The following is a 72089-nucleotide window of genomic DNA, read 5'->3' as shown; positions in this document are numbered from 1 at the left end:
GTTTGACTTAGGTACGCCTTAACCTTGTTATTGAGTTAGTTCTCCCCCGATTGGTTATCTCTTCCAATTATATGGAGGGTTCATTCGTGCCTCTTGCATGGCGAACTTATACAGAGTCATCATATGCTGCCACATAGTCACATTGAGTGGTGCTTTTGTTCAAGGGAGGTTAGCCTAAGTTGGCCTCTTTGTGGTGTCTCTTGACTCATTTTTTAGTCGGCCATCCCTGGTTGTCAGTATCATGTCTATCATCAGATCAGCTATATTGGTCCTTTACTCGTGCCAGTTTGAGAAGGTCCCCATTGACTTCTTGCTGGTGGGTCTTGTCCTTATCGACGACGACAACTTGCTTTAATGACAGGCCTAGAGCTGCACCCTGGCCCTAGCTTCATTATTGATAGGTCACCTTGTGCTCAAGATTGATCAGTATCATGGGTCTTTGACTGAGTGGTTTCTCTTGTGTTTGACATCAGCTTACATTATCACACATTGGGATTCATGCAGTACCTTGGTTTCCATTTGACCCTATTGGTGGATACCTCACCTCAGTGTCAGCTTTCATTATTGGTTGGTTCAGAGGGTTTCTATCGTGCGATAGCTACATCTTGTGTACGCTGGAAACGTGCTTCAGTTGGGTTACTACATTTTTTTTTCATCCGACTCCTTCCACATTATTGGCATATGGGTTACACTCTCTCTATATTGATGAAGGATGCCTTAATGCCTTCCTTCTAGCGGATCTTTCCCCATAACCTATGACCCATTGCTCTGGGGCAAAGATCTAGAGTCCATTTGGCAGTACCTTGGGGTTTGCAGTCATTAGGGGCAGATCCTTCGCTATCGACAGTGGGAAACCATCATTGTCTCCTAATTGATAGATTCTTACAAGTATTCGACTCTAGCTCATCCATTCACACTTGTTAGATTGTACTGGGTACCTTGACACTCATTATCATTATCGGTGAGTAGTCTCGTGTTTGTTAACGATATAAATCAATGACCAATAATCAAATGATTTCTCATATGTTCGACTCCAAATCATTTATTCCCATGGTGTAGAAATGTACCACGACGGTTGGTGAAGTCCTCAGGTTGCATTAGCATTCATTGGTCACTTGACAGTTGTTCCTGTTGTTGCTAGTTGATACCACTCTAACTTATATGTTGCAGTCATTCATGGAGACATTCTATATGCTGGCACCTAAGTTTGCAGTGTAGTACCATCCTACTCCATCATGTCCATTTGGTACCTTTTGTGATCAGTCTTTGATATTAGTGATCCAGTTCATTCTTCAGCATCATTGACATTCTTATATGTGATATTCATACATGTAGTTGTTTGATCATGATCAGATGATCCATTATGTATTTTCTAGTTCTTTATACTTGTATACTTAGTGGATCCGCTTGTACTTGATATGTGAACATGCTTTACTTTCTCTGAGCATGGGTATTCCTACCTCAGATAGTGTTTCTTTCTGATCTCCTTTTGTGGCTTGGCAGGCTGAACTCTGGTGAAGCCCTTCTCATTTTTTGGCAGATTTCCCTTCCATGAACTTTCTTAATACATTTCAGCCATCATGTACCCCTTCTGACCTCATATATTAGGGGGCATCTGTTATAGCTCCAAACCTCACTCTTGATGTTTGTGATGCTGCACTCATGGCCTAGGGCAACCCCTCCTTCCAGACCTGGTCCAAATATTCAAAAAACAGTGTTTTACTCCCTATACGCGACATTGCCCTGAGCTAAACACGTGTGTATGCGGGTCTGTGTATACCCAACCCGCGTATATGTCTTAAAACACTTAAAAAAATTAAAACTCCTTAATTTCGGGCGGAGATCGCGGGTTTTACCTGCTGATTACCTATTAGTGCCCGTGGCCCAACTGTTCCCAACAAATTCCCAACTAAAAAACTACTTTGGGAGAAGTATAAAAAGGCTTCAATGGGAAGGCCTAAGGGAGGAGAGAATAGAGAGAGAAAGATCACTCTGTTGAGATTTTCCCTGACCAGGTCTGAAGATCCTTGTGCTTCCAACACTTCCCCCATTTGCAAGAAACCCTTGTTTCCTTGTGTTATGATGTCTTTCTACTACTTGAGATATCTTGGAGTAAGTCATGGAAGGAGTTTGTTGAAGGCTTGAGACTGGATGAATCCAGAGGACGGTTCTGCTTGGAGCCTGTGAAAGGAAGATTCAGGTGAAATTGTTCCTTTCTGTACTTTAGTTATTTATAATAAAAGAAACACTTGTTTTGTTCCTGATATAAATCTTCTTCATGTTTATGATATCAATGTTATGATTCACATATGAATGGTTGTTTTTAATTCTATAATTAACTACCTTTCCTTATGCTATGAAGATGATTTCTTTATGATGCTTGGTCAATATACTGTTGTACTTTCTGGAATTGTTTGTTTTGCAGGTTGAAGGACTAAAAGGAACTCCAAGAGGGTTTGGACCCTAACTGGATCTTCTCAAATGAAGGACCCCCAAGTGCACCCCTCTTCGTGTAACTTGTTTATATTAGCATCATGGTTGTATGGAATGTGTGTTTCTCTTTGTAGATAACCTCTGATCTGCTAGGGTATCAACCCAAGACCCTAGGGGAATTTATCCCTTAACACTTAGACTGTTTATTTTAGATGTTGCACTATTTGCTGAGACTAATGTTTCAAATGCATGGTTTATTAATTATGGAGCCTCCATTCACATCTCTTGTAATAAGCATTGGTTTGAAACTTTCTTGAAACTAGTAATGGTGCAAATATATATCTTAGGGGTGGTCATTCACACCAAATTAAGGGATATGGCAATGTACCTGTAACATTACCAAATGGTAGTGTAAAACAAATTCACAACATGACGTATGTCCCTGAAATTAAGAAAAAACTAATTTTAGTTTCCACTATAATAAATCATAATATAAAGGTAAATATTGTAAATTCACATTATGTGGTGAAAGATATGCAAGATCACATCAAGGTTATTGCAACATGTGCAAGAACTGGATGCTAACAAAAGATTGATGTGACAAGTAAAAGTCATCAAGCATTGGCATCCACGACCATGATGACGAAATCTCTTTGGTATCAAAGGTATGCCCATCTTAATTATCATGATTTTTTTCTACCTCATAAACAAATAATGGTAGAGGGACTTCCATTGCTTAAGAATGCATATTTTGCATGTGAAGGTTGTGCATAAGGGAAGATGCAAAAGGAAGAGTTCCCTACTCATATAAATAGAAGAAAAAGGGGTATTATTGAACTTGTGCATACATATATGTGTGGGCCTATGTAGATAAGATAATTAGGTGGAGCATATTATTTTTTATCTTTATTGATGATTGCAAAACATATACATGGGTTTATTTCATGAGAAATAAAAGTGATGTATTTGAATACTTTAAAGAATTTAAAAACTTAGTTGAGAAGAAAACATGCCAATACATCAAGATTATTTGATAAAATCAAGGGGGAGAATATACACCAGGTGCATTTGTCAAGCATTGCAGAGACCATGGAATTATACAACATTACGTGGTGACACATACTCTACAATAAAATGAGTAGCTGAAAGAAATAATAGAACCTTAGTAGAATGTGCATGAAGCAGGATCAAATGGAAAAAGCTTACTAATGCATTTTGTGTTAAAGTTGTTAGTATTGTTGCTTATTTGAAAAATAGAATCCCCACTAAGATTTTAGACCATAAGAATCCCTTTGAAGCTCATTACAGTTATAAACCAATAGCAAGTCATTTAAGAATATTTGGAAGCAAATCCCTCTCTCATGTTTTGAAAGAAGATAGGAGAAAACTTTATGCAAAATCTATCAAGTGTATTTTTATTTGTCATTGTTCTCATCATAAAGCATATAAGGTGTTTGATCCCTCTACACATAAAGTTCTTGCAAGTAGATATGTCAGGTTTCATGAGCATGTAGATGAAGGCCATAAGGAGGATAGCTATGGCATGGCATATTGCTTAGGATTGTGATGATGTCAAGGAAGAAGAAAATGATAAACATAAACATAAATATGAAGAAGAATCCAATGATATGGACACATAAAGCAAGAGAAGAAATGAAAGAAATGAAGCACCAAGGAGATCATCACACCAAAATCAGTTATCCATAAGGTATAAAGACCATGCCTTAATGACAAAAGTAATGAATGTCATATAACCTTTGAATTTTAAACAGGATAATGAGCATAAAGAATGGAGAAATGCAATGAAGGAAGAGTATGAGCCTATAATGAAAAATGATAATTGAGAATTAATAGATTATCTGAAAATAAAGTACCAATAGGATCCAAATGGTCATTCAAAGCCAAATTCAATGTTTATGGAAGTGTAGATCTATATAAAGCCAGATTGGTTGCTAAAGGTTACTCAAAAAAAGAGGGAATTAATTAAGATGAAACATTTGCACCTGTATCTAACTTAAATACAATTATATTAATTATTGCATTAGCTACAAAATATGGATGTAAACTACATCAGCTAGATGTAAAATATTTGTTTTTGAATAGGGAACTAAAAGAAGAAGCATATCTTGTTCAACCATAAGGATTTGTTAAGAAGGGTTAAAAGCATCTTTTTTGTAAAATAAAGAAAGCATTATACGGGTTGAAACAGTCACCAAGATCATGGTATGTGAAGATAGACTCTTTATTTCTTTAGAAAGTGTTGACGGTACTGGACCCGCCAACATGTCAGGGGATCTCCCTGGTAAGAATTCCCAATTAGACCTCAAACCGTTTGGTGTAGGAGTCTTGGCAGTGGATCGTATGATAATGCCTTGACCGCGGTTTCGCATAGAGGCAAGTAAGATGTCCCTGTTGGTAGCAAGGGTGTGATAGCTACAGTAAGTCAAGGAAGGTGCATGAGAGGTTCTAACACACTGAGGGTGAGGTGAGTGTGCCCCTTGGAAACCTATAATAGTATGTGGCTTGGAAGGGAACACACGAGCGAAGATGCATCACAACATGGAAGGCAAGTTAGCGAGCAATCCAAAGTGATGGTTAAACCAACAACACATTTTAGAAAGATTCATACATACTTATACAGAATAGTCCATACATGCATGTGTAAGAAAACAAATCATATGTCATTTAGAGTAAACAAGATAGCTAGAATACAATAGAAAATATGCATGAAACGTGTTGGCTTGTTATATTAAGAAGTATAAGTTCCAGTCATACAATACATCCATGTCCAACCACTAGTTCCAATAGCGGAACGTTACAGCCACAACTGCTTGCTCCTCAAAGAGATATATTAGCTCTGCGTAGTGGAGAAGCCAAGGCACGTTACAATATTGTCCAAGCTTTCTCTAAGATACTCCTATTAAAGCTTGGCTGACCAAAACAATTAACAATGAGTTATGAGGGACTATTTATAGCAAAGGGTAGGGTGGCCCTTGACATTCCCCTTTGTGACAGTTCATCTACCCTCATGACTCTTCATCTACTCTATGATTGTTACATCCAACTATCGACACTTGAACTTACACTTGACAAGATGTTACATTACAATGCACATGTATCCATGTGAGACAAAATGGCTTCAACAAGCCATGCAAGACATCACTATGACTCAGACAACTGTTGGAAGACAACCTCTTTGACATCCTCATGTGGTCGACAGTAGCGAACTGATGCCAAGATCGGTAGTCCACGATGGTGTTCGTGTACTCTAAGGTGACATCTTTTTGGAACCTGACTCTTGCCTCCATAGCATTTGAGTACACTGCTCGGGATCCTCTGTCCAATTCATCTGATAGCATGCGCATCATTGTCTTCAGCGTGACCAGACTAGCAACATACTTGTGCATGGTGTCTGCATTGATTGACAATTCTATGTTGGTGGCTATCTGCATCAACTCGTCAAAGTATGAGTCAAGCTCTAGTCAGACTTGTGCCTTTGTATTTTATTTTGTGAGAGTCCCAATAGATGGGATTGCATGTGTGCACACAACAACATCCATACTCTTGAATACACGTGCATGGGAAGCTTATAGACTAGTGATGAGCTGCGGGAGCTCTTAATAGTTATGGATCTGACTCCAGATGCGTGCCTTCAGCTCGACTGCTCTGAGCTTCATCATCTTAGGCAAGTGAAGTGAGGCTCCCTTGTATCTCATCATCCATGTTTCCATGTAATCAATAGCAACATGCATGTTCGACAAGATACATGCTCTTCTAGCACATCATTGTTTCCATACTTTGAGATGGACGACTGCCTTATGCACAGTACCAAACTTGGAATACAACACCCACATGACTGTGTCAAGGGACAATACTTCATCCAGTATTTCCTTCTTCAATTTTGCTCGGGCGGATGTTGTAACCAATTCTCCTCCCTACTTCGTTGTCTGTAGCTCCTTCTCCATTCACTTGTTCTCATCTATCAAAAAGCGAAAACTCGAGCTAGTGGCTTCGACATATACTATAGTAGCATCGGCCAATGCTGCTGGATGTTTGCACATGTCAGACACGATCACTCGTTCCTTAAACTACGCAAGGGATGTCTGATCATCTGGAGTTGACACTCTGCGAGATTTCACAACTCTATGTTGAGACTCGTCAAATGAGATGTTGTGCATCTCTCCTTCCCGCTGATCTCCAAGGATCTCATTGTCTCCTTGGTCGCTTGGGACTTTCTCATCTTCTGGATGCAGTGAAGCTAGTGGGTCGACCTCTTGGTGGTGAGGCATGAGGTTGATGTCTTTCTATAACTCATGTTGCTCCATATATGTACCCATATATTCAAGTGCTCACTCTATCTCCTGAGCGAAGTCCTGCTTCTACGATGGTTCACCATGTCTGCTTGATGTCCGCTGTTCTGATGAGTTCACTACATGTACGGGCACTGTTTCATCCGTCTGCACAAGTTGCACCCCCTGCTGTACCTGTTATTGCTGCGCTTCCTTCTCACGTCTGCACAACTCATGTTCCTTCCAGAGTTGCTCCTTCAATTCATGCAACTCCTTCTCTGTTTCCTCCATACTCTGTTTCACTTTCTGCCTTTATGCATTTCGCTTGTCGTGTTGTTGCCTCTTTTCCTCTATAGCAATAGATACTTTATCCACAAGTGGATCTCGTAACTTGCAGCTTTTCTCTTCCTCCATGCGGTCGACAATATTCCTCTTGCCCTTGTTGCGCACTGGTATGTTTACTTCTGTTGCTACTGCTGCTTTTGGTGCTCTCTGGGATGTTGCTTCACATTGCTTTGCTAACCATTCCACAGTGAAGCCGATTGGTTCATTGAGTCTGGAGGAGTTGTAACAATATCTCCATGGGTCCTCCTCCGCCCAATGACATGCCTTGTGGATCCAGTTGAACTGTACTCTCGTGCAATGATCTTTCACAAGACAATGCGGGTCATACAGATTGTAACTTTGGAGGTTGAATGGATACTTCTTCATCTTTTCTCCTTCGACATCTGCATGCTTGAAACTTCAAATATTGTATAACCTGATCTGCAATAGAAGAGCGGGCCAAGGTGCCTTCTTCTTCCAGTGCAGCCTAGTTGTCAATCCTATCGAGATGTGATATGATACTTCCTGCATGACGAGTTTGTCCAAGGCAAACTTCAGTAGAACATGCGGAGGCTTCTCCGTGCTATACATCTGTATGAAGGTGTCGGACAGTGAGGCATACCAATCAGCTATGTCTATGAGTGCCTCCATTGTTTCCTTCGACATGCAGGGTGGATCTTGTTCGAATATCATCTTGTAAACTTGGGGTGACCAAACGATTAGACAATCGTGTGATAAATCCTCTGAAGTTGCATTTGAAAAACATCTTACAATAAGTGTTCACAACAGTCTCCGTTGGTGTCCATGTCCACTTCAAGCTGGGAACTCCTGTTGGGCACAGATTGCATCCAAGATGTAGGCGGACATGTAGATCTCTGCTTGCATACCTTTCGGCGGTTTTCAAGCCCTTGTTACCTGTTCCTTCAGCTGATGAGCCAACATGGCGGACCAGTTGTATGCTTTTCCTTCTCTGGCCAGTTGGTCCAACGCGATCACCCAACTTTGTGGGAAGGTTTCCGTGCTTTCTTGGCCATACAATCGACATGCAAAGATGACCAAGTATTGATACGCCTTTCGTGGTATCTTCGTCTTGTACATCTGGTTGGGTATCATCCTGAATTTAGTTGGCTCCTTTACCTAATTCTTCAAAATGTATCTTGAGTTGGCATTGTTGCTGGGTAAGCTGAAGGGTGTCTCCATGATGATCACGGGATCCGACATCTGATACATCTCATCATAATCACGTGCCCTGAAGGTAGCAATCTTTGTCTTGCTAACACTACTCAATGTCATCGTCTCAAGATTAGTGTGCAAGAAGATCCAATGTATCATGTCCGCGCATGGGAACGTGGGGTATCTGCATGTAATCTGGTACAAGCCGACTTGTGAATGTTCACATATACTTAGCGGTCTTCGAGGTCTACCCCAAATGTGCCTACAAATGCATCATTGACCTCTTGCCATTTCAGCTTGATGTCCTTGTCTACAATCAATTTGGTATCTTCATAGATCGACAAACTTGTAGACACTCACTCAACCACTGCTCTAGTTGCACTTCCGTCAGTGTCCTTTGATCCTGCTCTCTTGGAGGCCATTGATCCTAAACTGCTAAGAGGTGGACGAACACCTGCTAGATCTGGAGACAAAGCGACATGCATGGCAAGAAATCTGTTAGCGAAAACCAAAGAAAACTTGAGGAACGACATGCAACATACTTGGGAATTGACTGGCAAAGATTGCACAACTTCGTCTGGGAGACTGGTTGACTGGTTGTTAGAACTATGCAAAAGGAAGTCTGGGTTGTCCAGGGAGGCTGGCTAGCTATTGGATTTGTGTAATGTGCAATCCAAGCTGGCCTGCTGGCTGTTGGAATTGTGCAATGTGCAATTTCAGCTGGCAATGGATGTAGGCCTAGTGACTGTATTACGCAATTTTCTAGGCCATTAGTCACTGTCCTTCAGAATTGCATAGTGCAAGACTAGAGGACAACTCTTGGGAAGAAATGCACATTTCCTGAGGGGAAGATAGAGCCTTCCCTCTCAGGATTGTGCAATGTTGTCTTGGTGAGGCAGAGTGTGGGCCATGGCTGCCTAGACCCGCCGCCAGACAACTGAAAGAAAATGTGATTGTGAATGCATGACGATACTGAGTTTAAGCAGGAGTGAATGATAGTGCATGCAAACAATGAACGAAATATTCAGAAAGCGGAACAACATGCATGTGGGTGAAGCGAGTTGCTGAATCGGCAACCGTTCGTGCAAAACAATTTCATGCATGCAATAGCAGTGAGATGCTAACGAAAACTGAAACGATGATAGTAAAAGCTAGTATGCATGTAAACAACAACAAGTGTTCATAGAAATCAAACAAACAACATTCACACAAGCAAAAACACAAAAAGTGACAGAAATGCTGCAAAAGACAAGTTAAGACTGCTTACCTGTGAATAGTTGAGCTGGATGTGTCAGAGAGTCTTGGATGTGTTGTGGGATGTCAGAGCTCCAAGATCGATGTGAATAAATGAGCTTTGATGCGTCGAATAAATAAGTTTGAAGCTCATGACACGCATGCCACAAATCTAGGAAAAAGAGACACTTGGAAGAAAGATTCTAAAAAGATCTTTGCACGTAACCTCCAGCTGCGAAAAATATCTCCCTAAAATCTAGGGATGATTTTTGCATGTTTATTTTTCTATTCCGTGAAAAAGCAGCCCATGCATGCAAGTCAAATTTTCTTGGTCCTGGGTGGAACCGGTCAACTCAACTGCACATGCACAGTCTGCTCAGCTGGGAGGAAAAAATAGTGCATTTCTAGGAGGGAGTTGGGCTGGCTGCTCAGGAGATTTGCACAATTTTTGGGCAAAGCAGCTGACTTCTACCTAGGATTGCACAATTCTTGGGCTGAGCAGCCCTACTGGGAGGAATTGTGTAATTTTCTCAGTGAAGCTTGACTGGCAGATTTGCGCAATTTTGGAGCCCAGCAGACTACCGGATAGAATTGCGCAATTTTTGGAGGGAAGGCTGGTTGACCTCTAGAATTGCGAAATTTCTTAAGGGAGGTACTCAACCTGCAGCTGGACCAAGTCTGGAGAAATAACCTGTGAGGGGAATGCAACAAGCTCTCATGGACAAGCTGCCATTTTGCAAGAAAATCACTAAAGCTTGCGTACTTGACGAAGCAAGACATGCTGTTGTGAAAGGTTGGTAGGGAGGCTCCAAAATGAAGCTAAGGAAAAATTTTGGAGGGTGCTTGTAGCCGCTACAACACTTGGTGACACACTGGTAGAAATCCAGCTCTCCGAATGGACCTTGTTTGTGAAAAGCGAGTCTAACACCTCCGGAAGTATTGTTTAGTTCTCAGTTTGTCTTGGTTTCACACTAGCTTGATTGTAAGATGTAGCATCTGCCAAGATCTTGGTTGTTTGACACACATTCCAAGCCAAGGCAACACAATTGTTTCGATTGGGGTTGAGGGGTATATTGGTGCATAAGCAATATAGTCGTCAGAGTCTTAGTTTCATCTCTGGTGTTGCTCCGCTACCAGCAGGCCTGGACACTACCCCAGCGGAGTCACGCAGGAACACAAGCATTGCTCTGCTGCCAACAAGCCTGGTCAGTACCTCAACGAAGTTACTTGTATCACCTCTCTGCACATGAAGCCTTTCTCTTCTTTCACCTTATTCATTTTTCATTTTTTTTAATTTTTTTTAATTTTTCACTTTTCGTAACTGTGCAAAACACTTATTCATTTCAGAGGTGGAAAAGGGATCTCGAATTATTGAGAGTAGAAGAGGTTGTTCCTTTATAGAATTAGTTTATTGTATACCTATGACGTGCCTGTTAAGTTTCCCCCCTCACCTTACTCTACTTTAATGAGATGACAAGGGTTAACCCAAAAATAACTGACTAGAGTAGGTGACACTAGTTAGAGTGTAAGCGTTATGTTTTCACCAAGGTTCACTTTGAACAGTTCATATTTTCCATGGACGTATCATGGACTAAAAGTAACAAGTTCTTCATACAGAGGTAGGATGATAGATAACCAAGTAGTGATAGCTATACAAGGCCTCTTGTACTTTACCAAGCTTGTTTCAAGGGTCATACATGGATTCATGCAAAACTAACCTATGAACAAGACAAGCAAACAAACGACAAATCAAAGTGGGAGCAGAATTAAATGCAAAGCAAGTAAGCAAACAAGAAAGCAAACAAACAAACAAGCAAAGCAAGAAAGTAAACAGGCATGCAAGCAAACAAACTGAAAGCAAATACTACTACTACTCCTAAGCTAATGGTGCATGGGACTGATCACGTGAAGTGATATTTCCAATGCAGCCATTGGTGCATTGGTTGACCCATGTTGGTGAAGGCTTGGTCCATGAGCAACCTAGTTGTGTGAACCAACAGACAAGAAAGATATAACAATGAAGACAAACACACTTCATGTTTCAAAGTGTCCACAGGACATAAGTGAGTGCAAGTGCATGACATGTGGTTTGTGGACTTGTCATGGTGTTGTGCGACACTGCATGCATCTTTGAAGCATACACATACTCTTAACTGTGACATGAAAGCAAACGAAAGAAACAAAGACAACTTGCGTCATGCATGTGTGCTTGCAATGTAAGATTCCTCCAATGCATGAGTGATGGGATCATGTAGTTCGAGCGGAGGAAGCATGATCTATGTGTGAGATTGACCTTCAATGCATACAAATGAGTGATGAGGAGCCTCGGGTGATTGAACAATTTCCTGATTGGAAGTGAAACCTACCTCAGGACAACGAGGGCCTAACATAACCATTAGCTCAGGCTGAAGTGCCTCGACAGTCTGGGGTGTTTCATCTTCGTCATCAGATAGATCATCATAAATAGGTGGCTTTGAAAGATCAACTGTGATAGAATCATGATCGTGATCAAATATGGGAGTAAATAGATCATGACAGACATGATTAGAAAAATCAATGATTTCATCGGCATCCTCATGATCTGATAAATCAAACAGAGGGGTAGATGAGAAGCAGAAAAATTCATCCTCTATGTTTTTAGGAAAAGGCAAATGAAAGGTCAAGTGGATTTTCAATGAATAAATTATCCTCTCCGTTGTTGAATGATGGGTTGACATCTCGTGTGTCCTGCGAGTGATCAACAATGGGTGCATCCGTAGATGAAGATACACATGCAAAATCATGGATAGAAGGTTCACCAAAGATGTTAGGAAAGAACGGAGGAGGCTCAGATGGAAGGGATTCACCCTTTGTTGAGTGTTGATGCTCAAGCTCCCAGTCATACTCTTCATGAATGACAACACATGTTGGTTGTGCAACACCAACTCCGTCGATGGCTTGATCCTCATTCACAAAAAGTGTAGAGTCCATAATGGAATAACACAAGATAGTATCATCGAGAGGATTATCCGAGTACGAAGACGGAGGTTGTGGTACAAAATGCATATGACAACTCAATGGACTAACAACCAAATCTGTGTGAAAATTAAGCAGAGTGAAGTTGGGAGGATGTAATAGCTAAACAGATGTGTGAGGATGATCTCCCGCATCACTTTGCAGTGGTGGAACTATTTGATGGGGGGACGGAGGATAGTCACTTGTGACAGTGACCGTGTCTATCTATGATTGTGCAACTCCATCACTGAAGAATGCTGAGTGAGGCTTGAGTTCAAACTTCTTCTTGGGATGGGTATATTTCTTAAGACAATACTTGAATCTATCCCAATGATAGAAAATTTTCATCTGGCTCTTCGAAGATTGAAACTGCAAATCACAGAAGTGCTGCAAAAAATCCATCAGCGATTCATGCAGAGCCTTCCGTTGTTGTAACAGTTTTTGGTCAATATGTTCTGGATCAAAATGATAGAAAGTGTCTTCAATGAGATCACAGAAGTGCTCAAATGAGTGCACGTTGTCAGCTGGTAGGTTGCACAACTACTGATGTGGAGATTCACGAAGTGTGTATGCAAGCAACAAACATGCATGTTCGTCAGAACATCCATCATCCTCGTGAAGAAAGGCAAGGAAGTCATGTAAGAACTCAAGCCAGGTCACTTCGCCTTCACCATCATACGTGTATGTGGACAAGAGATTGAAAAACTCCCTTGTGATGGTGACAAATTCGGCATGCGAAAAACATTGTGGAGGGAGAAGTGTTATCGGGAAATCTAGTGTCCACTCGGAGTTGCTAGTCCCACTAAGACTGGTAGCTATCTTAGAAACAAACAAACTAAAACTACTTTCGCTTTCCTTTATGAGAAGTAGATAAGAGGGGAATGAAGGACACCAACCTCAGTCTTGCGCTTGGTTCCTTGCTTGGTTCCTCTCCCTTCTGACAGATCCTTGCTGCTTTTCCTTCATCTACCTAGCTTCAAAGAGCACCTGTGGAATCAAAGCAGCATAATACTATCGAAGAACAGAGATCTACAATCATAAACAATATAGGACCAGATATATATTGACCACACAAATGCATCTATCATCAAACATACACGAATGTGGAGGAAAGCTTGAATAGCTTTATTAATATCAAGAATAGCAAAGAGGATTACAACCAATTTTTCTGACCCAACATCATCCTCCTAGCATGAAAGCCCTTCTTCACCTCATGAAAATCTTAGATCACCCAACACTATGATATTCCACCAAGAAACCAACAACACTTCCTTACAAGATACAAAATTCCAGCCTCCAACCTCTGGATCTCTGGGATGAGGGATCCATTTATAGATATTTTCTGAGGTGTGAGTCAGCTCTGGGTTTTTGATTAGTGTCATTCCACTGATAGTTCTTGGTTCCACTTGGAGATCTCATTGATCTCTTACTCATCCTTGGGTGCTTTTGAGAGGCAAGTGTCATATGAGGAGTTTCTATAAGATTCCTTGATCATCCACTTAGCAAACTGTCTCTGCCGCTTGTCTATTCTCGCTCATCGCACCCTATAAAAGGAATTTTTAGTATGCATCGCACCTCCCGTGTGTAGTAGCTGCGATGCATTGCACAGTCAACACTGAGCAATCAGTATGGTCTAGTTTTGACCATTTCTGAGTAGTTTTTCATGGAGAACTTCTGGGAGATGATGTAATCAGCTGACCTTGTTCCTTTAGGGTATGAAACAACACTTTTAGGGACTTAGAAGCCCTTGGTTTATGGACATATGTGATTGGGGTTGCAGTGCCCAAAAATGTCTATAACAGTTGCCCCCTAAAGCATCAGGTCGTTAATCTTTTGATGTCGGGTGAAATGCTTTATCATGAGGATCCGAAGTTTTTTTAAACTGGAAGGTGACCTGTAATAAGATACAATACAATACATTATCTTCATAATATTTTCATGATCTAGCTGAGGCGGGCATTCCCATGCTCAGCTTTATAAATTCATTTTCATGTACATAGGACAGACGACCATCTGTGTGGCACACTGATGATTCTGATAGAGCCATCATCCTTTGATTCGGATGATCATCTATGTAGAAATGATGTACATTTGATGTCTTTATTTTCCTGAATGTATCGCAGCCCGGATGGATGAAACTAGATCCGGGGTCTTCAAACTTGTCCAATCTTCGCCTGAAGTACAAGTTGATCCATGCGAAAAATGTTCTGGAGTTGAACATGGAAAGACATCACCTGATTACCAGCCAATGATGTAAGCTGTTAACAGGCGCGAGAGGAATCACCGATAATGATGATGACCCTCAAGGTACGACAGTACAATTTGTGTGGTGTGAAAATGAGACTTGGCACCGAACACCACGCAAAATCTCTCGGTCAAAGGCCATTGATGTAAACCTGTTGCTGAAAGTGAGAAACTTGCCATTGAGGCATGCAAGCTTCAAAGTACTGAAAGGGCTGTTCCTAGGTCGACTTCTTGGATAATGAGCTGATGTTGAAAAGAAGTGACCCGTCATAAGAGGGCCTTAATGAATCCCACATCTATGACATGGAATGGAGCAAATGACTTTTGGAGGTGAAAACGATCTGATGATACAGGGTTCAGGGTGGCAGTCATGAAAGAATGAAGCGTAAAAGTATTGCAGTGGATGAGACGTAAGATGTGTTGGTGAATTCTCTGATCGACTTATCTTGAACATATCGGCGACACTTGAAATGGTTTGGTAGTGTTAACCCCAAATATGGATGGTACGATGGATCAATGGTAATATGACCGGTGAACGGAATAACCAAACCCGACTCAGACATGGAGTGAAAGTGTCATGTTCAAGAGCGACTTTGCTACCAATAAAGTTTCTTCAAGTTTTCTTCCGAATTTTTCCCTAGTCATTGCTGACCAGTACCTCTTTATTTTTATCAAGCTTGAGGAGGATAACATATGCTTGTTCTATAATTTTCCCTTCGGGCAAACCTGTCGCTATGTTTTAACGAGCCTAGGGACAGTGAAACTCGTTCTTGTCTATATGGACAAGTTTGTCGCTATTGGTTTTAACGAGTTTAACGACAAAGATAACTTGGTCCTTTTCAATTTTAGAGAGTTTTAAAGGGACATAAAGGAAACTCCAATAATCCTTTTTCGTCATATAATCGCTCAAGTCCGAAAAAAGTATAAAATAATACGAAAGGGATGAATTTTCGATAATTTTAACGAGCCGAACAAAAAAAGTGCTCGATCTTTTTGTGTAATAATCCCTCAGGTCCAAAAAGATTAAAATCTAGAGGAGGGATAGCACTCTTGGTAGCTTTAACGAGCTAGAGAGGCCAACTGCTTGGCAATCTTTTCATATTTTATGAGTCAGACGAAAAGAGCTTAAAGGAGACTCTTTTTTTTAGGAATGAGTGATAATTTCGGGTAGCAGCTGATTCCAGGTAAGGTTTAGAATTTCAAATCATGGCAGTGTCACAAGGATGGCTAACAGAATCACTCTTTGTAGCTATTCCTCAAAAGGGTAAACAATCAAATGGAGGCGTATGATCAGCTAAAACAGAGTGGAGGTGATGATGAGAACACAACCAAGGCTCAAAAGCTGATGATAATGCATTCACAATGGTTATTTACCGGAGATTGGTTCATTTTTTAATGAGCTTAAACTCTGGGGAAACATTTGCTCATTGCTTAGCTTTAATTTTTAACGAGCTTGAACTTCACATAAAAACTGCTCGTGGCAGGTTTATTTTTTAACAAGCTTGAACCTTGCGATAACATTGCTCATGCCCTGGTTTATTTTTTAATGAGCTTGAACCATGCGACAACATATGCTCAGATTCAGTTTCATGTTTACACAAGCTTGAAATGAAAAACTATGTTTGTTATAAATTCGCATGCCCCCAACATAATGATGCAAATCGAGGTGCATGCCCCCCAAGCTTCATTGCATTCAACGCAGTGGTTGGAATGAAGGTTTACCTTCGAGATCTTTTAAAGACTCGACTTGGATTTTACGATATCGTAATCAAAGACTTGATTTGGAAAGGGAGTTGTTTTTTTTTTTTAATGAGGTTGACACAGTAAAAGAACTATCCTCATGGCGACCTTTGATCACAACTCATAAGGGGTCATGAAGGAAAGATCTGGTTCCAATGCCCCCAGTACATAATGTACGACATCACTGAATTGATCATCAGACGATGCAGCTATGGTAGGGCTTGGAGGAAATGCTTCACGGTGATACACACTATCAAAATGTTCAGAGTTCTTCTTCATCTTTGTTGATGTAGAAGATATCAAGTGACAGGTTTCCACTGTGGCCACTTCTACCAGATTACTTGGAGGCGGAAGGGAAAAAGTCCCCATTAAGGAATGGTCTTTTAGGAGACCTACTCCGATATTTTGAAGCGATTGAGAGCTTCCATGGATCAATGGAATGCTTCTGGTAACTTGAGAACTGTTGGGGAGGAAGGTTTGTTGATCAATGATTGTAATTCCTCCTTAAAAGAGAAATGCAATCTTTCTAAAGTAAGTTGACACAATAGCAGCCATAGCATAAATCCAGGGCCTTCCTAGTAGGATATTATAATCAAGGTTTCCATCGATAACTTCGATGTCAATTTCTACTGTCTTGCCCCCCAGTTCAACTTTCAAGTTACTTAATATCCCATACGACATGTATGTTCTTCCATCGAACGTTTTTAATTTCGTTGACGATCGCGACAAGGGTGGTGAGCCTAAATTTTTCCAGCAACTCATTGACATAATACATTTAGATGCCCCCTCATCAATAATTGTTCGATGAACAGTTTTGTTGAGGGCTTTCACTTGAATAAGGAAAGCTAGTTGAGCTGGTAACTGAGGGTCATATCCTTTGTGATTAAAGGCCACAATATTGGAATCCGTTGGGTCAATCCCACCTATCGCTGATAATAAAACCTGCTTCTGGGAGGGGCAATTTTGTAGTACCTCAAGTGTCGACATAGCGGACAGTGATTGGCCAAGGTCCTCTACTATATTATAATTGTGTGCTTCTCTGGCACGAGGATTAAATGTCGATTTTTATACTACTCCCTTTGGTAGTTTTATCGTTAGCTCGGGAATCATGGGTGGCACAACTTCGGGCGAAGTTTTTGTCGAACTACTAGGTTGATCATTAGCCTTGTTGTTCGACAACTGTGGATTCCTGTAATCTTTATTCCTTGTCAATATCAAAGCATCATTTTGCTGTTTTGAAATGGACAACATAAGTGCTTGGGATGGGGAAGCACGATCACTAGCAACCAGGTTTATTTCTGGGCTTGGAAACGGATTAGTCAACACCGCTGGGGTATTTGAAGTTTTTAAAAATTTCATAACCTTAGCTTTATGTGGACAATCTTTCGTGAAATGCTCATCGTCGCATATGAAACATGGATAACGAGGTTTCTTTTGCCCAGTAGGGTTTTTAGAAGATTTTTTAGGAGGTGACCCATCCTGCTTCTTCTTTTTCCCTTTCTTTTTCTTCTTGCCTCCTGGTTGCTTCAGTTCTTTGCCTTTGTCAGTCGACATGGCATTCACCTCTGAGGCGAGAAGTTCTTCATTTGAATTTTGACTAGAAACTGTACGAGCTTTCTTAGATGTAGCCTTTGTGGTTTTTGTGCTTGTCGTACCTATCACACCATCGCCAGCATGAGAGTCTTTGTTTGATTTAGGAGGGGGAGGAACAGAGAATTCTGGTCTAGGAGCATTAGGGATTTTATCGTAGAGCATGCCAAATTGAGTATATATCAAGTCTAGATATTGTGCACGAGAAATTACTTGCTCTTCAGTGACGACTCCCCCCTTTTCCACATCTTCCGTAATAGAAGGCAATAATGACTTAATAAACCATTCAGCTAGCAGCTGATTAGGAACATATGTTTCACCATTCTACGATGATGTCGCCACTCAATAATATGATCATATATGTGAGTGGCCATTGTCTGTTTGAAATTGGTAAGAATCTTTGTTCCTGTTTCGTACCTTATGGGTAACTGAAAATGGGTTAAAAGGTTGTGGCTAGGGTGATGAAGTTATCGAATGAAGCTCTAGGCAATTCGATATACCATTTTGCTGCTGGACTAGTTAACGTCCGCTGAAAAAGGGGAAGCCTGATCGAATCATCGTTGAGAGTGTTAGATGAACACCACAGATGAAAGGTCATCACATGATTCGATGGGTCTTCACTCGTATTTCCATTAAATTTAGGAATATCTGACGGAAGTTTATGCAGAATCTACGGCCACCAAGGGGCATGAGCAATTGGATCATTCATCAGCCGGTTTAGATCTGGTAATTCTAGAGTTGCTACAAAGGGCAACTGTTGATTCAGGTCAGGTGAAGCATATCCAGGATAAGATGGAATCACCTGAGCAGTGGGTCTTTGCATACCAGCATAATGTATTTGATGCTGGTAACTTTGATAAGGTTCATGGGCATAACCATTATAGTATGGTTGTTGATAGCCGCTTTGGAAATGCGGTTGCCAATTACTTACAAAGACTTGTTGCTCAGGTCCTTGATATGTTTGCTGAAATTGTGGTTGTTGAGATTGAACTAGCCATAGTTGTTGGACCATTTTCTATTGTCCAATACTGGATGATATAACCAAGATGAGGAGTCATAGTACTTGTTTGAGCCTGAGTCGCTCCAGATAAGGAGGTGTTAACCTGAGGTTGTGATTGAATCGCTGAGACGAGAGGCTGTTGTATTGCAACCTGAGAAATTTGGGTTGACATACAACAGGCAGTGCTTGTACTTGCGATGCAGTCACCGTAGCAGGTATAGTGGGAATATTCGACACAGGATGGACTGGTTGCATTGAATATACAACCCTTGGTTGCTGAGGCAGTATTGGTACCCAACCGCTGGATGTCATTCCAGTTTGACCTAAACTTTGTTGTAAACTTGCATATGGTTGTTCTCTGGGAGGGAACAATGAAAGGGCATACTATCCCCCATATGGTGGCAATCTAGTACTTAAAGGGTAGATTGGCCTTTGAAGACACATTGGATCAATTTGTTGAGTTTCAACATAAGAAATACCAGATGAGAATCCGGATGAAGAAATAGGAACTAACCATGTCATTGAAACAGTCCCTGATTGGACTCCGGCTTGTTGTTGATAACTTGCTGGGACAGATGGTATATCGGCGAACATCGTCAGAGTAGCAGTAGGAGGCTCTGCCGCTGCTACGTCGGATGACACAATCCTAGATGTCGACGGTTGTTTAGACATATCTAGTCTATCCAAAAGATTTCCTAGCGATTCTACAAGAACTTGCAATGAAGGGAGACTAACTTCTAAGACCAACAAGGGAACAATGACGTTATTCTGATTAAAATAAATTTTATGACGCTTTGACACAACTTGCTTTTTCAATTTTTAAGAGTCGAGAAAAAGTTAAAGATGACTCTAGTTGCCTTCAATTTTTAATGAGCCTGAAGTGACAAGTGCTCAGATGGACCTTTTCCTTTAAGAAGTCTGAAAAGGAATGAAAGAGACTACTCTGGAAATCTAGACAGAGGGATTACCAAACCAATCGCAAAACTACAGAATGCTTTTTATGGTACAACAGTCAATCTTCCTGAATGTTTTGTTCAGCGAATTGCGATCGATAGGGCAACATACACGACTTCCTAAGGATAAAGGATATAGCTTATTGTGGTCTCCCAATATATACTCGACGGTACGTGGGAGAACAAGTTTGTACTGGCACTTTTCGTCTCAAAGAGGAGGAATCACCCAACCAACAATGAAAGCGATAGTTACCAGGCTTTACGACGCTGGAATACGTCTCTAGCCTAGACTTCTAGATGTTGTGCATTAGGTTCCAAAGCGTTTTTATGTTCATTAAATTTATTTTATAGTTGATCTTTCTTAAGAAATTTTCCTTTCAGGTTCACCGCGTGATGTAGATATACAATTCCTAAAATGCAATCTAAGATGATAAACAATCGTTTAATCTTCTTTTTGCAGTGAAAATCCTAGCTACTAAAGAAAGAGAGATGATACTCTTTCAACATAGAGCAGAGAGCACACACTAGATGCACTGTCCTAAATCAAACCAACAAGTAGTCTAAATGCAAATGCACATGCATGTATTTGTTTTCAGCTTTCTTAATGTGTGAATGACAAGAAGAATGCTAAGTACAAATCTGAATTATCTTTCAAAGCGACAATACTAACAAATTTCTCTTCAAAAACGAAAGGAAGATAATGACGACACTTTGCTATTTTGAATTGAAAACTGCTTTCGACACTTTAAAAACCACTAATTCAAATCAAATACAAGAGTAACTGTATAATCGACCATCCAGAACAATAGAATTCTTTTCTTTGACTGAAAACGACACTTCCAAATCAAAAGACGACAGTTTGATTATGCTACTTTTTGTAAAAGAGAACTGTAAATGGTGCACAATACATAAAAACATTCACAATTATTTGTAATATGGAGGCAGAATCGTGCAAAGGAAGGGAGTTTCTTTAGTGGTATACTGATCAAATACAGCAAAACTCCTGAATAGAGCTGAAAAGAGTGAAGAAAAACCAAAACCTGGAGGTAAAATTAGCCTTTTTCTGATCATCGCACCTGTAACACAGGGAAACAGGGATGCATCCCACCTACTGCACACGGGAGGTGCGATGCATACTAGTTTCCTTGAAGAGAGGGTGTAATGGTACCAGGACGAGACTTTACTTGGCTCTTGGTCACAGTTTGCAGCTCAGTTCAGGGATTTAGGCCGAGCAAATGATAGTCAGTAAATAGAAATCACAGGGACTGATCTAATGAGGTTACTAGGGCCACCACTAGGGAAATTAGGATGTTTGCAAATCGATTGTTCAGTTTATAAACAAAACCCGGAGATAGACTGAAGCATCATTGATCTACTTTGCACTTGCATAGCAAATGCAGTTCGAAGGTTAGCTGGCTTAACTTCAGGCTCCATCTGTAAGTTTATAAAACAAAGAAATATAGACAAGAAAACAAGCTATTTGCTCCCCAGTGGAGTCGCCATTTTTTTATCAGGAAATCTAATGTCCACTCGGAGCTACTAGTCCCAATAACACCGGTAGCTATCTTAGAAACAAACAAACTAAAACTACTTTCGCTTTCCTTTATGAGAAGTAGATAAGAGGGGAATGAAGGACACCAACCTCAGTCTTGCACTTGGTTCCTTGCTTGGTTCCTCTCCCTTCTGACAGATCCTTGCTGCTTTTCCTTCGTCTACCCAGCTTCAAAGAGCACTTGTGGAATCAAAGCAGCATAATACTATCGAAGAATAGAGATCTACAATCATAAACAATATAGGACCAGATATATATTGACCACACAAATTCATTTATCATCAAACATACAAGAATGTGGAGGAAAACTTGAATAGCTTTATTAATATCAAGAATAGAAAAGAGGATTACAACCAATTGTTCTCACCCAGCGTCATCCTCCCGGCATGAAAGCCCTTCTTCACCTCATGAAAAGCTTAGATCACCCAACACTATGATATTCCACCAAGAAACCAGTAGCACTTCCTTACAAGATACAAAATTCCAGCTTCCAACCTCTGGATCTCTGGGATGGGGGATCCATATATATATATATATATATATATATTTGCTGAGGTGTGAGTCAACTCTGGGTTTTTGATTAGTTTCGTTCCACTGATAGTTCTTGGTTCCACTTGGAGATCTCATTGATCTCTTACACATCCTTGGGCGATTCTGAGAGGCAAGCATCATATGAGGAGTTTCTAGAAGATTCGTTGATCATCCACTTAGCAAACTCTCTCTTCCACTTGTCTATTCTCGCTCATCGCACCCTATAGAAGGAATTTTCAGTATGCATCACACCTTCCATGTGTAGTAGGTGTGATGCATCACACCCTCAGCACTGAGAAATCAGTATGGTCCAGTTTTGACAATTTTTGAGTAGTTTTTCATGGAGAACTTTTGGGAGATGATGTAATCAGCTGATCTTGTTCCTTTAGGGTATGAAACAACACTTTTAGGGACTTAGAAGCCCTTGGTTTAAGGACATTTGTGATTGGGGTTGCAGTGCCCAAAAATATCTATAACAAGGAGAGTGCAAGACTCCTTGATAGATATGAAAAGGTTCAAAACAAGATGAGAGGACACAACTTGTCATCTGGCCCTCATTCTAGTGCCAAAAATGTTGATGGTGCTGGACCCACAAACATGTCAGGGGATATCCTTGGTAAGAAGTCCCAATTAGACCTCAGATCGTTTGGTGTAGGAGTCCCAACAGTGGGTCGTATAATAATGCCTTGACCACGGTTTCACACAGAGGCAAGTAAGATGTCCCTGTTGGTAGAAAGGGTGTGACAGCTGTTGTAAGTCAAGGAAGGTGCATGAGAGGTTCTAACACACTGAGGGTGAGGTGAGTGCGCCCCTTGGAAACCTATAATAGTACGCGTCTTGGAAGGTAACACACGAGCGAAGATGCATCACAACATGGAAGGCAAGTTAGCGAGCAATCCAAAGTGATGGTTAAACCAACAACACATTTAAGAAAGATTCATACATATTTATACAGAATAGTCCATACATGCATGTGTAAGAAAACAAATACATATGTCATTTAGAGTAAACATGATAGCTAGAATACAATACAAAATATGCATGAAACATGTTGGCTTTTTATATTAAGAAGTGTAAGTTCCAGTCATACAATACATCCATGTCCAACCACTAGTTTCGATAGCGGAACATTACAACCACAACTGCCTACTCCTCCAAAGAGATATACTAGCTCTGCATAGTGGAGAAGCCAAGGCGTGTTACAATACTGTCCAAGCTTTCTCTAAGATACTCCTATCAAAGCTTGGATGACCAAAAGCCTTTACAATGAGTTATGAGGGACTATTTATAGCAAAGGGTGGGGTGGCCCTTGACATTCCCCTTTGTGATAGTTCATCTACCCTCATGACTCTTCATCTACTCTATGATTGTTACATCTAACTATCGACACTTGAACTTACACTTGACAAGACGTTACATTACAATGCACATGTATCCATGTGAGACAAAATGGATTGAGCAAGCCATGCAAGACATCACTATGACTTGAACAACTATTGGAAGACCAACTCTTTGACATCCTCATGGTGGTAGATAGTAGCGAACTGATGCCAAGATCAGTAGTTCGTGATGTTTTCTGTATACTCTAAGGTGACATCTTTCTAGAACCTTACTCTTGCCTCCATAGCATCTGGGTACACTGCTCGGGCTCCTCTGTCCAACTCATCTGATAGCATGTGCATCATTTTCTTCAGCGTGGCCAGACCAATAACATACTTGTGCATGGTGTCTGCATTGATCAACAAGTCTGGGCTGGTGGCTATGCGCATCAACTCATCAAAGTATGAGTCAAGCTCTAGTTGGACCTATGCCTTTTTCTTCGCTTGGGTGAGAGTCCCAATAAATGGGATCGCATGTGCATGCACAACAACATCCATACTCTTGAATACATTTGCATGGGAACCCTGTAGACTAGTGATGAGATGCAGGAGCTCTTCATAGTTCTGGACCTGACTCTGGATGCGTGCCTTCAGCTCAAATGCTTTAGGCTTCATCATCTTAGGAAAGTGAAGTTGGGATCCCCTGTATCTCATCGTCCATGTTTGCATGTAATCAACAACACCATTCACACTCGACAAGATATGTGCTCTTCTAGCACATCGTTGCTGCCATCCATTGAGATGGATGACTACTTTATGCATGATACCAAACTTGGAATACAATGCTCGCATGACTGTGTCAAGGGACAATACTTCATCCAGTATTGCCTTCTTCAATTCTGCTCAGGAGGATGCTATAACCAATTCTCTTCCCTTCTTGGCCAGCTGTAGCTCCTTCGCCATTCACTCATTCTCAGCTATCAGAAAGCGAACACTCAAGCTAGTCGCTTCAGCATATGCTCTGGTAGCATCGGCCAATGTTGTTGGATGTTTGGCACGTCAAACACGACCACTCATTCCTAAAATTGCGCAGGGGATGTATGATCATCCAGAGTCGACACTCTGTGATATTGCACAACTATATGTTGAGACTCATTGAATGAGATGTTGTGCATCTCTCCTTCCGGCTGATCTCCAAGGATCTTAGTGTCTCCTTGGTCGCTTGGGACTTACTCTTCTTCTAAATGTAATGACGTTGGTGGGTCGACCTCTTGGTGGTGAGGCATGAGGTCGATGTCTTGCTATAAATCCTAATGCTCCATATTTATACCCATATGTTCAAGTTCTCGCTTTATCTCTTGAGCGAAGTCCTACTCCTACGATGGTTCACCCTGTTTGCCTGATGCCAAATTTTTTGATGAGTCCACTACCTGTATGGGCATTGTTTTATCTGTCTGCACAAGCTGTACCCCCTGTTGTACCTATTCTTGCTGCACTTCCTTCTCATGTTTGTGCAACTCTTGTTCCTTCCGGAGTTTCTCCTTCAACTCATGCAGCTCCTTCTCTGCTTCCTCCATTCTTTGTTTCTCTCTCTACCTTTGCACGTTTTTCTTATCGCATTGTTGCCTCTTTGCCTCTATAGCCATAGATTCTTTCTCCACAAGTGGATATGCTCAGAACTTGCAACTTTTCTCTTCTTCCATGCGGTCGACAATATTCCTCTTGCCCTTGTTGTGCACTGGTATGTTTACTTATGTTGCTGCTGCTGCTTCTGGTGCTCTCCAGGATGCTTCTTCATGTTGCTTCGCTAACCATTCCACAACAAATCTAATTGGTTCATTAAATATGGAGGAGTTGTAACAATATCTCCATGGGTCCTCCTCCTCCCAATGACATGCCCTGTTGATCAAGTTGAACTGTACTCTCACGTAGTGATATTTCACAAGACAATGCAAGTCATATGGATTGTAACCTCGGAGATCGAATGGATACTTCTTCATTTGTTCTTCTTTGACATCCGTATGCTTGAAACTCTGAATCTCATATATCTCGATCCACAATGGAAGAGCGGGCCAAGATGCCTTCTTCTTTCGGTGCAGCCTAACCGCCAATCCTGCTAAGATGTGATATGATACTTCTTGCATGATGAGTTTGTCCAAGGAAAACTTCGGTAGAAAATGCAGAGGCTTCTCTGTGTTGTACATCTATATGAAGGTGCCAGATGGTGAGGCATACTAATCAGCTATGTCTATCAGTGCCTCCATTGCTACCTTCGACATGCAGGGTGGATCATGTTCGAATATCATCTTGTAAACCAGGGTGACAAAATGATCGGACAGTCATGTGATAACTCCTTTGAAGCTGCATTCGGACAACATCTTACAATAAGTGTTCACAATAGTCTCTGCTGGTGTCCATTCCCACTTCAAGCCCAGGAACTCCTATCAGGCACAAATTACATCCAAGATGTAGGCGAACATGTAGATCTCTGCTTGCATACCTTTGGGCAGCTGTCGAGCCCTTGCTACCTATTCCTTCAACTGATGAGACAACATGCCAGACCAGTTGCATGCTTTGCCTTCTCTTTCCAGTTGGTCCAATGCAATAACCGAACTCTGTGGGAAGGTTTCCCTTCTTTCTTGGCCATACAGTTGACATGCAAATATGACTGAGTATTGATATGCCTTCCGCAGTATCTTCGTCTTGTATATCTAGTTGGGTGTCATCCTGAATTTAGCTGGCTCCTTTACCTAGTTCTTCAAAATGTCTCTCGAGTTGGCATTACTGCTGGGTAAGTTGAAGGGTGTCTCCATGATGATCACAAGATTAGACATCTGATACATCTCATCATAATCATGTGCCCTTAAGGTAGCAATCTTAGTCCTGCTGACACTTCTCAATGTCATTGTCTTAGGATCAATGTGTCACACGGAATCAGTCAAGAGTGCGGACACAACCGACCTTCCTAGAAGTCTAAGACATTCTAATGACAAACAAAACAAACTGGAGCTATCCTTCTCTAAACATGCATTATGATATGAGAAATCAAGTGTTTCGTTCTTACCTTTGTCCAAACGCTGTTGTAGAAGTCCAAGCTTTGTTGATCTGGATGAGCTCCTCCTTTTCTCCAAAACCTGCAATCACCAACAGTCAAACAATTAAATAGCACCTGATTATAACATAAAACAAAGCATATTCAACATATAGACCAAGGAGTACATGAAATAACCCATAAACAACAAGTTATTGAGAAGAATTGACCAATTTGCATTAAAGGTAATCAAAAGGAACCATTACAACCTGAGCCTTGGTGTTGTGCAAGCTCCTTCCAGGGTCCACAAGAGTCTTCCTCTACTTTGACAAAGCTCACCCACTTCCAAATAGAACAAGCAAATATGGCAATCTCTCCTTACAAGCTTCTAAATGGGAGTCCTAATTCCTGCAGCATTTACCCTTAGAAATGTATAGCTTTCAACCTCCCTCCTTCTGGCCCAATGCCTGTATTTATAGTGCTCAAGAGGAAGTTAATCAGGTCCACCATCAATGGGATAGTCCCCTCTTTGGATGGGATCACTCCCTTATTGATGGGATAAGTTCCTCTTTGGTAGGGGTGCATGAACCATTTGGAGGCGCTCAATACACGTCAAACATCCTTCTAGAATGCTCTAGAAATGACCACAAGTAAGTTTTTGAAGATAAAACTTGCGCATTTTAACCTTTTGAGAGGGACGCACCTGCCCCTTTAGATACAGAGCGTCCTTGGACGCAGACCTTATGGACAATAGGTGCGTACCCGCAGGCAAGGCTTGAGAGAACCTGCGTACCCAGAGATAAACATATTTATAAAGACTTTCTCTCTTTCTTGGAGTTTGACATGGATAGCAGAGGCATAAGACTTGCTTAAGAGGGTAGTATGACTGTTGATAGAGCCATACCAACTGTAAATAGCCATGGTGACATTTTTTAGTGTAACAGATTGCCCCCTAAAGTGCGAAGCCTGGAATAGATTAGGGTTTTGTATTATCTAGGAAGGGTGAAGCGCTTTATCATTTCGAGGATTATCTCGTGGAGAGCCTGGTCAGAACCTGCAATTTTCAACACAAAATACATGTATAAGATTATATCATCACTGAGGTAGGCATTCCCATACTCAGATTAAAACTTTAACTAACAGACTAACTACTCTGATATAGGAATGATTTTGCAGTACATCATAATCATAGACTTTTGTAGACACAGTATGGGCGCAACCATCTGTTTATGGTTAGTCTACTTAGATAATGAATACAAAACTCCTCGCAGCCTGGATAGTAGAGATTTGATCCAGGGTCTTCATTCCTACTTCTCGAATTGGTACGATTCTAGCCATGCGAATAAATGAGTCGATGTCGAACATGGTAGAAACCACTTGATTACCAGTCGATGATGTAAACTGTTAACAAGCGTGAGAGAGACCACCAGTAATGTCAATGGTTCTCAAAGTACCCAGTACAACCCATGAGATGTGAATGAATGAGTTGATGTCGAACATTTCATGGAATCCTTCGATCGAAAGTCAATGATGTAAACTGACGTCAAAGGCGAGAAACCTGCCATTGATGCATGCAGACTTCAAGGCACTGACGATTTCTAAGTCATCTCTCTAGATAATGTGCTGATGTCGATAGAAAGTGACCCATTGCAGGCAAGCCCACAACACGAAATCATTGTTCAAGTTGAAGAAATGTTGCTGTAAGGACTGACTCAGGGATGGTCAAATGGATGATAAGTATTTTGCAGATGAAAGTTTTGTTTGCAGACCTCTTGAACACATAACGACACGACAGATGGTTTGGTGCTAAATAACTCAAAGTTAATCCCCGGAACCCGGTTGAAGACTTTCAAAAGTGGTTTGATCAACTGTGAGGTAAAAGATTTCCCAACCCAGGTGAATGAAAAGTGTCGTGTCCAAGAGTGGTAATAAAGTTTCTTCTGAGACAAAAGGTAACAAATAGGCTCATTCTTCTCTCTTTTCCCCCACCATTTCTGGCAAGTACCTCTTTATTTTTAACAAGCTTGAGGAGGATAACATATGCTTGATTTTAAGCTCATCCTTCGGATGAGTCCAACCTAGTTTTGATTCGAACCCTAGGAAGGAGTGGTTCGTTCCTGTTTATAATTGAATAGGTCCTTTACTGTGAAATGTTTAACGAACCCAGTATAGGAGAAACTCGGCGTTTTTCAATTTTAGAGAGTCTGAAAAACTTAAGAAGACTCCAAGTTGAACTTTTTTCGTAGATTTGTGTCCCTCAAGCCCGAAAAAGTATAAAATAATACCTGGGGGAACCGCTTGATCTTGCGACCAAGGAGTACTTTCATAATTAGTGCCACTGACCTGAAAAGTAAAAAGCGATCAAGGACACGTCGTTTTATTTTCGTATCGAGTTTGAAACGACAAAAACCCGACAATCTTTTCCTGATTTTACGGTCAGAGAAGAGCTATAAGGGGACCGTCTTTTAATTCCGTTTTAACGAGTGTAAAAGAAACGCTCGGCAATCTTTTCACGTTTTTAGGAGTCAGAAAAGGGCTTAAAAGATGACTCTGATATTTTGTTCGTGAAAAAATGACAATTTTCCCTCTAAGTCCCTTTGTCCTGCACAAAAGCGACACATTACTCATACCTGTTTAAGATAGGCAAAAATACATCGAAAAACATCTTTTCATGGTGAAAAATGAACAAATTCATCCAAAAAACCTATAAAAAGACTTTTTACCATGTCATTTTTACCGTTTGACTGTTGAGGTTGAAAAAGGAGCTTTTGACAAGAAACTTCCCGTGGTCGCTGCGGAAAATTCGACCGTTAGAATCGAACGCCGTCTCTTCCAGGTATTTCACAACATCCTCCTTGTCAATTTCATCCGTTTAGAAATTTATTTTAGGTTTCATTTTTGATTTTTGGGGGGTTTTGGGTTTTGAAAACCGCTCTGCGGGGGACGCAAGTTCCCTAAAGGCTGGCTTGCGTCCCCCGACCTTTTCCCTCCCCAGTGGAGTCGCCAATTTGTCACACGGAATCAGTCAAGAGTGCGGACACAACCGACCTTCCTAGAAGTCTAAGACATTCTAATGACAAACAAAACAAACTGGAGCTATCCTTCTCTAAACATGCATTATGATATGAGAAATCAAGTGTTTCGTTCTTACCTTTGTCCAAACGCTGTTATAGAAGTTCAAGCTTTGTTGATCTGGATGAGCTCCTCCTTTTCTCCAAAACCTGCAATCACTAGCAGTCAAACAATTAAATAGCACCTGATTATAACATAAAACAAAGCATATTCAACATATAGACCAAGGAGTACATGAAATAACCCATAAACAACAAGTTATTGAGAAGAATGGACCAATTTGCATTAAAGGTAATCAAAAGGAACCATTACAACCTGAGCCTTGGTGTTGTGCAAGCTCCTTCCAGGGTCCACAAGAGTCTTCCTCTACTTTGAAAAAGCTCACCCACTTCCAAATAGAACAAGCAAAGATGGCAATCTCTCCTTACAAGCTTCTAAATGGGAGTCCTAATTCTTGCAGCATTTACCCTTAGAAATGTATAACTTTCAACCTCCCTCCTTCTGGCCCAATGCCTGTATTTATAGTGCTCAAGAGGAAGTTAATCAGGTCCACCATCATTGGGATAGTCCCCTCTTTGGATGGGATCACTCCCTTATTGATGGGATAAGTTCCTCTTTGGTAGGGGTGCATGAACCATCTGGAGGCACTCAATACACGTCAAACATCCTTCTAGAATGCTCTAGAAATGACCACAAGTATGTTTTTGAAGATAAAACTTGCGCATTTTAACCTTTTTAGAGGGACGCACCTGCCCCTTTAGATACAGAGCGTCCTTGGACGCAGACCTTATGAACAATAGGTGTGTACCCGCAGGCAAGGCTTGAGAGAACCTGCGTACCCAGAGATAAACATATTTATAAAGACTTTCTCTCTTTCTTGGAGTTTGACATGGATAGCAGAGGCATAAGACTTGCTTAAGAGGGTAGTATGACTGTTGATAGAGCCATACCAACTGTAAATAGCCATGGTGACATTTTTTAGTGTAACACAATGTGCGAGACTATCCAATGTATCATGTACGCACATGGGAATGTGGGGTATCTGCATGCAACCCAATACAAGCCAAACTTGTGAATGTTCACATATACTTGGCAGTCTTCAAGGTCTTACCCAAATGTGCTTGCAAATGCATCATTGACCTCTTTCCATTTCAACTTGATGTCCTTTTCTATAATTAGTTTGGTATCTTCATAGATCGGCAGATTTGTAGACACTCGCTCAATTGCTGCTCCAGTTTCACTTTCGTCAGTGTCCTTTGATCTTGCTCTCTTGGAGGCCATTGATCCTGAACCGCTAAGAGGCGAACGAAGACCTACTATATCTGGAGACAAAGAAACATGCATGGCAAGAAATTTGTCAGCAAAAACCAAAGAAAACTTGAGGAATGCCATGCAACATACCTGGGAATTGACTGGAAAAGATTGCTTAACTTCTTCTGGGAGGCTGGCTGACTGGCTGCCAAAACTACGTAAAAGGTAGTTTGGGCTATCTGAGGAGGCTGGCTGGCTATTGGATTTGCACAATGCGCAATCCAGTCTGGCCTTCTAGCTACTGGAAATGCACAATGCACAATTTCTACTGGCATTGGATGTAGGCCCAGTGACTGTATTGCACAATTTTATGGGCCAACAGTCACTGTCCCTCATAATTTCATAATGCAAGACTAGAGGACAACTCCTAGGTAGAAATGTACATTTACTAAGGGGAATACAGAGCCTTCCCTCTCAGGATTGCGCAATGCTATCTTGGTGAGGCAGAGTGTGGGCCATGGCTACCCAAACCCGCCAATGGACAACTGAAAGCAAATGTGATTGTGAATGCATGGCAATACTAAGTGTAAGCAGGAGTGAATGATCGTGCATGCAAACAATGAATGAAAGATTCAGAAAACATAACAGCATGCATGTGGGTGAAGCGAGTCGCCGAATCGACGACCGTTCGTGCAAAACAGTTTCATGCATGTGACATCAGTGAGATGCTAATGAAAAATGAAATGGTGCTAGTACAAGCTAGTATGCATGTAAATGATAGTGAGCATTCACAGAAATCAAACAAACAACACTCACACAAGTGAAAACACAAAAAGTGATAGAAATGCTGCAAAAGACAAGTTTAGACCGCTTACTTGTGAATAGCTGAGCTGGATGTGTCAGAGAGTCTTGGATGTGCCTGAGAGTCCTGGATGTGCTATGGGATGTCAGAGCTCCAAGATTGATGTGAAGGAATGAGCTCTGATGCATAGAATAAATAAGTTTGAAGCTCATAATGCGCATGCCACAATTCTAGGAAAAAGCGACACTTGGAAGAAAGATTCTAAAAAGATCTTTGCATGTAACCTCTAGCTGCTAAAAATAGCTCCCTAAAATATAGGGATTCTTTTTTCATGTTGCTTTTTCTATTTCGGGTAAAAGCAGCCCATGCATGTAAGTCAAGTTTTCTTGGTCCCAGGTGGAACCGATCAACTCAACTACACATGCACAGTCTTCTCAGTTGGGAGGAAAAAATGCACATTTCTGGGAGGGAGCTGGGTTGGTTGCCCAGGAGATTTGTGCAATTTCTAGGCAGAGCAGCTGACCGCTGCCCAAGATTTCGCAATTCATGGGTTGAGCAGCTCTGCTGGGAGGAATTGCACAATTTTCTCAGTGAAGCATGAGTGGAATATTTGCGCAATTTTGGAGCCCAGTAGGCTGCAAGACAGAATTGCACAATTTCTGGAGGGAAGGTTGGTTGCTCTCTAGAATTGCACAATTTCTTGAGGGAGCTTCTTAGCCTGCAGCTGGACCAAGTTCGGAGAAACAACTTGTGAGATGAATGCAACAAGCTCTCATGGACAAGTTGCCATTTTGCAAGAAAATCACTGAAGCTTGCGTACTTGATGAAGCAAGACATGCTGCTATGAAAGGTTGGTAGGGAGGCTCCAAAACGAAGCTAAGGCAAAATTTTGGAGGGTGGTTGTAGCCATTACAACAGAAATGTTTTATTAAAAGTAAAAGTGACCCTAACATGTATATCAAGGCATACTAGAAGGGGCATGTTCTCTTGATTTCCTTGTATGTTGATGATTTCATTATAACATACAATGCTTCTAAGTGGATTAATAAAGTTAATGGACAACTATCATAGGGGTTTGAAATGAAAGACCTTGGTGAATTTCATTATTGCTTATGTCTTGAGATATGGAGAGAGGGTGGATAGAAAACAATTGTATAGAGCACATATACCAAATGGCTACTCAAAAGGTCCAATATAGATCAATGTAAAATAGTGGAAATACCTTTAGAACATAATTACAAACTCTACAATGATGATGGCACACAATGTCATTAGTTAGTGGGACTTCTAAACTATCTCACTACAACCAGGAAGACATAGCATATTCAATCAACATCCTAAGTCAGTTTATGGCCAAGCCTCTTGAAATTCATTGGGAAGTGGTGAAAAATTCCTTTGATATCTAAAAGAGACTATTAATTTTGGTATTAAATATATTGATGACTTTGATGTTGAATTGTTATGTTATTCTAATTAAAATTGGGTTGGAAATCCTAATCATAGAAGATCAAATTTAGGATATATGCATTCAGACTTAGATCTACGATTGTGGCATGGAGCAACAAGTGTTGATGTAAATTTTAATTATTAGATACCCAGGGTTCAACCTTAGGTTTCCAAAAAAAAGTGTCGTCGTATTTTAGCTTATCACTGACATTTTCTTTCCTATTTGGAGAAAAAAGTGAGTGTCTCACCCGAGGCGTGCTGGAACAACAAGATATGAGGGATCTAGAATAATTGTGAAGAAGTTTTATTCATTAAAGTATACATGCATTTTGAACATTCCATTAATAAGCGCAACAAAGCCGACATGTAATTTAAACATTCATAACTAAGATAGTAAAATAATCATGCAATGAAAATTAAAAATTTTAAAGGGGATGCATAATCATCAACCATCAAGTCACAATTTATTCCCGCAATATTTCCTTTATTCTCTGGGAAAATCATTACACCCCAAGCTCGTGCATATTGCGAGACATTAATACTATGGACTTCATTGCATTACAAAATCTTAACAAAAATTCAGAGAGAGAAAGACTTAGACTCTAACTTGTTGTTACACAATGAAGAACTAACAAAACTTTGGTTATTCCGCTAACTATGACTCAATCTACAATTGAAAAATCTCAACTAATATCTATCAACCAACAACAACCAGATTTGTCCATCTTTGTCCCTTTTATAGATCTCACTCGCTTGATCTGGTCTAACATGTAGCTTCCTTGATCCCAATCTCAATCAGGTACACTTTGACGAGTTCTAGTGCTTTTGTCCTTATCATCTTTGATACTTTCAAAATCTGGCCCGCACTTCCTTCTTTTGTGGCTTCAAATATCCCACCATAATTGATTCTTCACTTCTCGGTCACTTCCCAATTTCCTGTGGTTGCTTCCAGCCAATTTAGCCATTTATTCTCCACAACCACTCTTCAATCATATTCTTCAAAATTCTTCAAAAACGAAGGACCCAACAGGCCTCGACCATAAACTATTGACTCACCCTCAAGTCAGTTTATTGTTGGTGCATAAGGTCCTACCTCTATTTTCATTTCTTCACTTGTGGTTGCATATGTCTACATTATTGACTCTCATTCAAATGAAGGATCCAACTCTAACATGCCACACAACACATTCTACTTGAAACTGGTATATGCATGAACAAAATCCTTCCAACTATCCAAAATAATAGTTACCTTCCTGAAAAAGTAATCAACATCCTCTGCAGTAGGCTCATCGGGTTGGGCCTTGTAGTTGACCATCAACTAGAGCATATAAGGCCCGCAAAGTGATAAAGTGATTCTGGGAGATAGGTCAGAGGTCCCTTGAGACGTGTTTGGTAGCTTGCAAGGCTTACTCTATCTGATGAATTTGGGCATCCAAAGTATCAATTTGCTCGAGGAGACTCTTCTATTGATCCAAGTTAGGAGTCTGCATTGCTTGATCAAATAACTTCTTTACAGTCACATGAAGCCGAAACACCGGTTGATTCTTCTTTGCAAGCACACCACTCCAATTTGAAACTTAACTAAAAATTTCCTAGGAGTCATGCATGACTTGCTTGAGGGAATCTCAGATTGATGATGCTGTGGAAATTTCCTGAGTAATCTATTCACGATACAACAAGGAGGGGTTTGGAATTTCTTTGTGGAGTTTGGAAACAATACCTTGCAAGTCGTGATTCACTGCAACAAGTTTGAGACAGGTATCCTTAACATATTCACAACATTCGATAGGGTAACATACAAAAGGGTCTTAAGGTGGCTCAGGAACAAACTTAGCAATTGTGGGCCACATCTTCTTAAACCTCAAGCTCAAATCTAAAAGTTTCTTCTCCAACCATTTTTTATGCGATGTTGATCTCACTCAATTGTAACCATGTAGGAATTTACAGGGTAAGTTCCTCAGATAGAACACCAAAGGACACCACTCACAAACAGATCACACATCAATACACCAGTATTCTTGATGTGGTTAAAACCATCAAAGAGAGAAACAGTCCATGGCCTAAGCCAATGCGGCCACTTCAGGCAATTTATTAATGTAAAAGAAAGAAAATTTACATAAGCTTCTCTCATGAAAAATCACCTTACAAATGACCCTCCATGCTCTTTAAATAGAGATCATGGACCAATCGGGTGTTAAGCCATGAATCAAGTGTCGGCAATACAGAGGAGAGAATGAACCGTCGAATCACTTCATGTCTAGAACATATTGTGACTGTTGGATTGTAAGTTACAAAAGTACATAGTAAAGAAACACACTTTACCTAACTCTACACTAGACCAAGTTATACTTAACTATTTCCTATGTGTCGGAATATCCTAACATCACCCCTTAAGAACAACTTGGGATGGGATTGAAGGATGTGCAAATATGACACAATAGTATAAGGAAGGAGGCATTAGAGCCTATCCCCCCTCAGTGACAACTTCCTAAACTCCATCCATAAATTGAAGTTTAGTAAACTTTGCCTATGTGAGAGCCTTTGTAAAGATGTATACAATTTGATCATTGATTGAACAATATTGCAGTTCAAGAACATGGTATGAATGAGCTTTCTGATGAAGTGCATGTGTAGTTCAATGTGTTTACTACGTTGATGTTGGACTATATCTTTGCATAGTTGAATGGCACTTTGATTATCACACCAAAGTGTATTTGGATGCTATTGTTGAAAGCCAAACTCTGACAGGATCTGACGAAGCCACAATGCTTCCTTACTAGCTTCTATGGTGCCACGATACTCTGCCTCTGTTGAAGAAAGAGAATGGCACTTTGTTTCTTGCAAGCCCATGTAATAGGTCTAGAACCAAGAGTTAATACATAAACTGCAGTAGACTTTCGATCATCAGGGTCACCAGCCCAATCGGAATCAGTGAAACCAACCAATAGAGGAGATGCTTTTGCACTGTAATGAATCCCAAACTAAATTGTACATCGAACATAACAAATTATTCTTTTAGATGCTTTCTAATGAATTTCATGTGGGCTTTGCATAAACCGAGCAATAAGGCCAACAACAAAGGAAAGGTCAGGATAGGTATGGGTTAGATATGAAAGTTTTCCTACAAGTTGATAGTATAAGGTAGCATCAGCTTCAAGGGAAGTACAAGTGACTGAAAGTTTGACTCCATACTGAAAGGGAGAAGGGGCTGGATTACAGCCTTCCATGTGAAAGTGGCGTAGAAGATCACAAGCATACTTGGAATGGGAAAGGGAAATACCTTCCTTGGATTGCAAGACTTGAAGACCAAAAAAATAATGCAAGTGTCCTAAGTCTGTCATTTCAAACTTCTTTTTAAGGCTGGACTTCACATGGTTTATAAGGTTGGGATCACTACCAGTAAGGATAAGATCATCAACATAAAGGACAATAATGATAAGAGACTTACCCACTTTCTTGGTGTAGACAGTATTGTCAGAATGACACCTAGAAAAGCCAGTATCTAAAAGAAACCTATCCATTTTGGCATACCAAGCTCGAGGGGCTTGCTTGAGACCATAAAGGGATTTCTTAAGTTGACATATAAGGCTACAGTCTATTTGTATAAAGCCAAGCTGTTGTTCCATATAGATTTCTTCATGCAAGTCTCCATGCAAGAAGGCAGATTTAACATCCATCTGATGGACTTCCCATTTGAAAGAGGCAGCAAGGGAAATAACAAGGTGGATAGAGTTCATTTTGGAAACAAGGGATAAGGTTTCCGTATAGTCAATGCCTTCAACTTGTGAAAAACCCTTAGCAACAAGACGAGCTTTATGTTTATCAACTTTTCCATCTGGTCCAAACTTGGTTATGTAAACCCATTTGCATCTAACAAGTTTTTGTCCCTTTAGAAGAGGAACAATATCTCATGTATCATTTGCCAATAATGAACAATATTCTTCATTCATAGTTGCGTCCCAATCTAGATGGCCTAAAGCTTCTCAAAAGGTGTCAAGATCATAATTCGTTGAAGCTTGAGCTAGTGAAGAAGATGCTCTATCGAAATGAGAACGTGTACATCACTGATCTATAGGATCACCTGCAAGAGAACCTACTACATCTCGAGTAGCAAGAACCCATTTTGGAAGCTGAGGAGCTAAAGGAGGATCCTGAGAAGGTGGGGGAGGATTGTCATCCTCGCTGTCATCATCTGAAGAAGAAATATTTTCAGAAGTAGAAGGGAGAGAGAGAGGTGGCACATCTGCTGAACTAGGCTCGTAAGCCAATATATTTTCAGTAAAAATTACATCTCTTCTAATGATAACATTTTTGGATTTAAGTGGAATAAGTATATATCCTTTGACATCTTCAGAATATCCAACAAAAATACATTTTTCACTCTTAGGTTCTAAAGCTTTATGTTTCTCATCTGGAATATGGGCCCATGCTTCACTTCCAAAAACACAAAAGTGACTTACAACTCGTTTAATTGAGCTCTGTGCTTCTTCTGGAGTGATATTCTTTAAAACCTTAGTAGGAGTGCGATTTACTATGTAATTTGCACAGTTAATTTCTACTGCCCAAAAATTAAGACTAAGTCCTTTAGATTGAAGCATACAATTAGCCATTTCCTTTAAGGTGTGATTCTTCCTTTCAGCTACACCATTTTGTTGTGGAGTATATGGAATAGTATGTTGCATTTGAATTCCATGCTCATTGCAAAAGTTGATGAATTTGTTGTTAACATATTTTCCGCCATTATTAGATCTTAGCTTAAGAATTTGATGTCTATATTGTTTCTCAACAAAGGCCTTAAAGGCCAAGAACATGTTAAATACTCCACTCTTGAGTTTTAAGAAGTATACCCAAGTGCATATGGAGAAATCATCAATGAAAGTTGAGAAATACTTGTAGCCAGAGAATGAAACAACTGGAAGTGGACCACATAAATCACTATGCACAAGTTGTAAAGGGACTGAGGCATGCCAAGAGGCACATTTTTCAAAACTATATCGATGATTTTTTTCGAGTACACATCCGGAACAAACACCATCTCTGCAAGATACCATAGGAAGACCTGTTACCATATTTTCTTTACATATATTTTGAAGGGAGTGATAGTTTAATTGACCAAATCGCTCATGCCAAAGTTTTCTCACTTCATCATTATGAGCAACAAATACCGAGGGAAGAGTTGATGACCCAAAGTTGTTAAACTTATACAACCTTGTAGAATCATTAGCAATGCTAGTAGCTAAAATCTATTTAGGATCTCTTAGGTCCTTAATTACAACATCATGAGGTGAAAATTCAACAATTTTATCTTCACTTGAATGAGTTATCTGATACACAGATAGAAGGTTGTAGGATAAGGTTGGAACACATAATACATCTTTAAATTGACCATTGTCTAGATGAATAGTTCCAGTCTCTACAACACTAAGAGATCTATCATCACCAACATATATATTTTTGGTGTTACAATCATTTAAAGAAGAAAACATGGCTTTGTTTTTGGCCATGTGATAAGAATCTCCAGAATCAATGAGCCACTCATGAGAATGAGAAGAATAAGATACATTTAGTGCATAACTAGACCAAGATGCTTGACAACCACATGCAGAAAGTGATATTCCTGAAGATGAAGTTGAAGTTGAAGAGTGATCCAAATGGATGTTATGCTTCTTCATTACTGCTTCCAAGGCTTCCATCTTCTTAAATCATTTGGATTTTAAGTGGCCATCATGATTACAAAAGTTGCAATGTCTATCAGTCTTCTTCCCTTTGTTTTTATTTGCCTTATAATTTTGTTGAATTGATTTTTCATTTCGAGATTGAAATTGCTTAGGACCCTTGTTTGGTTTAGGACCATTATTTTTTGGATATTCCTTCTTAGGATTCTTTGAATTTGGTTGTTGCTGGGTGACTAAGGCTTTCTTAGAAGAGTTTCCAAGATTAAAAAGACCAAAATGTAAGAGTTTTTCTTGTTCCCTTATTAAAGAATCAAAAAAGGCATCAAAAGAGGGGGACTTGTAGTCTTATCCTTGAGAAATGAGGGCTTATCTAGTAGAATGGAAGGTGGAAACAAACACAGAGTAGGTTGGTCCCAACTTAGTAAGAATGGAATACATCAGGCTACCATCTTCTTTCTTAACCTTAACACCTTCCAAGAGAAGTCTAAAGGTCTTGCACTTGGACAAAAATCTTCAATGGAAGAAAACTTATTGGGGCCAATGTAAGCAACTCATTTTCAAGTTGATGGGCTCTAATTTCATTTTTAATTCTAAAAACTTTAGTGACTTGTTTCATTGCTTCATTAGGGGTATCAAGTTTTGCGATATGGAATCTAAGGTCTGGAGAAATAAACATCCCTATCAACCCACGTGCTTGATCTTGCCTATTTTCCCATTTGGTTGCCTTATCTTCATCTTTAGGTTTAGTCTCTTGGCCTAAGCCTATTCTGTAACGACCTTTGCTTCTAAGTAAATCCACAATGCACAATGTAGGACCACCATTGGAAGTAGTTGGTGCTGTCAATAATAACTTGGCATGGACTTTCAATTTTAACATAAACTAAATTTGTAGATGCTGAAACTAAGTGTTCCAATGGAAATATCTCGAAAAGTTAGGCCGATTAAAAAAAACAACTCTGAAAACGGATTCCGGATGAAGAAGTTATTTTTGAAGAAAAGTTGTTGAAGATGCTGATGAAGTGCGTGAATGTGCGGAAGTGAATGATAATGTTATATTAAAAAAAATCCCCCCTTTCCAAACTTAATCTAATTAGCTTACTTTACAAAAAAAGATTTTATGTGACCCACTTTTATAAATAAGTGAAAGTCACTTTTACAATGATACTTTATGAGCTACCCACTAAATCGTAACTTAAATAGAAAATAAAGAGACTTTATAATTATAAGTGACTCATGTTGGTGTCCCAAATTGCCCTATTTTTACCCCATTTATATAAACATTAACCTCTGTTTTATCTCAACTTAAACCTCTCTTTCCTGCACTGGTCCAATATAACTACCTATTCTTGCATATGCTTCGTATTTTACATTAAGATTTATTAAAGTGCTTTATTAATCATTTTTACATAGATTTCATGCCCATTAAGTACCTCTTGTAACTTATGATAATTTCCTAGAAGTAATTGAGGAACTTAGTATTAATTATCAGTTAGTATGATCAGTGTAGATAGATTCCTACACTGCCACAATGATTGGTCCGAGATTTCCGTGAGCTGAATCTTTCCATGCAGAAGTTTTGATCCATGAATCCGAGTTTGGTTGCTGATTAATTGAGGATGGATATTGGTGGCGCACAATCAGGGATGTTTGCCAAGGATGGTCTATGACCAACGAAGTACACATTCCATTATAACTATTAGCTGATTTTGTAATGATCGGTTGTTAGTCTGTTAGGTTGAAAGGCCTGAATAAGAAAATGATTGTAATTAGTGGAATACGACTAAGGCCAAAAGGATGTATAAAATATAGATTGTAGGTGGAACTAGTTAGCGATCCTTAGACTGTAATTTCATTTTCTATGTAATCTGGTATCGCCCTTGGCTCTGGGTTGGACTCGCACTACTATGTACATTTGTTGATCAAGTAATACAAGGAATCTGCCATGTTATTCATGCACTGTGTTTAATTTATATCTCATGTGTACTTGAGTGCTGAATATTTTTGTTTCTTAAAAGGGAAACGAGCTGGTTGGCAAGGGCCTAGCATACCCAGCTCGTTTACCCTGTGCTTTCGTTATTCAGAAAGACTATGTGGATATTTTCCTTTGAAGTTGTGTGGTGTGAATAGTTTTATATTTATTTATGAAGTTCTGATTTAAATCTATTTTGGAGTTAAGTGTTAAACGGATCTGTGGCTTGGGAGTTAATTGAGTTATTTTCTTTCTGTAATTTCTTTCTCGCATTTCTTTACTCGTAGTTCTTGTCTCGATTTGCTTCTGCTTGGATCATGCAGGAAGCTCTTTTCCTGTACCAGTGCATGTGATTTCCTGCACTCTGGTTCAGTCATTTATTTGACAGCAAACATTTCATTTCTTTCCCTAATTATCATTTCAGTTATTCTTGCAAGCAATTAGGTTGCTGATTCCAGTAATTGTCTTCAACATTAAAAATATATTTCTGAAGGATCTGAGAACAATTGCATGAATTTATCATAGACACGTTATACTTGCAGTTTATGCTTTACGACCAAGGAACATAAATACTTTAAGTGGATTTCCGAAGTTAGATGATACATGTAGATCACTTAGACTATTACTTTGATTACTTTGAGTTGCTTTCATTACATGAAGTTTACTTCTTTTGCAAGATTTAATTAATTAAAGCATTTATTTTCCATACTTTGAGTTGCTTTTATTACATGAAGTTTACTTCTTTTGCAAGATTTAATTAATTAAAGCATTTCTTTTCCATAGATAATTTATCTCCAAATTTCGTTTGCAATTGCAATTATTTTTCAGCACGTCTTTCAATCTTTTAGAAAGTAAATTAGAAACTTGGTGAAGGAAACTCTGCCTCGGTGAAAGAGCTGGTCTCTTGTCATAGAAATAGAGTGCTGTAAGCCTTGAGGCTTAGAGCACCTCCACAAAGACATAAATCTTCAGTAAGGGAGGTAAAATATACTTTTACACAGAGGCACTGTACATGCACTAGTGCAAGCACATTGCAATAGTACAAGAAGAGGTTTTTTGTGTAGAAGGAAGATCAAGAGGAAAACAATCTCTGCAAGGGCCCACTTGTTAGACTATTAGCCATCTATCTGAAGATAAACATAAAATTTCCTTCCAGCATTTAATATTTCTTCAGTTGTGTGAAAGCTCCTTTACTTGATTTACTTGAAAACTGTTCTTTTATATTCTAGCGCTAGAGTTGCTTTGGTGTCAATTGCCTTTAAATATTGTTTTCTATCTGATTCTGCAAACATTTCCTTTAAGAAGTAGGATTAAGAATAGGAAAAGTTCATACCACTTCTAGCATTGCCTGTGTTTTGTCTTTAAGTTTATGAAACCCTTGGGTTGACAATTAAGTGTTGAAGAGTTTTCTAAAGTGCAATTCCTGCACCCAACATTTTGGCGTCGTTGCCAGGGAGGCTATTTGAATTGCGAAGAATTTTCCGTTTTTGCAATAGGGGTAAGTCTTCTATTATTTTTTCCTGTAGTGTGCTTCTATTGTTTGAAGGAATTTATAGGTGTCGAGTTATTTTTTGAAGATTGCAAATTTTTATTTGAATTCCATTTTGTCATTTTTTGAAATGAATGCCTAAAAGAGGTAGGGGTCTAAAGCCCACTAGGGGAGAACGAAATACTGACAAATCTGAAAGTAAATGTCATATTGGGCCTTCTTTTGTAGGGAGAAGTCCAAACAAACTAAGACTCATCATGCAAGAACAATCCATTTGGGCTCTGGTAGCAGTAGTCGAGGTGTGACATAGCCCATAAAGGGGAATAAGGAGGCTATTAGAACCCATAGTCAGCGTTCTTAGCCTGTTGAGAGTAGTTCGCATGGAAAAAAATGATGGCAGATCAAGAAGACCATGTAGAAGGAACTGGTGAAAATTAGGCAAATGAGGAATAATCCACTTTTGGATTCCCAATTGTGGATCTTGATACACAAGTACAAATGAAAAATATTTCACCATCATCTCTTCCTCATTTTTATGGTAAGGTACAGGAAGACCCAAACTCTTTCTTATTTTAGTTTGATATTTTGTGTAGAAGTTATGATTATTCATCTAATACCCAGAAGTTAAAGTTTTTTCCTGCAACTCTCAAGGATGCAGCACTCTGCTGGTTCATGGGACTAGGAGGAAACATTATATCTTCTTGGGAGCAAATGAAGAGGGTGTTCTTGGTAAAATATCATGAATATTGTAAAACTAGAGATTTCAAGATGAAATCTTTACTATTGTGCAAAATGATGATGAGACTCTAGAGGACTACTTGGAGAGATTCTTGTATATCCTTCAAAGGTCAAAGCACAAATTTGATCCAAGTACCATTAGAACCTTGTTCTTACGTGGGCTTACTGATGATGCTAGGAATAATTTAAATATGTTAGGACAAGGGGATATTGATCAAAAATCTTTTGAACAAATATGTAACTTGTGCAGGAAATTCTCAAGGAACCAATATAGATCCGATAAAGGAATTCGGAATAGAAACAAGAAAACAGAATCTACTGATGTTATGAATATTGGATTAGAAAACAAAATGAACAATATGAAAATTGAAATAATGAATACTGTTAGTAAACAAATAGACTCTTTGAAGTTTCAGAAAAAACTTTTAGAAGAGCAAGAGTCATTGGCTATTTTCCGTCCAAGATGTAGAAGAAAGCATCCTTTAAGAGAATGTCCTCTAGATATTAAAGAAACTATAAATGTGCAATTTCTGCAAAGAACCATGCTACAAAAAAATGTCCCTCCATACCTAGGCTGAAAGCTGTACTTGAAGGAGGACAACTTGAAGCCAAATCATTGCATGCTATGGGAGCACAAAGAAATTGGCCTCAGGTAAGTGCAGGTATGGTTCCTGAACCTCCACCACATTTTTTTGGTTATAATGCACACTCATATTCCTATCCTAATTTTGGTCACTTTCAACATTGGCAACATGGGAACCAATATTAGTATGGACAAACCTCCCAATCTTGGCAACAAGGATGGAGAGGGCCAAACCATTCACATCATTCACATCATTCCTATCCTGCACCTATGCAATCATACCCTCCTACATATGCACCTTACCCAATGCCACAACCATCATTACCTCAGCTGAGTCAACCTATGCCACCATTACCTTTACCTCCACCATTTTGACCCTCTTAGTTACGTGCTCAACATTTACCCAACCCCAATAATAAAGTGGTACAAATGATCCATTCTATGAACCGGCTTTCTTCATCCAGATATCAAACTATGCCAGTTGGAGTCAATGATCTCTAATTGAGATCACGGAAGGTAGTAACCTCAGAAAATCAAAAGAAACATATGGTAATTATCAATGAGAAAGGAGAGGAGGAAACTCCTAACCATTCTGAAAAATATGACACCATTCAACCTATCCCTGTACATTCTGAGCCCTTATCATCTTCTTCCAACTGACCTCCCTATCCAAAGAGGTTAGTTGTGGAGAAGAAAGACCCCATTCTTGAGTCTAGCCTGGCTTCTGAGCTTAGGAACCTTTTCATAAGGGTACCTTTGCTCCAAGCTATTAAAGAGATTCTCATATGTACAAAAATCATTAGGGAACTCTGTCTCAAGAAGCCAGGAAGGAGAAGAATGGAACCTCAAACTATTCAATTTGTTGGTAGAGAAGCGAAGTTAATGACGGGGTGTATGCACATGGAAAAATATACCGACCCCGGAAACCTTGTTGTCTCTGTTTAGATAGGTGATGTCCTTGTCTCCAATGTACTTATATACCTAGGGGCAGCCATTAATGTTATGACCAAGCAAACCATGGATCAACTTGGATTGGTCCATATTTGTCCTACTCCCACTGTGCTTGAACTAGCAGATATATCTAAAATCAAGCTAGAAGGGGTATTGGATGATGTGGTTGTTTCCCTAGACTCTTGGGAATATCCCACAAATTTCATTGTGCTTCAGCCAAAGAATCTTGTGGGAGGGCATCCCTTGATCTTGGGACGACCATGGCTTGCTATGGCCGATGCTTATATCAGATGTCGTTCTGGTGATATGTATATTTCCCATGGAGATTCCAGGAAAAAGGTCACCTTATATCCACCTGCTAGATCCATTCAGGAGCTCTGAGACACTTTATGGTTATACTATAGTAGTGATGAGGAGACTCAGCCTGTTTCCTTGATACACTAGAATGTTGAGATTCAAGACTTCTTGAACAATCTAGACACCATGCCTAATTTTGAGTCATTGAGTCAAATTTTTAGTCTAGATTTTCAGGAAATATATGACTCTCTACCTCCATCACCACCATATCTAGCGACACCTTTGTGTACTCTTGAGCCTGATACTACTCTTATTGAGATTAGTCCAGGTAAATCCTTGTATATCAGTTCAGACTTGGATCCTTCTCAACAAGAGCAGCTTGTGAATTTGTCGCAAAACCATCTCGATGCCTTTGCATGGGGTTATGAAGATATGAAAGGCATCCTTCCTGAAACTTGTACACACCATATCTATATTTAGGATGGATCCCAACCTATCTGACAACCCCAAAGGCGAATGAACCCAGCTCTAAGAGATGTTGTAAAGGAAGAATTGCAAAAATTCTTAGATGCTGATTTTATGTATCCCATTTCTGACAGCCAGTGGGTCTCTCCATGAGTATTAGTCTCGCAAAAATATGGGAGATGGCACATTTGTATTGACTACAGAGAATAGAATAAATCCACTCTCAAATATTACTTCCTCCTTCCTTTCATCGATCAGGTACTCGATACCCTTGCTGGTAAGAAGTACTTTTCTTTTCTAGACGACTTTAGTAGATATAACCAGATACAGATAGCACCCGAGGATCAAGAAAAAACCACTTTTACATGTCCATGGGGTACATTTTCTTACTGAGTGCTTCCCCTTGGGCTATGTAATGCCCCAACTACCTTTTAGAGGGTAGTCTTGGCTATTTTTGCTGACCTTGAGTGTGTACAAATCTATATAGATGACTTCTCTGTGTTTGATGATTCATTTCAGGAAGCCCTCAAGAATCTAGAAAAAGTGCTTCTCCGCTACCAAGAAGCTCATCTCACCTTGAGTGACAAGAAATGCAGATTAATGTGCAAGGCGGGAGTGGTTCTTGGCCATCTTATTTCCGACAAAGGTATCTAGGTTGACCCTGCAAAAATAGAAGTCATTTTGAGTCTCCCTATACCCAAAAATCAAAGGGAAGTGAGAGGTTTTCTAGGACATGCGGGCTACTATAGGAGATTCATTGAGAATTTCTCAAGGATAACTACCCCCCTTTTCTGAATACTGGCTAAGGATAGTGAGTTTTCTTGGTCCATAGCTTGGCAACAACCCTTTGAGACATTAAAGTAAAAATTAGTCCATGCACCAGTTTTGAGAGGACCAAACTGGTCCTTGCCATTTCATATTTCCTCTGATGCCTCAAATACTACTATTGGCTGAACTTTAGGACATGAAGAAGACAAACAATCTTATGCTGTTTATTTCATTAATAAAAACTTGTCACCCACCGAACTCAATTATACAGTCACTGAGAAAAAGTTTTTAGCTGTAATTTTTTCTATTAATAAATTCAGACATTATATAACAGGGTATGAAGTCTTTGTACATACTGACCATTCCACAATAAGATATCTGATGAATAAACCATTAACTAGTGGTAGAGTGACTAGGTGGTTACTATTGTTACAGGAATTTAATATTATTATTGTTGATAGGCCAGCAAAATCAAATGTAGTAGCAGATTATCTTTCAAAGTTAAATAATCTTGGCGAAGCAATTCCTGTTGATGATGATTTTCTTGATGAACATCTTTTTCCTGTGTCAACAAAATCCCAATGGTTTGCTGACATAGCTAACTATTTAGTCATTGGAAAATTACCACCTCACTTATCCGTTCATGAAAAAAGGAATATCATTCAAGAAAAGTGTTGTATATTGCTGGATTCAAGGAGACCTCTTTTACATTGGAACATATCTCATTATCCATAGATGTGTAAGAGAGAAAGAAATGTTTGATATTTTGAAATCTACCCATGATGAACCTTGCAGGGGTCACTTTGCTGATAAACGGACTACATACAAAGTGTTACGAGCTGACGATTTTTGGCCTTCCTTGTTTAAGGATGCCAATTATGTCAAGCAATGTGATAACTGTCAGCGAGTTGGCCAGCCTAATAAAACCAATGAAATTCCTTTATGTCCTCAAGTTATGATTGAGCCTTTTGAAAAATGGGCCATTGATTTTGTAGGACCAATAAATCCAGCATCATCAAATAAAAATCATATTTTGGCTTGTACAAATTTTGTTACGAAATGGGTAGAAGCTAAAGTTGTGCCTTTAGCTACTGAAAGAGTTGTTGTTGATTTTCTTTTTACTGAAACCTTTACTAGATTTGGTGTGCCTAGAGAAATTGTTTCTGACAATGGACCGCAGTTTATTTCTAATCTGGTACAGGGTGTGATGGAGCAGTATAAAATATGGGACAAGAAATCTACACCGTATCACTCGCAAGCAAATGGTCAGGTGGAGTCTATGAATAAGGTGATTGAGTCCATCCCCACAAAGACAATAAATATGCATAGAAAGGATTGGGCTGACAAATTACCAGAAGCATTGTAGGCCTATCAAACCACTTAGAGAAACAACACAAGACACACACCATATGAGCTGGTGTACAGAAAACAAGTCCTCTTGTCGATGGAATTCTAGATCAAGACTTTCATAACTGTAGTCCAATTGGGGCTAGATCTCTCTGAAGCACAACAACAATGTCTTCTACAGTTAAACGAGTTAGATGAATTCTGAAGGGATGCTGTTCAGCAGAACATCTTGGTTCAACAGCAGTGCAAGAAGTGGCATGAAAAGTCTATTCAGAAGAAGCAGTTCTAACCAGGTGATTGGGTACTCCTTTACGATTCTAGATTCAAATATTTTAAAGGAAAATTCCATACACGCTGGATGGGACCCTATGAGGTGGTCAAAGTGTTCGAAAATGGAGTGGTAGAAATCAAAACTATTAATGGATGGAATTCTGTGTTCCTAGTAAACATACATAGATTGAAGGTATATTTTCAGCCCCTTACTAAAGGTGATTTTATGCAGCAAGTCCAATAGCCATTTGAAAAGGAGTTGGCAGGTGGTAACACCAACCTGTTGAAGATTTGGTTCCTTGTTGTCCTTATTGAAAAAATAATAAAAGAAAAAGAAAAATAAAAAATGACAAAAATAAAAAGTATAAAAAGAAAAAAAAATTCCTGTAACTATGAAAATTAGTTGACTGACATGATTACAGAAGGATGAACCTGAAAACTAGCATGTTAGTAGGAAGATCGAAATTTTAAATAAAAAGGGAATGTTACTTGATTTTTAGATATGATGGCTGCCACCAAGAAGAAGAAGGTTCAGGAAACCGAGCACTTACCCAAGTTTGGGGTAACTAGCATGGACATTTTTATGCAAGTAAATGCTTACTTCCTGCTGCAGTTATTCTGCACCAGTGTAGGCAGATTTCAAGGTAAAAACTTTTCCTTTCTTCTATTTCCCATTTCGAAAATTTCCACTAGTTTCTTTTCTAAAATCCCTAATGAATTACCTTCCTCTTTCTTCTAAGAAACTACCCTTGCCCGATTTCGTAAAATCCCTCTTTTCCCTTGAATTTTTTCCCACATCTCGTTTCGTTTATCCCTCTTGGTGATATTGTTTCAAGAATCCTTGCTATAATGTTCCTTTACATTCTAATTTTTTTTTACCCCCCTTCCCACTTCTTTATTCCCTCATAAACTGATTGCCGAATTTGATGTAGTCAATCCAGAAGGCATGCACATGAAACACCAAAGGATGGCGAATAAATTTTTCTTGTATAATGAGGCAAATTTTTTTAAGTCCAACTACAGAATTATGTTCTATCAGATTTTATGCTTTGTTAAAAGTCCCTGGTGCAAGATGCACAGTGCAAGCACAACGCAGTGCAAGCAGGTTTATTGCAGGAACACAATTGACTGTGGAAGCAAGTAAAATTCACACAGTCCAGGAGTGTTTTATCAAGGATATTTATGGATCTTTACTTTCCTGCACATGTGTTCTGATATATCATAGCATTGCATGTTTCAATTAATACTCTGTTTCATCATTTACTGACTTAGGAAAAATGTTTAAAGTGCAAGGTGTATAGGGTTTTGAAATATAAATTTTTTTATAAGTGCTGAAGTATGTCTTGATTAAATTACGAGGTGGATTGTGGGATAGTACTGATTGTCTGATAGCTTGTATTCACCTTCCTTGAAATAATTTTGCACTGCTTTTCCATTATTACCTTACCTCGTAACTTGATCATTGTAACTGTTGCGCCACTACCATATAAACCTCCTCTCCACCCAATCATTATGACTCACCTGCAGTGGGTTGATACAAATCTATGCCTAGTACGAAGAGTTGTTTTCATCATGACTGGGTGAGTGGGACTGAAAATACGTAGGCTAATGAACTTCTGGCATAAAGCTCTCGGCAAAGCGTTGGTGCCACTCGCTGGAATTCCTTCGAGGGTGTAATCGGAAAGAGTGAAGTGCGGTTCGAAATGGCACCCGTAAGGAGTGAGCCATTGTCTTTGTAGGAGATTGAGAAAACCGTAGAGTACTGGAACAGTATTGCACTATTGCAAGAATCCAGGTTCCTTCCATTCTTACAGAAGTTTGATGGGTTCGACATGGCTGTGGTACTGGAGTTCGCAAGGACATTCAAAGAAGGCTGAGTCAGGGTCAGATCATTGAAGTTCAAAGTTACAGAAGAGTCTATTGCACAAGCTATAGGCTTACCACTTACAAGAGAGCATTGGTTTAAAAAGGAGTGGCTCAGGAAGAAACAATGGCACTTGTTCGTGGTTGACAAAAATCTTAAGGTTGACTGGAGGAAGGGAATTCCACAGAGTGCCATGATCGGGAAGTGGCAAGACCTCTTGTTCATACTGCAGAAATTCGTGATTGGAGAGGGACGTTATACATTGGCATTCGTGTATCACCTTCAGTTGTTGTTGCACTTTGAGTTGGGAAAATTAATTAATTTCCCTTACTACCTGCTTAGGAGTCTTGAGAAAATGGCGAAGGGCATGCAGAGTGGAAACGCAAGCCAAGTTTCAAACAAGCTTTACCATCATGGGCTTATCACGATTCTGGTTAAGAAGAGGCTGGAAGAAAAAGGAGTAACTTGGGAAGCATTCTTGAAGGAGTTTCGAGCAAGGAGTGCAGAGAAGTCTGCTAGCATGAGTACAAGTAAGAAAAGGAAAGAAGAGACATCATCTCTTACCGAGCAGAAAGATGAAAGCACACCAGTGCAAGCAGGGAAGAAGACTGTTGAAAATACTCCACCCTCGGCTAAGAAGAGAAAGACCAGAACCTTGGTGAGGAGGAAGAATGTCTCCCAAGGAAGGAATCAATCGAGCTCTCCGATTATAATCAAAAAATCACCCCAAGTTTCACCTAAAGTTCATAATCTCTCAGTGCTTGTAGAGCAACAGCACACACTGTGGGAAATGAAGAGAACGCGGAAGACGACGTATTGTTGTCAACTTTTGTCAGTAGATTAAGGAAGAGGAAGATGACATCGAGTACCGGTGAAGTCCAAATAGAGGGTCATGAGGATGAAGAAGAGTAGCATATAGAGACCCTCGATAATTTTAGTGAACCAGAAATTGAAACCCTTGGTGCTTTCAAGGAATAAGGTACTGAAACCCCCGTTGTTTTAGAGGAACGGGGTACTGAAGCCCCTACTGTTTTAGAAAGACAGGGTACTGAGACCTCTACTGATCTAAATGGATAGGGTACTAAGTTCCCTAAGGAACTAGAAGAACAGGGCATTAAAAACCATGAGGAGTTGAGTACACAAGGTATTGAAACCCTTGGCACAAATATTGTGGAGGGCATCAAAACCCTAGGTGACAAGGAACCCCAAGTGTAGAAACCCTCGACAATGTCATAATGCAGACATTTGATGACCTTGACCTTGATGATGATGGGACCTGTTTTGAGTCCGTTGCAGAGAAGAAACTTACACCTAAAGATCTTAGCATGACACCCTCTATTCTCTACCTCAACAGCTGAATAATAGAATTGGAGCAACAAGTTCATGACCTGGAGGCTTTGAACCAGGTCATGAAGGAACAGAGTTGGCAGAAGCAGAGTGAGGTGGAGCTACTTGCAGAGGTAAAAAGGCAGAAGCAGCAAGTAAAAGTGTGGACGTATCGGGCTTCTAAATGCTACAAATGCCTCAAGAAGGTGACGAATCAACTAAGAAGAGCCAGAGGGAAAAATCCGAAGATAATGAAAGCAAGAATAAGCATTGAAGTTCAGGATTGAGAGCTAGCCACTCATTTTTGAGATTTTTTGCAGAAGGTAAAATGTTGTGTGAGGACACACAACAACTTAGGGATGGGAGGATGTTGGTGTCCCAAATTGCGCTATTTTTACCCCATTTCTATAAACATTAACCTCTGTTTTATCTCAAATCAAACCTCTCTTTCATGCACTGGTCCAAGATAATTACCTATTTTTGCATATGCTTCATATTTTACATTAAGATTTATTAAAGTGCTTTATTAATCATTTGTACATAGATTTCATGCCTATTAAGTACCTCTTGTAACTTATGATAATTTCCTAGAAGTAATTGAGGAACTTAGTATTAATTATGAGTTAGTACGATCAATGTAGGCAGATTCCTGCACCGCCACGATGATTGGTCTGAGATTTCTGTGAGTTGAATCTTTCCATGCGAACGTTTTGATCCATGACTCCAAGTTTGGTTGTTGATTCACTGAGGATGGATATCGGTGGCACACAATCAGGGATGTTTGCCAAGGATGGTCTACGGCCAGCGAAGTACACGTTCCAAATTATAACTATTAGCCGATTTTGTAATGATCGGTTGTTAGTTTGTTCGGCTGAAAGGCCTGAATAAGAAAATGACTGTAATTAGTAGAATATGGCTAAGGCCAAAAGGATGTATAAAATATAGATTGTAGGTATAACTAGTTAGCGATCCTTAGACTATAATTTCATTTTCTACGTAATCTGGTATCACCCTTGGCTCTGGGCTGGACTTGCACTACTATGTACATTTGTTGATCAAGTAATACAAGGAATATACCATGTTATTCATGCACTATGTTTAATTTATCTCTGATGCGTACTTGAGTGCTGAATCTTTTCATTTCTTAAAAGGGAAACGAGCTGGTTGGCTAGGGCCCAGCCAACCCAGCTCATTTACCCTTGTGCTTTCATTATTTGGAAAGACTGTGTGGATATTTCCCTTTGCAGTTGCATGGTGTGAATAGTTTTATATTTATTTCTGAAGTTCTGATTTAAATATATTTTGGAGTTAAGTGTGAAACAAATCTATGGCTTGGGAGTTAATTGAGTTATTTCCTTTCTGTAATTTCTTTCTCACATTTCTTTACTTGCAGTTATTGTCTCGATTTGCTTCCACTTGGATTGTGCATGAAGCCCTTTTCCTGTACCAGTGCATGTGATTTCCTGCACTCTGGTTCAGTCATTTATTTGACATCAAACATTGCATTTCTTTCCCTGATTATCATTTCAATTATTCTTGCAAGAAATTGGGTTGTTGATTCCAGTAATTGTCTTCAACATTAAAAGTATATTTCTAAAGGATCTGAGAACAATTGCATGAAATTATGCTTTACATCCAAGGAACAAAAATACTTTAAGTGGATTGCCGAAGTTAGATGATACATGTAGATCACTTAGACTACTGCTTTGATTACTTCGAGTTGCTTTCATTTCATGAAGTTTACTTCTTTTGCAAGATTTAATTAATTAAAGCATTTCTTTTTCATAGATAATTTATCTCAGAATTTCATTTGCAATTGCAATTCCTTTTCAACACATCTTTCAATCTTTTCAAAATTAAATTAGAAACTTGGTGAAGGAAACTCTGCCTCGGTGCAAGAGTTGGTCTCTTGCCACAGAAACAGAGTGCTCTAAGCCCTGAGGCTTAGAGCACCTCCACAATGACATAAATCTTTAGTAAGGGAGGTAAAATATACTTTTACACAGAGGCATTGTACCTGCACTAGTGCAAGCACATTGCAATAATACAAGAAGAGGTTTGTGTAGAAGGAAGATCAAGAGGAAAACAGATCTCTGCAAGAGCCCACTTGTCAGACTGTTAGCCATCTATTTGAAGATAAACATAGCATTTCCTTCTGGCATTTAAGATTTCTTCAGTTGTGTGAAAGTTCCTTTACTTGATTTACTTGCAAATTGTTCTTTTATATTCCAGCAATAGAGTTTCTTTAGTGTCAATTGCTTTTAAAGATTTTTTTATTTTTATTTTTATTTTTATTTTTAATTTTTTTAATTTTTTTTTTCTTTTTATTTTTGTTTGATTTTTCAAACATTTTCGTTAAGAATTAGGATTAAGAATAGGGAAAGTTCATACCACTTCTAGCATTGCCTATGCTTCGTCTCTAAGTTTACGAAACCCCCAAGTTGACAATTAAGTGTTGAGGAGTTTGCTTAAGTGCAATTCCTACACCCAACAACTCACATTTTATAATGGGTGAGAACACTTTTACATAAAGTAACTTTAAAACATAAGTTATGTGTGCTTTTTGAAAAAGTAACTCAACAAAAAGAAAGACTTGAACTCAAGGCCTCTATTCTCATAAAGTAACTTTGGACCAAGTGAGCTAGTTTAAAAGGTTAGTAATTTTTGGAAAAGAGGAAGGGGTTTTTTCTTTTTAGTCACTCAAGCTTTGGAGTGCGTGCTTACTTGAAAAAGATATTTTTGCCTACAAAACAAAAAACCACACAACCCAACACAGACATACAAAAAAAACAAACCTTATGGCTTTAAGTTAGCTTTCGTCAGAAACTAAATATTTTCCTAAATGTTTCTGATTTTCTGAGTTCACATTAAGGCGCGGCGGAAAAGAGCATACGCATGAGAAAAATTCTTCCTTTCTATTTTTGATTTTCCCATATCGCATAAAGTCACAAGGCAAAGTGCATACACAGAAATGAAAGGTATAGATCCGGTAATAAAAAAACAGAGAGCTAAATAAACTGAAATAAATAGAGAGATGGATAACTAAAACTGCAAATAAATATTGTATACCTCAAGATCTTAAAAATGCAATAGCTAGGGCTACCAAAAACCTTTTTGCTTGAAACAAAAGGGGTTCCTCATTGGAAAAAATGCTCCTAACACAATAGAGAATTCCTCTTAGCCCAAAAGCTGCCAGAAACAGTAGATCTAGGAAATGATAGTCGCATGCACTTGTACCGAATTCGGATTTGGATCACCAACGGATGTGACCCTCAAATAGCTCTGATACCAAGGAGGAATTTATAGGGTAAGTTCCTCAGATATAACACCAAAGGACACCACTCACAAATAGATCACATATCAATACACCAATATTCTTGACGTAGTTAAAACCCTCAAAGAGGGAAACAGTCCACGACCTGAGCCAACACGACCACTTTAGGAAATTTATTAATGTAAAAGAAAGAAAATTTACATAAGATTCTCTCATGAATGGTCACCTTACAAATGACCCTCCATGCTCTTTAAATAGAGATCATGGAACAATCGGGTGTTAAGCCATAGATTAAGTGTCAGTGATACCGAGGAGAGCATGAACCATCAGATCACTTCATGTCTAGAACATTTCATGACTGTCGGATTATAAGTTACAAAAGCACATAGTAAAGAAACACACTTTACCTAACTCTACACTAGACCAAGTTATACTTAACTATTTCTATGTGTCGGAATATCCTATCAAACCAAAGCGATTTGTTGTCATTGTTTCTCACAAGTTGCAAAAAGTTTATTATACCAGGAGTCAGCAAGAGTAAGGCAGTCTTCTAATTGTATGGTCGAAGTTCTAATGAATTGAAACAAGTGAGATGTTGATTATATATAGATTTCATTAGCAGAAATAGTACCTGAGGGTGGGAATCGAGATTGCAGCGGTTGTCCGCTAGAAATCAAATTTTTTGAATGGCCTTGGGGTGAGAATTCTTGGTCCTGACTTTGTTCTTTATGAATTTACATGTGCATTTGAGCAATAACTGGTCTAGGTAGTAGAGGAATAATATGCTGTCGCTGGGAAACCAAGGAAAGAACTTCACAACAGTTTTCAGGGTCACTAGAAAATGTAGCGACTTTCTTAGAAGACAACACTAGAGTGAGATCCGACAGAGGGAAAATAGGTGAAGAAACCACCAGGATTATGACTTCCTTCGCTGAGTCTGTGTATTGGTGATAGTATTAGGGAAAATAATGGGGTTTACAAGGAAAGACTCAATTTCCATATCAACAGTATCATCAATGGTAGTCCCATGATTGGGATGATTGGAAATAGTGTCTTTAGGGGTAGTTTGAGGTGACGAATGAGTGGATTTAGGTGTGGAGAGGGGTTGATTTTATTCAAGAAAGGGAGTGGATTCATGGGTGTCGGGAGTGCCTTCGTTGATAAGATCAATGACACTAGAAGTCGTAGGTTTGGGGTTTTGAGGGCACGACCCAAGGGAAATTGTGGTTCAAGCCATGGACATGGGGAGGGTTTTGGCAATGGTAGGTGGAGAAATAGAAAGGGGGCTAATAATGGAGACAGGTGGCATACCATAGTGCCTACCCCAGACATATTGCTATAGACTAAACAAATAAACTCATGGGTTTTCTTTAGCATTGGCGGGAGGTCCTGCTCAAAATATGTTTGACGTTTCTTGGAGGATGACAAAGTGTCATCCCTAGTACCATGTGACATCATTCCTTTGAAAGAGTAGATGCATTCACCATTTGTCATCATAGCTTGGACCCTTGGCTAGTAAATTACCTTAGAATGGAATGCCTCATCGTTTAGATAATAGGGCAATTTTCGTATGGAGAAGGTAGCTGGATTTACGATATGTGGGCGAACATAGTAGTTTTTGTGGCCGATACCAAACCATATCTAACGAGCATATTTTTCGAGTAGAGGAAGTGACACCCTAGATGTGTGGCGTGTGACCTCGAACATATTATTGTACCACTTTGCAAAAGCTTGCTCATTATATTTCTTATTAGCAGAGTCGACATCAGTTCTCTAAGGAGAATATGCATAAGCGTAAGGCTCTCCATATGCAACTTCATCAAGGTCATGGCCTTCTGGGGGAGACCATTTCATCATAGCCAAGGGAATAACTAAGTAGCCAAATATAAAATCTGTGGCACACTTATGAACATCTTCACATGCCTCGAAGGTCTCATTTAATAGGAAACTCGACCAATTGAGTTGTACTCCAGTGTTGCAGACTTTGGTATGGAGATAAAATATAAGGAATATTCCCCTTTCAAGTAATGTCTCATAAGTTTACTAGAAATAATATAACAAGAAAAATTAATCTGCTCATTATTAATCAAATCAATTACTTCTCCATGCCCTTTGCAATGTGTGCCATATTTCATATAGAGATTATTATCAACTATCTTCTTGTCACGCTTTGAAATGGTATGAAAGGATGTAGAAACATATTTACCATATGGAGATTATCTCGTGGGCCTATAGATAACATCAACATGGATTGGGTATTCCCTATCTAACCATAAGGAACCCCCATGAAGTCTGTTGATCAAGAATTTGGTGCATCACATAACTTCTCCCGTGGTACCAAAGAGAGGCAGGTCCTAGAGTATCATCAGGGTTGATAACTTTAGAGGGTGGAATTTTTGGTTGATATTATGAGAGGCTCTGGCGTATTTGGTTGCATGAACACATCAAAATGGAGTGTAGGAAAGAGGACATGGTCAGAAAAATCATTGTCGACGAGGCTAGCCTTCTCATATTTCCCTAAAAGGTCATATGTGGTGTGAATGCGAGGGTCAAAAGGGAATTGAGAAACACCAATTTTTGTAGAATGACCCATTAAGGATGACTGATGGGTGTAGACAAGATGAACATGGGGTCGACAATGAGGTGGAAAAACAGAGGTAGAAGACTTAGGAGCTTGGATGGAAACTTGATGAAAACACAAGTGCAATGATACATAAATGACAAGTGGTGGGGGATATATAAAAACATGGCGAGACTTCGAAAATACTGGACCATTACCGGATGGAAGCAATACATTAGTGGGGATCCAAAAATCTACACATTGACCAATAAAATCGCTCAACTTGCTTGGAGAATCTAAACTACTGACCGAAAAGATTGCAATGTTAACTAAATTATATCCATAAATATTACTAAACACGAAGGATAACTATTATAGGAAGGATGAGACTTAATGACAGAGAAGATTCATATTTATGGCTGAAGACTTGATAAACTGGTAGGATGACACATCCTCGAACACAATGAGTTGCAATGGAGTGCAACTAAATGGAAGTAATTTTATTGACGAAACTAGACACAAGACCAAATAAAACATAGACTCTAACTAAGACTGACACAACTGACTAAACTCTAAACCCAACTAATACTCCCTTTGCAAAGACCATTCAAAATAAAAATGAGTTTACGGGCCATAGTAGGCTTTCAGGTGTGCACCATTCACCCAACCAAGTAAAAGAATACCATCCAATTGGGAAATCTTGACAACTCTAGAATCTCAAATCTCTGCAACATAAAAGAATCCAAGCCAATGCATTTGTAATTTTTCCGGATGATTAAGATATTTTTTGTCATGAAGTAGTACTTGGTTGCCAATTTAGAACGATTTTTTCTTAATGTGTCTGTCATGCCAAGCTTTTTTTCCTTTCTTTTTCAACAATCTAATGAAAGTATGCAAGGAACCACTGCTCATCCAGTTTCCATAACTCCTGTAATCGTTCAGAAATGGACTCATCATCACAAATTCTAGTAGCCTGAGCAATGAAAATATTAGGGACTATGAATTACGTTGGAACCACTACTTCTCGTCCATAAATAAGTTGAAATGAGGTATACTTGTGCAATCTCTTAATTGCAGTGCGATAAGAACATAAAGTTGTTGGAATTCACTCATCCCAACCATCACTATTTGTGGAGAAAACTTTAGTGAGACCCTTCTCTAGGATTTTATTAAAGGCTTCAACAGTTCCATTCGCTTGTAGGTGATAAGGGATGCTTTTGTGGTGCTGAATCATAAAACTGTGAAGTAGCAAATTGACTGTCTCCTTGATAAAATGTGAGCCTTAGTAACTAGTGAGACTTCTAGGACAACCAAATTTGGTAATGATATTTTCAAATAAAATCGTGCAACAGTATCAATAGTGAAATATTTAATAGGAGCAACTTTCACCTAGTGCATTAGAGAATTTGTTGTGGTGATGATGTACCTAGCATGTGAGTTTCGTGCTAGTGATTGATCAACCTGAAAAAATCAACAACCATTTTTCAAATGCTTTGAGCACTCTGACTAGATGAAGGAGAAGCTAATCTTGTTGAGATGGTCGACCAACTCTTTAAAAAATATCACAGTTCTTAGCATATTCTTTATCATCTTTAAATGATGTTAGCCACCATAGACCAACCTGCAAAACTTTCCAAGCAATGGCTTTACCTCCAACATGACCTCCCACAACTCTTGCATGGCATTCCCATAAAATGTTATCCCTTTCATGGTCCAAAACACAACGACAAAAGATTTGATCAAGCTCCATTTTATATAAATAGTCTACAATAAGTTGATAATCGGAAGCTCTGACAACTTGATGTCATTTTTGAGTGGCTATATAATCATCTATGCACTTACCAGTGGTGATAAACAATGCAATATCCTCCAAATTATATTGGACTACTTCAACTCTGAATAAATGTGCATCTAGTAACTGGTCATCAATAGAGCCTCCAAATTCACTTGATTCCAATTAGGATAAATGATCTGGACCCACATTCAAGCGTTTTTTCTTAACAATGTCTTCGAATGAAAATTCTTGAAATAGCAAGAGCCATCTTCATATCCTTCCTTATAAGACAAGTTTATTAACCAAATACTTCAAAGTGGAATGGTTTGTGAATAATTTAAATAGACCACCCAAAAAATAATTTCTAAAGTTTTGTAATGAATACACCATGGCAAGGGTATCCCGTTTAGTAGTGGTATAGATCTTATCCACAATGGAAAGTTTTCTATTGGCGAAATAAATTGGATGGTCTAAATTACCTTCACTAGGTTGAGTCAAGATAACTCCCAAGAAATCCCTAATGCATCTATATGGACATGAAATTATTTATTCCAATATGGGAAAACTAGGATTGGCACACTTGCAAGCCTCTCCTTCAGGGTATCAAATGCAAAGTCACATTTAGTATTCAAGGTAAATTTCTCAGACTTTTTCAATAAATTATCTAGTTGTGCAGTAATGAGAGAATAATTGTGAATGAACCTATGATGATATCTTGTATTACCCAGAGTAGATCTTAACTATTTAACACTAGTTGGTGGTGTCACATTCAATATTACCATTACTTTTCTAGGATCTACACATACTCCTTGCAAATGATATGCCCAAGCAATGTTCCAAAAGGGACAACAAAAATGAACTTCTTTAAATTCAAAGAAATTTGTAACTTCCTACAATGATCAAACATGAATTTGAGAAAACTAGAATGATTCTTCATAAAACTATAAACCATCCAATCATCCATATATACTTCAAGAAACTTATGAATAAAATCACGAAATGCAGCTATCACAATCCTTGAAAACACAACACGAGCATTATTCAAGCCAAAAGGCATAACATTATAAGCATAGGAACCCAATTCCATCATGAAGGTGGTTTTCTTCTTATCTGCTTCAAAAATATGAACTTGGTGATAGTTGGAGAAACCATCGGTGAAGGAATAAGCTTCATTACCTGCAACATTATCCAAGGCCTCATCACTAAAAGGAGTAGAAAATGGATCATGGACACAAGCGTTGTTAAGGATCCTATAGTCCACATAGACTCAGATCCCATATGAATATTTCATATTCTGGATCACGATGGGACTAATCCACTTTGCTTTGTCAACCAGAAATATGAGTACTACATCCAAAATTTTATCAATCTCATTCTTCACCTTTTCTTTGACACAAGGATTTAAGCGATATGGTTGATGCTTAATCGACTTTGCATTAGGTTTTGAAACTATCTTTATCTCACCCAAGTCTCATTTAATCCCCTTAAGCTCTAAGATTGATGTAGGGAACAAATATTCATATTCCTTTAACAAGTCAAAGATCTCCTTGGTGGTCTGCTCATCCAAATAATCACCAATAGAGGTAATTTTGTGCTTGTCATTGGTCCTAATGTTCAATTTATATAGCTTGAGTGGTTTCAAATGAGGGGAATCCTTTTTAAGATCCTCCTTTATCCCTCTCTCCCCCTCAAATTCTTTAAAATATAGATTCCTTACCTCTTCTAAGTCATCATAAATTTCTTTATCAAATTTTCCACAAGATACAACCTCATGAAAACCCAAGTCATATTGATGTGAAAAATTTTCATACCTGCTACACTCCTCAATAGCTTTCCCAAAAGGGAACCCCACCCTTTTAATAGCTTTTAAGGATTTAACTATCCTTCATCCGTATCTGAAAATGAGAAATATTTACAAAATTGATTTTTCAACATATTCCAATTCATCGTCTACCTCTTCATTTCTTCCTTCAAATACCAGTCTTGCGGGAAAGTTCCCAATGTATGGATGAACTGGTGTGTCCACATCACAAATGGTAAGCCAATTTCTAACCAAACAAAATTGCAAGTTTGTATATGCTTTTTCGGACTGGTATACCCATCGTATATAGGAATTTGACTAAAGTGACTCTTTGGAGCAAAAAAATTACACATCATAGCAGACATAGCAGTTTCCCAATCATAGAGGTAGTCACAATGGGCTCCCCACCATCTTGGAGGGGTTGCTTGCAAAACAACATTCACCAAATGGATCTTTTACCCTATTCAATTTAGAATCAATTTCTTTAAGGAAATGTACAATAGATTCAGTACCATTAAAAGTGGGATATTCTTGTACCTCTGTACCAATCCATTGAACACATTGAAAAATTGTGCAATGTCAAGAATGAAGCTTATGATATCCTTATTTCCAGTCGTCCATCGCAACATTTGAACCAACCTCAGTACTTTGAATGCTTCTCCAACTAATAGAACCAACAAATGTCAGATTGATGTAGTCTTCCCTCTTCCCAACAATAAGATGATATAGCTGGTCCAATAAGTTAGGTTGTTCCATATCGTCCACAGGCTCCATAAATATTGGAACTTGGTAAGGGTCTAAAGGCTATATAACCCGGAGTCCATCTACTTCAAAATTCATAGTTTCCCTCTTTAAGTCAATAACTGCATAATTCACAAATTCCCAATCAATTCCCAACAAAGATGGATACAATTTTTTATCACCCATGATGTCTATTGCCTCAAATTATGCATATGTTTTGACACCCATAATATCTAATTCAACATCCTCTAGTCTAACAATGGGAAAGATGCAGTACTAGTTTTCCATTCATAGCTGGATTGGAGAAAAAACTAGCTTTGGTGTTCCTAGTGCCTCCCAAGTTTTCCTTGGTAGAATATTCACATCTAACCCAAGATTTAGCACAGAATATTTAATATGATACCCTGCAATATTTGCATCCACTTAGAATTCCCTTCCTACTTTTTTCTTATTTCTTCGAACTCTTCTAGAATGTATTTTAGGTAAATTAGTAGAAATAATCTTATCAGAGAGTGGGCCATCTTGCACAATTTCCTTCAATTTCTTATGCAAATGGCCAATCAGCTGCTCATCATTCATAATCTACAAAAATAAATGAAGCTACTCTAAAATAGTTTGAGATGTTTCCTGCGAAAATCTAGGACTCTTAGCCTGCACACATATCCGTTGTTTTGCACGAGGGCTGTAAGAGGAAATCAATTGTCTGAATATTTCAGTTGCATATTTATAATATTATTTTTGTTGATTGGGTTCATAAGGCCTTTTTGGTGACATTGGTCTTATAAAAACAGGTTTCTCAGAAGTTCCAATATCAGCCCCATTCCTTTTTCCTCCTCAGGTAGCAATATTTATGTTAGGCTGCACAGGTGGCTCCAGTTCTCATGGTTATGCATTGATCAAATTTTCCCTTTTTACCCAATTATGCTCCTCCCACTTAGAAATGAGTTCTGGAAAATCCTCAATGGCATATGTATTTACACAACAATGTAAACACCAAGGCCTCCTTGGAATTAGACAATATCTCACAAAATAGCCCTCTAGATCATAGTTATATCATCTGATCATACCTCTTCTCCTAGTCCTTCCTCCCCTTGGAACACCTCCTCCTCGACCACGAGGAGTTTCATTGACTCTAAATGTTGTACAATCAAGAAGATCATGTAGAGAATCTAAAGATCTACAAAATTCACAAAACAGATTGTTTATTGCATTTAAATACTTCTACAAAATAGGTCACATATGTGGAGAATGACCATAAGATCTATAAATTTCCCTATACTCATTTGTAGACATACGTTGGTGATTGCAAAATGTGTGGTGCTAAGTGTGCCCTTGGAATGGTATGGATGAAGAGATCTGCACAACCCCAGCACTATGCAACGTCAGAGGGGGTCCCATAGGCATAGTAGTTAGTCCCATACCCCTCATCTGTGGAAATTATATGGCATGATGTCCCTCAACTTGAAAATCAGTACACCAGATGTGAGGCCTCATCAACCGCGTAGGCATAAGATCCTTAAATCTCTATGTCAAAGAAGAAATTTGATTTTGGAGTCCCATAATAGCAGGGTCAGTAGAAGTACTGCCCCTCCATTGCCTCAATTTTCATTACTTGCTCTAAAGCATATTGAAAAGTGTCAATCTTCTCTTGGGACAACGAAATCCTGGTCATTGGTAATAAAGATTTAATAAAGAAATATCTTTGATGATGAGGATCCATTGGATAATATAATTTACTGATGGCATATTTAAATCGTTGCATGCATTACCAAGAAGATTCTACTTCTTGATGCCTAATATCCAATAGCTCTACTAAACCTTGCTGATTTGATTGAGGACGTTTAAATTCTTGAAGAAATTCTTGTTTAACTTGATCCATGGTGGGGTTTGGATTCAGATCAAACCATTTAATGAACCATCGTAGAGCACGATCTTGCAAAGTCGTCTGAAACTAAATGAGCTTAGTGGCATCAGGAGTTTGTCTTTCCCTCCAAACTACTTTACATAGGTACCAATGTTTCTTAACGTCTACACCACCCCATCTTGAAAACTCCAAATAATGGGTAACTGGTCCTGCAATATTTCCAACCATAGTTGTTTTCCTTGACTTAACTATTACAAATCCTTGGGAACTCGACGAAGAATAACTACTTAAACGTGAATAAAAACTACTACCAAAACTATTTTCTCCATTAGAAGCATCTGTTGGGCACCTAAAGTGCACTTGCTGAAATTTTAAAGTCTTACACAATTTAGAAAAGAAATTACTAGGATCTTGATACAGTACCAGGGGAAGTCTAGAGAGAGGATTAGTTGTGCCACCAGCTTGCAGACTATTACTTACAGGGACCAAGCCATCCTTAAAGAATAATCTACTCAATACAAAATGCATGCCATCATCTACTGAAGTATGATCATCACTCATTGCAATCGCCTGTTTGATTGGTTCAGGCAGATGAAATATGCTTGACTCCGAGTGGGGTCCATCTCTTCCATTCAAACTTCCCTCAACACTTGGAGATCCTTCACTTTATCCTTTCCCCTACAACCCCAAACTATCCATTCATCCTTTCTGCAACGATGGATTCATCATTGTTTCTGCTATCCTTTACAATTCTCTTCTTCTAACCCTAATTTTCTAAAACTTTATTTCCCTCTACTTGTCAGCCATTTGTGCCCTTCATATCGGTCTAAAGTCTGGAGCCTTCCACAACTTCTCTTGATCCATCACAACAACCCCTCATATTCTGCAACTGCACAACATTCCTCCCCCTAGATCTGACCCCCAACACTGAGGGTTTTAAGTGGCCATTCTATTTTCTTGGAACAACAACATGTTTTCTTCAACCAACAAAATTTTGATCCACAACGGAATTTCCTTCAACAATATTCCCCGTAATCCATATTTAAATATTGCTTTAGCCTTTGAAAATGTTTGATGCTTTTCAACGCAAACTCAATAATGTATCCTTCTAGTGTTACATGAACCCAAAAATCAACAACTCTTGTTAACTTAGATTTATGAAACCAGCTCACAAAAATATAGAAAAGATAGATAAACACATTCAAAATAAGCCTCTTCGAGGGGGTAACCTCCTTTACATTACACAAATAAATAATTATTCCATGATACAAATGACAAGACCTCCTTTCTATATATAGGAGTCTAAGGGGTCATAATATATTCAGAGCCGACATAACAATAATAATGTAAGGGCACAATAATAACAATAGTGGGCTTCTATGGGGCACAATAATAAAAATATAGGGATTACATGGGCACAACAATAAAATAAGGGGGTTGTAATAATAACAAGAAGGGGTTACACTAGTAGTATAGAGACCTAACATGCTCCTCTCCTTCAAAAAGTGTTGTCCTCAACGCTTGAGTAGTTCTTGATGCTTTTGTATAAAATTTTTGTCCTCCCATGTGGAATCTTCAGTGGGTAAGTTCTTCCACTTGGTGAGATACTATGAAATTGATCGATTTCATAGCTATCGAGTTCTTGTTTCTGTGACAGCTCCAGGTTCCAATATGATTTTTCCTTCCTCGTCAAGTTCTGACAATATTGTTTGAACTGGGATCTTCTGCAACTTTTGAATGAGTGGCCACACTTCTTCATCCTTCTTCCATTCATCCCTTACTTCGTTTATCCAATCTGGTTGGATAATAGAAATAGCACAAAACAATGCTTCCACATCCTCATCCTATCTTGAGAGTGCATCTGCAACAACATTTTGCTTCCCTTTTTTGTAGATGATTTCAAAGACATAACCCAACATATTTGTGACCCATTTTTTTTCTGTTCTTCTAAAGATAGTCTTTGTTATAAAAAGTATTTAAGACTATCATGATCCATTTTTACCTTGAAGTGTCTTCCCATTAGGTAAGGTTGACATTTCTTAAGTGCATGTAGTATTGCCAACATTTCCTTCTCATAAATAACTTGCTTGAGATGTAGCTATAAAAATACCTAATCGCCTACATCAAAACTTCTTTCACTGCGATGTTGATCTACCTGTTGTTTCATTCGATTCTACACCAAAGTGGCATTATCCTTTAAAAGTTGTAGAACTTGTTGTTGATGCTCGATGTGATCTTTCACTACTTGAATCTTTTTCTTCTTGATATGGCCTTCTATCTTGAGAGTTTGAGGAGTGGTAATTTCTTCCAATGCATTACAAGATATGGCCAGATTCATTTCTTGATGCTCGATGTGATCTTTCAGTTCTTGAACATTTTTCTTCTTGATATGTCCTTCTATATTGATAGTTTGAGGAGTGGTAATTCTGGCCAATGCATTACAAGATATGGTCGGATTCATTTCTTCTTTCTCAATGTGATCTTTCACTTCTTGAACGTTTTCGTCTTGATATTTCCTTCTATCTTGAGAGTTTGAGGAGTGGTAATTCTTGCCAATGCTTTACAATATATGGTCGAATTCATTTCTTCTTTCTCTGGGGTTGGTTCCTGGTGTATATCCTCTTCTTTTGATGTTTCTTGATCCTTTTCTTCCTCCTCTTCATAATCTATGTAAAATAGTTTCTTCTCAGCACACTTATGACCTTTAGTGTATTTGCTATCACAATTGTAACAAAGCCCTTTTTCTCTCTTTTATTCCAATCGTTGTGGTGTAAACCTTGCAGGTTGTGGAAGGCTAGGAGAAAAAACACTTCCATAATTATAGTCGTGAGTGGTGGGATTCCTTGTTTCCATAATTTCACTTTCAATTTTTCTTGCCAACTTGAATGCATTCTCCAATGAATCAGGTTCCCAAAGATGAACCTCATGTTGAATGTTATCCTTTAAAGTCCCTATCAAGACATAAATCCTTTGTTTCTATAGAATACCATTTACCCTTATATTCAATTTTTGAAAGTCCTCAATGTGCTCTGCCATTGAACCCTTTTATTTGAGATTTATCAATTGGATAAAGAAGGTGTTTCTATTTGTATCCTCATAATGTGCTATCATTTCCTCCTTGAAAATTGACCATGTGACAAGTGGCTTATGAGAACAAAGTCCTTCAAACCATAGCAATTGATTCGGTTCTAAATATAATGATGCAATCCGTACCTTTTGTAACAGTTGCACCTCATATAGATCAAAATATTTCTCCATCTGTAGTATCCAATTTAACGGAACCTTGCCATAAAACTTCATCATATCACCTTTTCTTGATTTTAGGAGCTCGATCTTGAAACAACTCTAACTCTGTAATTTCAAGTCCCCAGGTTCTGAAATTGCGTCCTGCAGTAGCCCTCTATGTCCTCTTTCTAACCCCGTAAGTCTGATCAAGATTTGGTTCTGCAAGGAAGAGTTATGTCAAATCTCCCATGATGACCAGATTATAGACTGGTTCAGTAGAGCGAACTTGTATGAAGTTCCACGTGTCACTATTTCAACCTTAGGACCTGATACCAATACATAGAGAACTACAGCCTGTGCTTTTTATGTAACTTCTTACTAAATTTCAGTTTGGTTCTCATTGAGAAAGTTATGACGATTTTCGTAAGGTCACCTATTTGGGATGTAATTCGGGAGCCTGTAGAAAGCCTAAATGTCTTGGACTATATATCCGAAAATATAACAAAACAAGATCTAAAATTTGGGGCTGAGCTTCCTCAAGTTTTCATCTCAAATGGTTTTTAGTTTTAGAATCTTAAACTTTGTAGAAAAACAATTATAGCGAAAATTCCATGATGACATGTTTGAGATGGAATTCTGGAGCTTTCAGAAACCCTAACTTCCTCAGATCATATCTTCGAAAATATAGCGAGACGAGACCTGGAATTCAGGCCCAAGGTTCAACGAGATGTCCTCTCAAATGGGTTTTGTTTTTAGCTTTTGAAACGTCACGTAATAAACATTATAGCGAAAATTCCACGATGACCTGTTTGGAGTAGTGAAACCCTAGAATCCAAAGCTCTAATACCAAATGTTATGAAACCATCTCACAAAAAGATAGAAAAGATAGATAAACACATTCAAAATAAGCCTCTTCGAGGAGGAAACCTCCTTTACATTACACAAATTAACAATTCTTCCATGATACAAATGACAAGACCTCATTTCTATATATAGGAGTCTAAGGGGTCATAAGATAATCAGAGCCAACATAACAATAATAATGTAAGGGCACAATAATAACAATAGTGGGCTTCTATGGGGCACAATAATAACAATATGGGGACTACATGGGCACAAAAATATAATAAGAGGGTTGTACTAATAACAATAAGGGGTTACACTAGTAGTATAGGGACCTAACACTTAGTATCTAATCGGTGCAACTCAACAAAATCTACCATAGTCCAATCTCTGCAGATCCTAAAGAGTTTCCCTTCTTTCGCTTTAACTTGTAGCCTCCTCAACCAATTATGTAGTTCTTGTAGCACTAGAAGATTTCATTTTGATTACAAGCAGGTTATGAGTACAAAATCTAGATTCTTTTTCCGTATTTGTGCCTGTTGTAGAATAAAATGATCAATATTCTCATGCCACCAATCCTGAAATTTTCCACTCAGAATCCTCGACAGCATGACTTGGGCCCCTTATGAAATTTTCATAGGTCCCAAAAACATAACCCTTTGTTAGTGTAAAATCAGTTATCAGTGACCCAGGGTTCAACCTTATGTTACCGAGAAAAGAAAGCATCATCGTATTCTATCTTATCACTAAAATTTCTACTTCTCTTTTGGGGGAAAGGAGTGTCTTACCCGAGGCATTCTGACACAACATAGTTCAAGGATCTAGAACAATGGTGAAGAAGTTTTATTCATTAAAGTATACATGCATTTTGAACATTCCATTAACTAGCGCAACATAGCCAACATGTAAATTAAACATTCATAACTAAGATAGTAAAATAATCATGCAATGACAATTAAAATTTTAAAGGGGACTCATAATCATCAACCATCAAGTCACAACTCATTCCCACTACAACTCCTTTATTCATTGGACAATCATTACAAATACTATGGACTATATTGCATTACAAAATCATAACAAAACTTCAGAGAGAAAAAGACTCAAACTCTAATGAGTTGTTACACAACAGAGAACTAATATAACTTTGGTTATTCTACTAACTACAACTCAATCTATAATTGACAACTCGCAACTAACATGTATCAACTAACAACAACCTGATGTGTCCATCTTTGGCCCTTTTTATAGATCTCAGTCACTTGATCTGGTTTAACATCTAGCTTCATTGATCCCAATCTCAATTGGGTCCACTTTGACGAGTTCTGCTGCTTTTTGCCTCATAAGCTTTGATACTTTTGAAATCGGCCCACGCTTCCTTCTTTTGCGGTTTCACAGGTCCCAACATAATTGATTCTTCACTTCTCTTCTGCTTCCCGATTTTCAATGGCTACTTTTAGCCAATCTAGCTATTTCTTCTCTATAACTTCTCTTCAATCATATTCTTCAAAATTCTTCAAAGATGAAGGACCAAATAGCAAGAAACAAACAATTGTTTCTTTGTCATCAACTGAAGTTGAATATAAAGCTTTAGGCAATGCTACTTGTGAAGTAGTTTGGTAGAGATGAGTTCTTGAAGATGTGGGATAAGACCATAAAACACCAACGATTATCAAGTGTGATGATCAAATCTCCATCAAACTAGCCAACAATCCCGTGTAACATGCAAGATCAAAACATATTGAGACTCATTACCATTTTTTCAGGGAAAAGATGCATTCTAGGGAAATTGATTTAATTTATTGTGATAGCAATGAAAATGTGGTTGACATCTTTAGAAAACCTCTTTGAGGGAAAAGTATGGATTATTTATAAATGAATTAGGTGTGGTAGAAAATACATTTCTCCTTTAAGGGGGAGTGTTAGAATAATGAAGAAATTTCTTGATTATATCATTATTAGCATTTTGTTGTCTCATTGAGATTATGTAGATTTTAGATCCTATTTGGGAGGAGGTTGTTCAAACTCCTTAACCACTTTGTAATCCTATATATGTAAGTGTTTTCTACCTAGATTAATGCAGTTTAGGTGCAAGCAGTCTCTAGGTTTATCCTTGTCTCACCTAAGAGTTGCATCTCTCTTCTTCCCATTACTTTTTTTTCCATTAATTTTTGTTTATTGTTGCTAAAATAAAAAATTTGTATTACTTAAATTTAATTTTTGAATGCATAAATAGATTCAATACTGTGGAAAACTCGTATTCTACAATCTCAACAATTGATATCTACAATTATGTTAATTCCTCTAAATTATTGACTAGACAAACCAATTAGAAAATTATACTTGGAAATATTCAAATTTTGCAATCTTTACACTACAATAAGATGGGACTAAGTAATTGTTACTTAAATTGTATTTTTGAATGTGTAAGTAAATTCAATATCACAAAAAAGTCTGTTATAATTCAATTGTACAATTTTAATAATTGATATCTACAATTTCATTAATTCTTCTACATGTTTGACCAAACAAATTGATTATATTTCCAGCTTTCATCAAACATGTTAAACTTATCCTGTGTATTATAGTTGATTAAGTGTGACTATTATACATTTAAAGAATGATGATGACGATGATGATGATGATGGCGATGCTCTCTCTCTCTCTCTATACACACACACGCACACACACACACACACACACACACACACACACACACACACACACACACACACACACACACACACACACACACACACACACACACACACACACACACACACACACACACACACACACACCATGATTAATTTATTTTTACACATAATTTTATTTTTTTGTAAGCTTGGTAGGACTACATCTTCATCATATCCAACTTCTCACCCCCGATCAGGGGAATAGCACAAGATTTGAACCCAAGGCTTCTAGTTCAGTGAGACTTCATTTCCACGACCACTGTCAATTGAGCTATCCCAAGCAAACTTTTACACATAAAATTAAATACAATTGTTAATTATAATTTTTTTTGTTGCCTTGATTTATAGGGAATTTAAATCTTGGACCTTATGTTTTATATACTACCTTGTAACAAATAATTATTATTAAGTTTCCCTTTTTGACTATTCCTAATTATAAATTTACTTTAATTAATTATTTATATTAATTTAAATTTTATTTCTTGTAGAGAAATTATTTTTTTCCATATTGATTAAAATACAAAATTTTGACAAAAAAATTACAATATAAATATTTAATTCCTCTTACACTTTATAAATATAAAACTAATATATATATATATATATATATATATATATATATATATATATATATATATATATATATATATATATATATATATATAGTATAGACATATTTATATTATTTATATGTGAAACATTAAATATTATGCCATGTCAAAATTTTATCTATTAACAAAATTAAGAAAACAAATAATTTCAATCAATTGTTTCTTAAAAAAATTTTGATTACAAAAAGATTTACAACCAAGAAATTATTATTAGGTTTAATTTGTTGGATACATGAAATGGAGAGGAGAGTTAGATAAGCATGTGATATTATTTCACTCATTATATCTATATATATTGATATTCTTATGGACTTATGATGATTTTTTATGTTCCCTTGAATTTTTTTACACTTTTTTCAAGTCAATAATATAATTTATCACAATCCTTAATGAATAGATTTCCAACATTCTCCCTCTTAATCTGAACGGGTGTATGTGAATTCAATTAGAGAGTTAAATCTAGAAGTGGACAACTATGAATGATTGAATGTAGCCTTTGAATCCGGCGGTTTTGGGATGACCACAAACTAAATGTCTAATAGATGTTGGCGTCTTCTACTAAATGGTGGTTTAAGGATGGCCAAAAACTCTATCTAGTGGAGATGGTGGTTTAAAGATGACCACAAACTTTGGATCTCTACTCAAATCATCTATGGTTCTTATAAATTTTTGAACAAATTATTCAAACACTATAATAGTTTAGAATTTATCTTTCTTCTTCCTCATGTCCTAAATCAAATCCATTCTTTATTTTCCTCTACAATTGATTTAAACTCTATAATAATTTAGATTTTATCTTATTTTATTCGTCTTGGGATTTTAACATCCTTTCATTATTGACTTTACAACTTTGCACCTCCATCTTCAAAATCCTCATGGTTTCTACTAGCTCCAATGGCTCCATTCTATAGTTATATCTCTTTATTTCCCATATTAATATTTATGCCTTTAACTTTTTATTCATGACTAAAAGGTCTATGCCCATCCTTCATGTTTCCTCTTCGGTGGTTCTCTTCAATTATGATATTTACTTTTTCTTGTTGTAACAATGGTTATAATAAGTGTGCACATTATTAGAATGGTTAGAGATATCATTTCTAGCATTTTATTTCAAAATTTGGAAAGTATACACATTCTCAAATTTTGTCAATTAAGGATATAGGTCCTTCTTTTCCCCATTTTGTAAAGATCGTTGAAGCACTTATCTAAGATCTAAATATTCATAATTATTCTCCTTTAAATTTCTTCCCAACAACCATACTCATGTTCCCATATCAGCTCAAAGCTAAAAGTTGTAACTTTCATAAATCACCAACTTTGTCCATTTTCTGAGTTTCTTCACTAGTATAATTTAAGGTTAAAGACTTACTTTTACTCTCTATAGAAGAAAATATACTAAGAACAAAGAAAAAATGTGTATCAAGAATATATGATATTCACGATTATTAGTAGATAAAAGATTCCATATTAATGATTTGAGACTCTAGTAAATTTCTATATTAATATAGAATTGTCAGCTTTGCCCATTTTGCATTCATTCTCCAAACTCTAACTTTTAGCCAAAATTTCTCTCTCTCAAATGGAAAAAATTATATAAACTTTAGTAATACAATCATCTAGATTGTTGATGACATAAAATGTCAACTAGGAAATTTTTCCTAGGTTGGTAATCTTGGGTTCCTTTCCCTAGTGAAGATTACAAAAATCACCAAAATGACTCCTAGAATCATGTGAATTTTAACATGTTTCTACATCTCCACTCCAAAATATTTGGAACTTGGAGAAATGCTCCAAATTTTTTCTTCATGTTGACTCCTATTCCTCACTATCTATATTTCATCAACAATAGGGCCTCTTCCAGTGCATATCAATTTGTGTGGTTATGTCTTCTGGAGTCATCACATCACTATTTTTTGTATCGACATTTCGAACCAACCTCTGTGGTTCATCATCAGGATTAGATATGTGAAAAAGTCAAAGA

Source organism: Pinus tabuliformis, chromosome 3_1 (assembly GCF_031772625.1).
Source record: "Pinus tabuliformis cultivar Carrire ecotype Pingquan chromosome 3_1, CPIR1, whole genome shotgun sequence".
Taxonomy (NCBI): Eukaryota; Viridiplantae; Streptophyta; class Pinopsida; order Pinales; family Pinaceae; genus Pinus; species Pinus tabuliformis.
This window is presented reverse-complemented; position numbering follows the sequence as displayed.